This window comes from Amia ocellicauda (assembly GCF_036373705.1).
Source record: "Amia ocellicauda isolate fAmiCal2 chromosome 11 unlocalized genomic scaffold, fAmiCal2.hap1 SUPER_11_unloc_2, whole genome shotgun sequence".
NCBI classification, from domain to species: domain Eukaryota; kingdom Metazoa; phylum Chordata; class Actinopteri; order Amiiformes; family Amiidae; genus Amia; species Amia ocellicauda.
The window spans coordinates 748,959-821,047 of NW_027102660.1; the positions used below are offsets into that span (position 1 = coordinate 748,959).

At 43.8% G+C, this 72,089-nt stretch overlaps 8 non-coding genes across 8 annotated transcripts; all 8 read right to left on the reverse strand.

The window, feature by feature from the left end:
- Nucleotides 1-2,698: 2,698 nt before the first annotated feature.
- On the reverse strand, nt 2,699-2,771 carry trnav-cac (transfer RNA valine (anticodon CAC)). The gene has a single exon. It is a non-coding gene; the product is annotated as a tRNA-Val (tRNA).
- Nucleotides 2,772-3,713: 942 nt separating this feature from the next.
- Nucleotides 3,714-3,786, reverse strand: trnav-aac (transfer RNA valine (anticodon AAC)). Its single transcript has one exon. It is a non-coding gene; the product is annotated as a tRNA-Val (tRNA).
- A 16,692-nt stretch (nt 3,787-20,478) lies between these two features.
- Nucleotides 20,479-20,551, reverse strand: trnav-cac (transfer RNA valine (anticodon CAC)). Its single transcript has one exon. It is a non-coding gene; the product is annotated as a tRNA-Val (tRNA).
- A 1,572-nt stretch (nt 20,552-22,123) lies between these two features.
- On the reverse strand, nt 22,124-22,197 carry trnav-cac (transfer RNA valine (anticodon CAC)). Its single transcript has one exon. It is a non-coding gene; the product is annotated as a tRNA-Val (tRNA).
- Nucleotides 22,198-36,061: 13,864 nt separating this feature from the next.
- On the reverse strand, nt 36,062-36,134 carry trnav-aac (transfer RNA valine (anticodon AAC)). Its single transcript has one exon. It is a non-coding gene; the product is annotated as a tRNA-Val (tRNA).
- Nucleotides 36,135-37,005: 871 nt separating this feature from the next.
- trnav-cac (transfer RNA valine (anticodon CAC)) lies at nt 37,006-37,078 on the reverse strand. The gene has a single exon. It is a non-coding gene; the product is annotated as a tRNA-Val (tRNA).
- Nucleotides 37,079-55,417: 18,339 nt separating this feature from the next.
- Nucleotides 55,418-55,490, reverse strand: trnav-cac (transfer RNA valine (anticodon CAC)). Its single transcript has one exon. It is a non-coding gene; the product is annotated as a tRNA-Val (tRNA).
- Nucleotides 55,491-57,025: 1,535 nt separating this feature from the next.
- trnav-aac (transfer RNA valine (anticodon AAC)) lies at nt 57,026-57,098 on the reverse strand. Its single transcript has one exon. It is a non-coding gene; the product is annotated as a tRNA-Val (tRNA).
- Nucleotides 57,099-72,089: the final 14,991 nt, after the last annotated feature.

A 72,089-nucleotide genomic window follows, 5' to 3' on the forward strand; every position in this document is an offset into this window, starting at 1 on the left:
TCGGTGATCTCACCGGGGAAGATGTTTGATCCCACTTAGACGGGGTAATTGTTCTCAATAGCTCATCCACAGAATGACTATCCCAAGAGTCTTGGGAAGAATAAAAATATACATTACATTTACATCTTTAAACGGCGACAAAAATCAAACTTAAAACAACATGTCCAGGACATTCAAAACCTTTAGCTTTTTTAGACCTTTGAAAATAGCCTTAGACATTCTCTACAACGCAATATTATTTACAGACAATATATTTATTAGGACTTGATAATAAATGTAAAACAGAGAAGCCGCTGTAAATAAACTGTTTCTTAAATGTTTCTTTAAAAACTGTAATATTGTTAATAAAACACACACACACACAACAACATTTCATTTTTAAACGAACCTTCCAAGTGTAAACGATTCCTGATCCCGGGACGTCCTGTTTCACAAACGTTTTCACGATCTGTTTAAATATTAAATACAATGAACACCTTCAAGCCTTTTCCTACAACCACTTTAAAACAGAAGTATAATAGCGGGAGATAAGCCAAACAACTTACTAAACCCTTTCGGACGGCTTTACTTCCTAACCAGACGGTACGGCAATCGGTCATTTCTAAACACGTTCCCCAGAAACAAGCCTAGACCTGTCTGGACTTCTAAAGATCTTTCCCAGAACCCCCCGCCCTACAGGAAACGGTCACCCATCGCTTAAATATTAGCCCTCAACGGGCAAACAAAGCCCTTTTAAAAACATTAAAGTTTGAAAGATCTTACTTACCTCCACAGAATAATCGTTTCTTATGTTTTTCGGCTGGTTTAGCTTTTTGCACCGCTGTGAAGGTAAGAGACATGTTTAACCTTTAACCACACCGCTTTATAAAAAGCTTTAACCTCTTACAGGCTGCAGATATATACTCACAGCTATCAGATACCGGGGCTGACGGCCTTTCAGATTCTTGAAAGGTTACGGTTCTCGAAGGTAAAACGAAACAAGCCCTCGATGTGGAAGGCCTTTCGTTGTCTCGAACCACATTTCTTAATACTGTTAGACAGGATAATTTTTTTAAATTAACAAAACTGGACTCAAACATCTTACAGAATCGTTATACAAACAAACAGGGGTTTAGTTCTTACCCGGTCGGCAGACAGCCTGTCTAGGGATAACCACTTCTCTTGGTCGATCCTCGGAGACATTAATCACAGGCCTTTCGATAGTTTCTGTGTAATTAAAGAGACCGGCATTAATATATATCAAAACGTTTTCATAACTCTAATGAGCCGCTTCAAAACCACACACACCCATGCATAAGAACCCATGAGCGCAAACACAAAAATCTTACCGTCGTTGTTCCAGATGATCTCCTCAGCGTTGGGAATGAACTCCTGTTGACTGGCTGAAAAATAATTTTACAGAACTTAAAACAGATGTTATAGCCTTATTTACAATACATGCACACAACACGCTCTGAGTCAATGAAAATAATCTGAAGACTTGCCTAAAAACTCGTTTAAATCGAATCGCTGATGTTGTTTCCGGACATTGTTGATCTTTAGTCTTAAATCGAAAGGTAAGTATGAGTCTGTCGAGCTGAAGACCAGACCTTCATACTTATACTGATGGCCACATGCCGGATCTGCTTGTAAGGCATTGTTCTGGTCTGGCCTTTGTGCCGCCCTGTTACCAATTAACATATCAAAACCAACCAATAAAATGACACTGCATCAAATTTCAAATAGAAACCAAGATGGAGACGATCTCTCTCCTCTCTACTCTAAACTTTTATTAGAACCTTTTGGTCTCTCAAAAAAACATTTTTAAGCATCAAGACCTATAGTCAACAACCACTAAGAATATTTCAGGCCTTTATAAGCACTAAAAAACAACCTGAGCCTAGAAAATAACTATAAAGATCTAAAATAACTAGCGCTTTTACAGTGATTTTTTTTTATTTTTATACCGATGCTTTGTTTGGTATTAAACAAGTCACAAACTACTCAGAACAGCGTTTATCCCCGCAAAAGAGATATTTGGGTTTATTTTACAAAGCTTATAAATTATATAGGTTAAAAGTATTCTGAATGTTTTGATATCACACGCCATACCAACTGTTGTCTTCTACACCTTACGGTAGCAACAAATCTAACTACTGCTTTACTTTAACAATAATAATGACGGCGACCACGATGACAACAAGAACAACAACAACAAGAACAACAACAACAACATCATCATCATCATCATCATCAGATTTTAATTAAAAGTGGCTACACCAGCGTTTACAATTTCAACCTGTCGACGGACGGACGCTCTGAGTGCATCGATTTCGGGACACTTCGGAAACTCTTTCAAAGGCAGGACGACCTGCGCTCTGACAGTGCCTGCGTTTAGCCCTACAAGGTGATGCTGAATGGCTTGTTCAAACGGCTGGTGGTCTTCCGTCACCACCAGACTATCAGAGCTATACTGCGCCTTCAACTACATAAGAGTAACAGCAATGTCGCCGATCCTGCTACGGTCGTATTGTAACAGCAACAACATGTATCGATTTTAAAAGTGTCAGTTCCAGTGCCTCGCAAAGCTACCCTTCTGCGATTGTTTGTTCTCAAGGTCAGGATTTCTTGCCACTCCGAGGAAGAGAAAACGACGGCCGGCCTTGGGGCAGAGAGATGGCGACGGGTAACACGGCACTGGCACGCGTGCACCGCGGGTTGTTTCCGCCCGGTTTCGAACCAGGGACCTTTCGCGTGTGAGGCGAACGTGATAGCCACTACACTACGGAAACCGACCCGTCCTGGTGTTTCAAATGGCTCCCATCGAAGCCGGCTGGTAAAACGCGCACAGGGGTTTCCCGTGGGCCAGCCTGTGAGATAAAGGTTTCTATTTTCACTGACCTATTTTGCATTGCTAAAGGGCACATCAGGACACTTTGGAAACTCTTTCAAAGGAAGAACGCCCTGAGCTATGACAAGACTTACACTTACCCTAACAAGGTGATGCTCAATGGCTTGTTCAAACAGCTGCTGCTCGTCTTGTGCCACCATCAGACAATCACAAAGCTATTGTGCCTTCTACACCTTACGGTAGCAACAAATCTAACTACTGCTTTACTTTAACAATAATAATGACGGCGACCACGACGACAACAAGAAAAACAAGAACAACAACAACAACAAGAACAAGAACAACAACATCATCATCATCATCATCATATTTTAATTAAAAGTGGCTACACCAGCGTTTACAATTTCAACCTGTCGACGGACGGACGCTCTGAGTGCACCGATTTCGGGACACTTAGGATACTCTTTCAAAGGCAGGACGCCCTGCGCTCTGACAGTGCCTGCACTTAGCCCAACAAGGTGATGCTGAATGGCTTGTTCAAACGTCTGGTGGTCTTCCTTCACCACCAGACTATCAGAGCTATTGTGCCTTCTACACCTTACGGTAGCAACAAATCTAACTACTGCTTTACTTTAACAATAATAATGACGGCGACTACGACGACAACAAGAACAACAAGAACAACAACAACAACAACATCATCATCATCATCATCATCAGATTTTAATTAAAAGTGGCTACACCAGCGTTTACAATTTCAACCTGTCGACGGACGGACGCTCTGAGAGCACCGATTTCGGGCACTCCAATGAAGAAAAGCCACCCACCGCCTGCGGGGAACCACGAGGGCAAGCAGGACGAAAAGGGCCGGCCCAAAGCAGGCTGTTTCCGCCCGGTCTCGAACCGGGGACCTTTCGCGCGTTAGGCGAATGTGATAACCGCTACACTACGGAAACTGACAACGCCGCCTCTTGCTTCAAACGGTTACCGTTGGAGCCTGCTGGTAAAACGGGCTCAGGCGTTTCAGGTCGGCTAGACTGTGAGATGGCGTCTGAAGTGCCGCGAAAGGATGCCATTTTCACAGACCTGTTTGGCATTGCTAAAGGGCACATCAGGACACTTCGGAAACTCTTTCAAAGGCAGGACGCCCTGCGCTCTGACAGTGCCTGCACTTAACCCAACAAGGTGATGCTGAATGGCTTGTTCAAACGGCTGGTGGTCTTCCGTCACCACCAGACTATGAGAGCTATACTGCGCCTTCAACTACATAAGAGTAGATAGTAGGGTTTTTTGGGCGCGGCCTATTTTGTTATGACGTATGCCCTAAGCTTATTAATATTCCTACGTCATAATTGGGGGGCGTGATTTTAGGTAGAGTTATTTCCTTAATTATTCCTACGTCATATCCGTCAGAAAGTGTGCACCCATAAAACCCTGAACAACAAGGCCACCCATAAATACCCCCACCCCTCTGAAGGCAACGCCCCGAAACTCTCCTCTCTATTTAAGAACCCGCGCTTCTATTAGGCAATACCTCTTTAATTCTCAGCTTCTGAAACATCCCGCTTCTTCAACATGTCCAGCGACATCAACATGAAACCCCGCAAGAAACAATCCCGGGCAAGGGTTCCTGTACTCACCAATTTGAAGATTGAACGCTCCTGGGTGTTGTTCTGGGGGGCTCGACGGGGTTACCGCTTTAAAAGGGATCCCAGCTATGTTGGAGTGGAGCTTCTTGCTTTGGGAGAGAAGGAGGGTACGTTGGAACCTTTTGAGACGGTAATTGAATACTCTTATGAGGACTGGTTGAAGGTGATGGCCTGGAGAGATCTGGGGCTTGTGGATAAGACTCTAGAAGGCTTGCAAGAGGGTCCAAGAGAATGCGAAATGGAGTCTCCGACTCAGGGTTTTGAAAGGTGTGAATGGGAAAGCTTGCAGAACTACGACAGACGACGTGTGGGGTTTTGGAGGGGGGTCTGACGGCTCAGGGGCTACTCTCTTCTAAGAGGGCGGTGTGTCGTGACGTAGTGAAGAGATAGGATAAAAGGTGCAACAATTCATTCATGGTTTAAAATTAAAGAGAATGTCTTACCCGAAAGCTGCGGACGTCGACAGGCTCTACAGGCCTCTTCAAACCCGGGATCACCCCTGGTTCTATTCCCCATATTTTGTATACACTCTGGAACCCTTTGACTGTGGTTACTCTCCAAGACCTCAGACCCCGGTCCCTCAGGACGAAACAACATGCGGTGCGATGGATGTCCAAATGAGTCTCGGGGATCCCCAGCCTCTGGAGCTCATGGAGGGCCTCGATTTTGCCGAACTGTCTACCGTCTGTGTGTCTCAGGAGGGGGTCAGTCCAATGGATGGAGAAACACCCCACAAACCACCAGGCGACCCAATGAGCATCGGACTGTCCCGGGGGCGTGATGAAGACGCAGGATTTTTGCCCGGGGTATGTGACCAAGTAAGCAGAGTGGTTAAAAGCACCCTGGTGTATATTCTGAGTGCTCTCATCGACCGAGCTCTGAAAGAAGTCTGTCGGGGGTGTGAAGTGAATCACCCCAGTCAGTTGAGACACAGTTGTTTGTTTGAACCAGACCGTTACTATTTCCTGTTCTATTTCAACGTGTTTTACAGAAGACTGAACAAACCGTGGCTGAAACCGGCACTAATCAAGGCGCTCTCTTACTCCCACATACATGTCACTGTGGGACAAGTCCAGAAAATCATAGATGAGATTTTGCTGGAGCTGAAAAAGGAGCCGTTTATAATAGAGAAACTTGGGCAGCTGCTCAATGACCTGGATGAGCCGAGTAGAAAAACCGCTGGCAAGCTAAAAGCTTATTTCTTCCGTAAAGAAGTTAAAGCTGGGGGCAGCGACGAAGAATTCGACATCTACGCCACTGATTCAGACTCTGACCTGAACTAAGGGACTTTGAACATGGGGAATGTTCTGGACTGCTTCTGCAACTGGTTCTGTCATCAACACTCTGCAGCTAACCTGAGAGCGCTATTACACCATGTGCTTGACAGAAAAGTAGGCAACGCGAGCCTTATCTCTACAGATTTAACCATCGATGAGGATCAACTTTCAAACCTGGAAAAGTTAATGGCTGCTGTAACAAAGACCGGGGGGTACGAACACTTGGATGAAGGGCTCAAGGGGGCCAAGAATGATATTAGGCCATTTCATCAACATCTGTATGACCTTTTACTGAGCATGTTTAATACACCTCTGTTTACTTTTAAAATAGGTCATATTGTTGTTTTATTTACATATGTAACTGAGGTGTGTGCCTACAAGATAAAGAAACAGGTATATTTGTTGATATAGATCAAGTAACCAATCATCTGATTTCTTTTTGTCTGGACCGTAGAAAAAATTGTTGTGTATGTTATACTTTTCTCAAATGTCTAAAAAGGGGTATCTGCTCTCCTGAAGTTGAATAAAAAACCTTGTATAAAAACTTTGCGCATAGTGTGGGTCTGTGTGGTTATTTGACAGAATGACTCGGCAAGCTCCCCAAATGCAGGAACTATACTACAACCCAGCCAAGATTGGGGGTTTGGCGGGTAAGAAGGGTTTTCAAAGAGGACTCGCTGAGGCCGGAGTGAAGGTTAATGATGTGGTTGTTTCAGAATGGTTACGGGAACAAGACGCCTATACCTTACATAAACCTCTCAGGATTAACTTTAAAAGAAACCGCGTATATGCAACTGACATAGATTCACAATGGCAAATGGATCTAGTCGATATGTCAAATTTATCAAAACATAACAATGGTCACAAATTGATGTTGATGTGTATCGATGTGTTATCAAAATATGCCTGGGCTCGCATTCTACATAATAAAACAGGTCGGGCGGTGACAAGGGCCTTTGAGGATATATTGTCCCAGGGTCGATGTCCTAAAAAACTGCAGACTGATAAAGGAAAAGAGTTTCTCAACAGAGAATTTCAGAATCTACTGAAGAGACACAAAATACATCATTTCACCACCGGTAATGAGCTTAGGGCATCGGTAGTGGAGAGGTTTAACCGCACCATAAAGACCAAAATGTGGAGATATTTTACAGCGGTCAACACGTTCAAGTATTTTGATAAAGTTCAGGATTTTATCGATGCTTACAACCAAGGGTATCACACCAGTATTAAAATGAAGCCTTTAGATGTTGATCAAAGTAATTCTTTTAAGGTCTATAAAAAATTATACGGACCATTTATTAAGAAGGGAAAAACTACTTATTAGTTCAACATCGGTGATGTGGTTCGCGTTTCAAAGCTAAGGAGTACTTTTGCCAAAGGTTATGAACAAACATTTTCTGACGAATATTTTACAGTTACCGAACAGTTGGCTAGAGACCCCCCCGTGTACCGGTTAAAAGACTATGACAGGGAGGATATAGAAGGAACGTTTTACGAAGCCGAGTTACAAAAAATTATTGTGGGTAAAGACAGTGTATACAGAGTTGAAAAGATATTAGCTGAAAAAACCCAGAACCGGAAAAAATATGTGTTGATGAAATGGCTTGGATGGCCTGAAAAGTTCAATAGTTGGGTCCCGGAACAACAGGTTTGCGATATTCAATCCTTATAACAACATGCCCGCGGGTGTGTTGGGGGCATTACTTTCGATTCTCAAGATGGAATCAGGAGGCTTCTACGTGACTCTACCCAGTAATGCCTCTCTCGATATATATCCTAAAAATGAAATATCCAGTTACACGGTACAATTTGGAAAATCTATAGATCTAAGGGGGTCGTGGGAAGTGGGGTTAGCGGAAATACAGTATCCTTACACTTGGGCTGTTTTACAAGATACGAATGCCACCTTCGCCATTTTTGATGATGTTAAAAAGAGTCAATGGACATTCACGATACAAGGAGGTTATTATGACAATGTGGATAAAATATTAGATGAGATGCATAAACAGTTCACAAAAGGCACCCCCAACATCAAGCTATATTACAACCCTATTAAAAACAGAGTGTACAAGGTGTCAAAACCAGGTATTAGCATTCAAACCAGCGGCCAACTGGGGCGTATATTTGGGTTCTATTCTGACACAGAGAGCAGGTTCTCAGAAGTGGTGGGGCGGCTTTTACACTCTTTATGTGTATACGGATATCATAACCCACCAGAGGGTTGGGGATAGTTATGTCCCCCTTTTGAGAAATGTACTTATTAAAGGTAAAAGCAATGACATGGTCACAATTACTTATGACAAACCACACTACGTACCAGTCTCAAAGACCCACTTTGACAACATCACGATCGAAGTAAAATCGGATCAGAATATCAACGTACCCTTCCGCTTCGGTAAAGTTAATGTCAAACTACATTTTCGACCCCTGAAACAGTGTGTACATTATTAAAATGGCTACCTCGAGGGGTTATGTAGATCCTAGCGCCTATGTGGATTATTACAAGATGCAAGATGGAACGGCTTGCCCGGTATTGTAGGAGCCCCCACAATGTATGGCGCCGGTCGAGGAGGACTCTTTCGTGGTCTCTTTAGAATGGCCATACCCCTGCTTAAGAGAGGCTTTGCTATAGCCAGACCCCACTTGAAATCAGCGGCTAAAAATATTGTTAGTGACGTGTTCACCAATGTTATGAACTGGGCAGCTAGCCATGAGCATCAGGAGGGTTCGGGTCTCATGGTAATGGCGAGGAGGGGGGGTAAAAGAAGAAACAGCATGTGTCCACCAGGGCGCGACAAAGATCCGTGGCTAACAAAAAACGAAGAATCTCTCATTCTCCAACATATCGTGGAAACACTCGGAGAAGGAAGCAGCACAAGAAAAAACCTGCAAAAAGAAAGTCTCAAAGAAAGAAAAATAGAGCCTCAGGATACATCTTTTAAACATGTCTTTTGTCCACAGTCTATCGGAAGAATGCGTCAAATCAGAACTGGATCTGTTTACAGTTCCATAGACTCAAACGAGTATAGATAAGAGCATATATGTAGAGATTCCCCCTCTTTCTGCAATTTCAGACACGGCCCCTCTGGAGTTTTTTATAGCTGGCTATGGCGAGGATTATATTGATTTGAATAACACATTTATTTTAATGAACTGTAAAGTGACTGATGAGGATGGCGATGCAATCGAGAAGACGACCAACGCTGGGGTCATCAATTACCCGGTGGCCACCATGTTTTCACAGGTGGATGTGACCCTGGGAGATCGGCTCATTAGTCAAAGCAGCAATACTTACCCCTATAGAGCCATGATGGAGTGTATACTTAATTATAGTGAGGAGACCCTAAGCAAACAGTTCAGCCCCGGCCTTTTCTTCAAAGACATCCCGGAAGCTATGGACGACAAGGATCCAGAGGGACTCAATAAGGGTTTGCAAAAAAGAATGGCCTTTTCAACAGAAGGGAGGACCTTTGAGCTAATGGGGCATATCCATGCAGACATATTTTTCCAAGAAAAACTCATGCTCAACGGGGTAGACATTAAAATTAAAATGATCCGTAGTAAAAGTGCTTTTTGTCTGATGACCCCTGATACTGAAAAATATAAACTGACCATATTATCGGCCTCGCTGTTTGTGAAAAAAGTGTCCGTCTCCCCGGCGGTTAAACTAGGACACGCGCAGGCGTTAATGACGGCAAACGCCAAGTACCCGATTGAAAGAGTCTATATGAAAGTCCACAGTATCCCCGCAGGGACACGGGTGATGAACCAGGAAAATCTGTTTCTAGGACAGCTCCCAAAACAGGTTATTATAGGTCTCGAAGATAATGATGCATTTACCGGGGTTTACAACAAGAACCCCTTTAACTTTAAACATTATAACGCGGAATTTATAGCGTTGTACGTCGATGGTGTGCAGGTTCCATCCAGACCTTTTCAACCTGACTTTGAAATCGGCAATGCGGTTCGTGAATATGACAGTCTAGTACTGGCTACGGGTCGCCATCTCAAGGATCAAACTCTGCTGATCGATCGCCGGGAATACTGCAGCGGTTACACCCTGTACGGTTTCAACCTGACCCCTGACGAAGAGTGTGGGCAACATTTTTCACTGATGAAGACGGGCAATATGCGTTTGGAGATGCGTTTCAAGCAGCCTCTACCACGCACTGTTAATATGGTCGTGTATGCAGTGTTTGACAACATTATTGAGGTGAATCAGAGGAGAAACGTTATGTATGATTATTATTAAAATGAACACCAGAGAGCTCAACCACATCATGAATGCCCTGGCCAGCACACGGAAACTGTTTCAAGGAGTCTACACCTGCGATCAGCTGACTAAATTTAAGGTCAAGAATTTACCTGCAATGTACATAATCAACACACACCCTAAAAATATGCCCGGAGAACATTGGCTGGCTATTTATCTAAGGGAGGACCACCGTGGTGAATTTTTTGATTCCTATGCAAACCCCCCGGATTTCAGACCTTTCCCTCGGAAGATCAATAACTTTCTGCTCAACAACTGTCAAGAAACCATTTACAGCGGTCGTCAAGTACAAAGTCTTCAGACCTTCACTTGTGGTCAACACTGTGTGTTTTTCTTATATCATAGATCTAAAGGAAGGTCATACCCCGATATTATGGCCTTGTACAGTGAGGATTTAGGCCAAAATGATAAAAAAGTGGCAGAGTTTGTCAGGACACTGTGGATCCCCCCTTATAACACAATGACTTACGACCCTAGCCAGCCGTGTATACAGATGGGGTGTTCTTGTGAGGATTTTAAAAGATGTCATGCGTGTTAAGGTGAAAAAATAATGAAAACAGCCTTTGAATCATTAGTTTTGTTTTTATTCAACACAATTCTTATACAAAGCAGGGGTTATGGTATAAATAAATGTACAACATTTGAAAAATAAAAAATAAAAATAAAAAAATGTTTGTCGGGTCATTATTTACAGGGGAGACAAATAAAAACATGAGATTAATAAGCTTCCCAACGATGGATAGATCCTGAGGATGGTCGCTCAGCACGGTCAGAGTAATGAGATATCGGAGTCAGATCAGGCTCCACCTCTTTACACAGACGGATTTTTTGTCGCGTTTCCTGGTTAGGAACTGTTGATTGGGGCATGTTCAGACAGGCCATCGCCTGTAGGAAAGCATTCCAGCCTACAGGTCGGCGACTATCGGGTACCTTATTAGTGCTAGTGACACTCTTCAACAAATCAAACATGTGTGAACCTTTGATCAGTTGTCCTTTAAAAACAAATTCACCCTGTTCATTCCAAGCCGTTACCCGCGGTTTCTGAACCATTTTGTGCAGGATATATTCTGCATGTCTTTTGCTTCTGGCCGGCATGTTTCTCAAAACATCCGTTACAACATCTCCCTCTGAACTCTCAACAGGTTCGGTCACCGCAACATCTTTATCAACCGTACCCCCCGCATCAGCCCCAGAACCATTTTCTTGAGAGGCCATGGTTAAAGTTAAAATGTTTTGATCTTTTTCACCCTGTCTAACCAGACGGAGGTAGCGCTGTAACGTGTTGGTATACAACTGGGCTTTGGAATACTGATTTAAATCGGCCCTGGCCTGTATAGCTTTCATTTCAGAGTCCAGGTTGTTTTCGGCCGTTTGTCTAATGGGCTCTGGCCCGACAACATTTTTTCTCAGTTTCTCAAGCTGCTCCTGAGGGATCAAAAACATTTTCTGAGCATATTCCATTATTAACCCACTCTGGAAGCTAGAAGACTGGTTAGGAAAGGCACGGCTATGCTCAACAGCGGTCCTATAAAACCCCCGGTTTGATTAATCTTCTTTCTTTTTCTTTTAATAGAATACTTCTTATTAGCGATGATCTTGATAACCGCTTTTTGTTTTTTGAGTTTAGAATGTTGAGAAGGGGTTAGGGGTATATTACCGCGTAAGATGTTAAAAGCTATTTCACACAGGGTCTCGATCAAATCCGAGGGGGCCCCTGCCAGCACAGCTTTCCTATGGCGCGGGCTCCTCTCAAATAACATTTGCAAAAGCGGCAGATTTCTTTCAATCCGAACAGACATTCTTATTTATTTCCTTTTCTTTAGCACATACACTGCCGGCCAATCGGGCGGGCACAAACCTGTTCTGAGGCGAAAGTCTTCTGGGGTTTGTGCTTTTAAGTCCGCAATCAAGTACCCGTAGGGTTTTTTGGTGGCATCCTCAAATGCCTCCAAAGAGAACTTGGTCTGGTTAGGGTACATTTGACGAGCCAAGACGGTGACCTGTAGTTTATCTCTGGGGTTTTTAAAAAGAATTATATAATTGGCATATAAATTAATAGTGCGGCTTTTTTTACCTTGAAAAAATAGATTTTGAACTAAATAAATAATACTTTAATTCCTATGATGAGTGTACTTTGTGAAAGCTTTTTCCACTTCACTGTTGTCACCGGCCTGCTCCATCAGGTCATCAAGGATCACTAGGTTAGTTTGACCGGGCGGGAACAAGTCATCACCACACAACGAGGCGGGGAGACCTTGCACAAATTTCAGATTATTTTTTTTCGAAGCCAAATCATCGTAGAGAGGTTGCCAGCAAGAGTAACACCACACTATGTTGTCAAGAGCTTGGGACACGGTTGCGTCCACATCTTCTATGATGTTCTTTATAAGATAGCTCTGCCCCGAATTGGAGGGACCGGCTATAATACAGGAGAAAGGGTGTTGAAGTCTGTTATCAAAACCACCGCTAATATCCATAAGGCAGAGTGGTATAATCAGTCTTCAACACTCTTTTATTGTACACCACTCTGAACCGTTTGTTTAGTGATCTATTTTCCAACGTGTACCCCTTTTTATTGCGATAGATCTGATTTCCGGCTGTAATAATCTCACGAGGAGGCGCGTCTTTCTCGTTACATAACTTTCTACCAGGGTCGTCAGAGACTTGATGTTAATGAGCTTGTTGTTACAATGGTTCAGAGTGAAACCCTTAACTTTCATACAGGTCTTACCCGCAGCCGTTCTGTATGCGTAAGTCTTAGGACCCCCTGAAACAAACTCCACTATGTGGTCCTGAGGATCTAGTTCGCTCGTTAACTCCCCAAGGTAGTCCCCGAGGGGAGGGACCCAATCCCCTGGCCTGGTGACAAAGATTACAGAGTCAGTATCATGATAGAGCGTGCGTTACTGCAACTGATCCATTAAGTTGTTCAGTTCAAGCCGGGCGTAAGCCGTGGTAAAAACCGCTATGAAAACATTAACGTTCCCCTGTTTGGTGGGGAAATCTTTAGGGGCCCTCCACTGGACCTGTGCCACGTGGTCATTTAAGAATTGAAAGTGTGATACTGCATGTTGTTTGGAAAACATAAATTCTATGAACAGTTCAGGGGTTTTAATCAAGGTTGTGTTTAGACGGTAATTTCTTTCCCCAAACTTACCCCACAGACTGTTTAAAATCAGTTTGGACATTTGTCTCTTGGCGGGGTTTACAGTTATGTTCCCCGGCTCTAGACGGATCCCTTCCTTTTCAAAATATTGCTGAACGTATCGCTCTTTGGCCGCGGAGTCAACACACCATGAGGGATAGCCCGATGCCTCCTGTTTCCCTATCAGATGGGTCATAATGTAATCAGCAAAAAGAGTATCAGATTTTTCAGAAAAATGCCAAACCTCATTCACCTTACCAACTGTAACCTTTCTCCACCGCCTTGTCAAGCTCAATGCTACACCAGACACCCGTCAGCGCTCTCTCTTCATCACTGTGCAGACAAGAGGTAGTTTGATTTTCAGTTTCCACACACGTTCTACACAGAGGGAACATCAATTTTCCCGAACACCTGTAAGGCAACACGGGTAAGAACAGCTCGCGAGGAGGGTACATGGTGACTTTGATCAAACCAAAGTAATGTCCGATTTCGAGAAAGTCACGATAAACAATGGTTGGACACCCCACCGGGTACATTTTGGTCTTGTTGACATAAGGGTACAGACTGGTGAAATCATAGTAATCTACTCTCTCACCCTCCTTTACCTCATAATGTAAACAGAGGGCGTTGGTACGACCCCCAAATAACGCATCCCGGGGCTCTAGACGTTCAGGAAAGTCCAAGGTTTCCATAAACCGTTGTACCCCCGCTTCCTGTTGCTTCAGGGTCGTCCACTCGTGTTTCCAAATCACCAGCACGTTCAAACCATAGGTGTTTTTTAAAGTTTCAATTCGTTCCTGGAAATCATAGTACATATCACCGCAGAGTTTTTGTGTTACGGGGTTAAAGGTGTTTGGGTCGAAGCACTGAGGACAGCCATGGTAAATACAACCTGCAAACTCATAAGCGGTACGCCGCCCGGACACGTCGCTAAAACCGTCTAAGTCATAAGGCCCCATTTTGACTTCCCCTTGATTTAAAGCATGTCTGATGAAGATGTTATCCCGGGCACTCAGGTATTCCAGCCACTGTATGGAGACAGTCGAAAAGTTCTTTTGTCTAGCACGATAGTTGTCAGAAGTGGTGACCGCTATAGTGTTTTTCTGCAAGAAATTGGACCGATACATTTTCATGCAGAGAGACGCTATGGTCACACTTTGCAAAGGGTCGAGACCCGATGTGTTGATAACCTCGGCGCGGAAACGCACACAGGATTCTTTAAGGATCACCACATCATTTTTACAATAAGCGGCCATCTCTTCTCGGAAATCAAAAACACCTCCCTTAACCGTATTGTACCATTTAAAGAATTCCTCCCTCTCATGAGACATCATAGTATCAACCCCATAATAAGAGGCGGGCGGGTAGGACCCTCGATAATTTTGAGTGTCCTTAGTATTAAAAAAATGGCAGAACCAACCTTTCTTCTGAGCCTCAAAACCCAGAGCCTTAGGCAAAGCGCTCAATTTCATGGGGAGGAAATTTAACGAGTCTATGTAACGTTAGTTGAAAGCTTCGTCGGTGAAACACATGATCTTGCTACCCTGAGCTATTATTTTTGGGGTCACCCCATTTTCCACCAGATACTTCATCAAAATGTAAGAATCATAACCCTTAGCATTGTGGGCAATAAATGTGTAATTGAGGTATTTTGGACCGCGATACCGCGTAAAGAAATCCCTGACACAACTCTCACCGCTAGCTGACCACTCACGATCCAACATGTCAATACAGTGTATATAATTAGCAACGTGGACCCCGTTTTCTTGCCGGCATTCAAAAGCAAAAAAGACATACCGGTTGTGCGGCGGCTCCTTTTTAACCGGCTGAATAAAGCACTGGTGTTCGGACCCCGGGGTTAAATCAGCATTACAGATCCTGCATCTCGGCTCCAGACATTTGTGTGGTTTAACCTCATGAAAACGGTACTGGAGGCAACACTGCGGGCAATATTTAGTTTGATCACAATAACTCCGTTTTTTAACCCCCTCAGCAGCGGCCCTCTGTACCTTATGCTCGGAAAAACAGAACGCTGAGAGACAAATCCTTAAGCAATCTTTACATCGGATGGTAGGGGCCAAACCCTTACGACATTGCGGATTGAAACAGACGTTACAGTAACCGTCACAGCGGTGCTTAAGCTTATCATTGAAGGCCTTATAACACCAATGACAAACATACGAACAACCCAAAAAAGCCGTCAAACTCTTTATTCCAAAGTAATGACTATCACTTAGGAAGAGAAACAGTGTCTGTGTATGGGTTTCAGGATGTATCTGAAATTTCACAAATACTTCCTTTACCTCACAACGGTACCACAAAACAATTTTTAAAGACAACAACTCCTCAAACTTGGTGATGTCTGAAAAGGCAACCATCTGTTGAGAGTTTAAGCCGGCCCTCTGATGAAGCATTAAAGCCTCTTGCAGAGCTTGGGGTTCAGGCATGTCGGGGGTGAGTAGTTTTATTAAACTGTAAGCAAAACAGAGCTTATTGTCCCCACTGGAACTCACCACTAATTGCCTGAGCTTGGTCCTAATTATGTCGTTCTTCAAGCATTTCGACAGTCTTCTAAGCGCCCCACCCTCAGGGTTACGAACCACATTCATTACCAGAGACAGACTTTCATCAGCTAAGATGGCTGCGTTACTTTGCAATAACGCTTCGATTTTAGCCAGACATCTAAATTATCTCCACTCAGCATTACAGATAGGTTGCTAAACAAATCATCCCCTCTGAGTTCTAACTGTACAACATCTCGAGGTCTGACCCTTTCAGCAACCTGTTCAAGCATTTTCTGCAAGGCCTCGTGTATGTTGACAAATATTTCTGCATAATTGTCACAATTTAAAAGTTCTGCAAAATTAAAACGCTGAATCATTTCAAAATTGTTATAGGCCGGTCTATCTATAATCACGGGATCACTGGTACTCTTGGACACATCATCATTTTGAACAAAGCCTTCACCCCCTACATTCTCACAGAGCATGTCCTCCACAGCCTTATCAGTCTCAGAACCCTCCACATTCCGAACACCCCCACTGCTGACATCTACAAAACCCCCTTTTTGAGGAGGCTCATTTAAAGCCTGTAAAAGTCCTTCAAAGATATCCAACCGGTTAATGTCAAGACCCTCCTCTATAGTGATGGCTGCTTCTGCCGCCATCCTGTGTTCTAATTGTCTCAAATCATTTATAATAGGGGCAGAATTTGGTCGGGGTAGCTCCTCCAAAGCCTCCACCATTTCAAACAAATCGGGGTGAACTAGGGGGTGAACCTCTATAAGCGCTACCGGTGGGAGGTGGTTATTTAGATCATTGACCATCTGTAACAGGTCGGGGTTCACCGGTAAGTCTGTTAATTCACATTCTATCAGTGGTAATTGGGGGTTATTTAAATCATTTATCATTTGTAATAGTTCCAGGTTCATTGGGACATCAGAGGAGTTCACAACAGGGCCGGGGATGTTCTCTCGGGAAGGTCTTTTTGGGGCCCTAGCTTGTTCATAATCCTTTAGTTTGTGAGTTCTTTTACCAAGTCAGGACATTTTTTAATTTATTTTTTATTTTTCCAACAACCCACAATAGTAAGGCGTTTTGTGTCAATTAAAACATTAAATACGGTACAATTCGTTAGTAAGGGTATTAATAAGGGTGTTTTGGCTCTCTATCACCAGGTTTTGCCCCACTAACACAAGTCTTTGATTTTGTAACAAAGTATGTAGCAACTCATGCCGACCTTCAGGAAGTAGCTCCGGGGGCTGGTGGCCTGGCTCAGCTTCAAAGGATGGTCGCTCCGGTAAATCTCGGTCGAAGGAGGCAGGGAGCGAGCGTATACTCATGGACGGAGACCAAGAAGGCCTTTGCGGTAACACCCTGGCCAAGCGCGGGGTACTGTTCCGCGTTTCTGTAGCCAAGAAACGGGTCTGGGGGGACGATGTTGAAACCAGGCCGTCGTTGGGTGGTGTGTCAGCCCTGACTGACGGCGACCCCTGAGGTTGTTGGATGCCTGTATTTGTTCCGCCCGACAATGCGGCGGGCTAAATCTGGGGTGTTGAATTACCCCCAGAAGGCTGTGGCCTGAGTAGATGTTGGGGGGTCTCCAAGACCACCGTGGGGGATCCTCTCGGTGATCTCACCGGGGAAGATGTTTGATCCCACTTAGACGGGGTAATTGTCCTCAATAGCTCATCCACAGAATGACTATCCCAAGAGTCTTGGGAAGAATAAAAATATACATTACATTTACATCTTTAAACGGCGACAGAAATCAAACTTAAAACAACATGTCCAGGACATTCAAAACCTTTAGCTTTTTTAGACCTTTGAAAATAGCCTTAGACATTCACTACAACGCCTTATTATTTACAGACAATATATTTATTAGGACTTGATAATAAATGTAAAACAGAGAAGCCGCTGTAAATAAACTGTTTCTTAAATGTTTCTTTAAAAACTGTAATATTGTTAATAAAACACACACACACACAACAACATTTCATTTTTAAACGAACCTTCCAAGTGTAAACGCTTCCTGATCCCGGGACTTCCTGTTTCACAAACGTTTTCACAATCTGTTTAAATATTAAATACAATGAACACCTTCAAGCCTTTTCCTACAACCACTTTAAAACAGAAGTATAATAGCGGGAGATAAGCCAAACAACTTACTAAACCCTTTCGGACGGCTTTACTTCCTAACCAGACGGTACGGCAATCGGTCATTTCTAAACACGTTCCCCAGAAACAAGCATAGACCTGTCCGGACTTCTAAAGATCTTTCCCAGAACCCCCCGCCCTACAGGAAACAGTCACCCATCGCTTAAATATTAGCCCTCAACGGGCAAACAAAGCCCTTTTAAAAACATTAAAGTTTGAAAGATCTTACTTACCTCCACAGAATAATCGTTTCTTATGTTTTTCGGCTGGTTTAGCTTTTTGCACCGCTGTGAAGGTAAGAGACATGTTTAACCTTTAACCACACCGCTTTATAAAAAGCTTTTACCTCTTACAGGCTGCAGACATATACTCACAGCTATCAGATACCGGGGCTGACGGCCTTTCAGATTCTTGAAAGGTTACGGTTCTCGAAGGTAAAACGAAACAAGCCCTCGATGTGGAAGGCCTTTCGTTGTCTCGAACCACGTTTCTTAATACTGTTAGACAGGATAATTTTTTTAAAATTAACAAAACTGGACTCAAACATCTTACAGAAACGTTATACAAACAAACAGGGGTTTAGTTCTTACCCGGTCGGCAGACAGCCTGTCTAGGGACAACTACTTCTCTTGGTCGAGACATTAATCACAGGCCTTTCGATAGTTTCTGTGTAATTAAAGAGACCGGCATTAATATATATTAAAACGTTTTCATAACTCTAATGAGCCGCTTCAAAACCACACACACCCATACATAAGAACCCATGAGCTTAAACACAAAAATCTTACCGTCGTTGTTCCAGATGATCTCCTCAGCGTTGGGAATTAACTCCTGTTGACTGGCTGAAAAATAATTTTACAGAACTTAAAACAGATGTTATAGCCTTATTTACAATACATGCACACAACACGCTCTGAGTCAATGAAAATAATCTGAAGACTTGCCTAAAAACTCGTTTAAATCGAAGTCGACATTGTTGATCTTTAGTCTTAAATCGAAAGGTCAGTATGAGTCTGTCGAGCTGAAGACCAGACCTTCATACTTATACTGATGGCCACATGCCGGATCTGCTTGTAAGGCATTGTTCTGGTCTGGCCTTTGTGCCGCCCTGTTACCAATTAACATATCAAAACCAACCAATAAAATGACACTGCATCAAATTTCAAATAGAAACCAAGATGGAGACGATCTCTTCCTCTCTACTCTAAACTTTTATTAGAACCTTTAGGTCTCTCAAAAAAATATTTTTAAGCATCATGACCTATAGTCAACAAACCACTAAGAATATTTCAGGCCTTTATAAGCGCTAAAAAACAACCTGAGCGAAGAAAATAACTATAAAGATCTAAAATAACTAGCGCTTTTACAGTGATTTTTTTTTTTTTTTAATAGCGATGCTTTGTTTTGTATTATACAAGTCACAAACTACTCAGAACAGCGTTTATCCCCGCAAAAGAGATATTTGGGTTTATTTTACAAAGCTTATAAATTATATAGGTTAAAAGTATTCTGAATGTTTTGATACCACATGCCATACGTACTGTTGTCTGAGCCCACCCCCGCCACCCATGGTGTGAGTGATTTAGCCTTGAGTGTTGTGATCTATTTAGCATTGAGTGATCAGTTGTTTTTATTTTTTAAACGATTCCTTATCATCAGGGATTGAGACTGCTAAAATACCTTAAAAGCATATCCTTATCTTAAGTCTAACTCTTATGAGCTTTAAGACCCTAGAATGTATTTAAGTAAAACGACTGAACACATTATGTGAGAGATAAAATATAACCACAGCTTTTTTTTTTTTTTTTTTAAAACAATTAACCTATACACACAAACACCCACACACACACCCTCTTTTTTAATTTTATTTTTTATTAAATTTGAGGGGAGAGACAGAGCCAGATACAGTGTGGATAACATAAGTACCCTATGCAAAACAGGCATTGTTAGGACCTGGGATCATAACAGACAACAGAACTTGTTGATCTTATAAAATGATTGGGCGAGAGAGAGAGAGAGACACACAGAGACAGTGTGAATATGATAAACGCACTATTCAAAACTGGCATTGTTAAGACCTGGGACCATTACAGACAACAGAACTTGTTGATCTTATAACGGTTTAGATTTACTAAACCATTACATGTATATTTTAAAAAGACCCCCAAACACTACAGGAAGAGCCGACCCATTCACACTCTACAGTTGACCAACAAGAACAACAAGAACAACAGGTTATGGGCGGCCTTGTTGTTCAGGGTTTTATGGGTGTACACTTTCTGACGGATATGACGTAGGAATAATTAAGGAAATAACTCTACCTAAAATCACGCCCCCCAATTATGACGTAGGAATATTAATAAGCTTAGGGCATACGTCATAACAAAATAGGCCGCGCCCATAAAACCCTACTATCTACTCATAAGAGTAACAGCAATGTCGCCGATCCTGCTACGGTCGTATTGTAACAGCAACAACATGTATCGATTTTAAAACTGTCAGTTCCAGCGCCTCGCAAAGCTACCCTTCTGTGATCGTTTGTTCTCAAGGTCAGGATTTCTTGACACTCCGAGGAAGAGAAAACGATGGCCGGCCGCGTTACAGGGACAGATAACAAAGCACTAGCACGCGTGCACTGCGGGTTGTTTCCGCCCGGTTTCGAACCAGGGACCTGTCGCGTGTGAGGCGAACGTGATAGCCACTACACTACGGAAACCGACCTGTCCTGGTGTTTCGAATGGCTCCCATCGAAGCCGGCTGGTAAAACGCGCACAGGCGTTTCCCGTGGGCCAGCCTGTGAGATAAAGGTTTCTATTTTCACTGACCTATTTTGCATTGCTCAAGGACACATCAGGACACTTTGGAAACTCTTTCAAAGGAAGAACGCCCTGAGCTATGACAAGACTTAGACTTACCCCAACAAGGTGATGCTCACGGGCTTGTTCAAACAGCTGCTGCTCATCTTGTGCCACCATCAGACAATCACAGAGCTATTGTGCCTTCTACACCTTACGGTAGCTTTACTTTAACAATAATAATGACGGCGACCTCGACGACAAAAAGAAAAACAAGAACAACAACAACAACAACAAGAACAATAACATCATCATCAGATTTTAATTAAAAGTGGCTACACCAGCATTTACAATTTCAACCTGTCGACGGACGGACGCTCTGAGTCCACCAATTTCGGAAACTCCAATGAAGAAAAGCCACCTACCGCCTCCGGGGAACCACGAGGGCAAGCAGGACGAAAAGGGCCGGCCCACAGCAGGCTCTTTCCGCCCGGTTTCAAACCGGGGACCTTTCGTGCGTTAGGAGAACGTGATAACCGCTACACTTCGGAAACTGACACCGTCACCTCTTGCTTAGAACGGTTACCGTTGGAGACTGCTGGTAAAACCGACCCGTCCTGGCGTTTCGAATGGCTCCCATCGAAGCAGGCTGGTAAAACGCGCACAAGCGTTTCCCGTGGGCCAGCCTGTGAGATAAAGGTTTCTATTTTCACTGACCTATTTTGCATTGCTCAAGGGCACATCAGGACACTTTGGAAACTCTTTCAAAGGCAGGACGCCCTGCGCTCTGACAGTGCCTGCACTTAGCCCAACAAGGTGATGCTGAATGGCATGTTCAAACGGCTGGTGGTCTTCCTTCACCACCAGACTATCAGAGCTATTGTGCCTTCTACACCTTACGGTAGCAACAAATCTAACTACTGCTTTACTTTAACAATAATAATGACGGCGACCACGACGACAACAAGAACAACAACAAGAACAACAACATCAACAAGAACAACAACATCATCATCATCATCATCATCAGATTTTAATTAAAAGTGGCTACACCAGCGTTTACAATTTCATCCTGTCGACGGACGGACGCTCTGAGTGCACCGATTTCGGGATACTTCGGAAACTCTTTCAAAGGCAGGACGCCCTGCGATCAGACAGTGCCTGCACTTAGCCCAACAAGGTGATGCTGAATGGCTTGTTCAAACGGCTGGTGGTCTTCCGTCACCACCAGACTATCAGAGCTATTTTGCGCCTTCAACTACATAAGAGTAACAGCAATGTCGCCGATCCTGCTACGGTCGTATTGTAACAGCAACAACATGTATCGATTTTAAAAGTGTCAGTTGCAGCGCCTCGCAAAGCTACCCTTCTTACATCGTTTGTTCTCAAGGTCAGGATTTCTTGCCACTCCGAGGAAGAGAAAACTACAGCCACCCTTGGGGCAGAGAGATGGGGGACGGGTAACACGGCACTGGCACGCGTGCACCACGGGTTGTTTCCGCCCGGTTTCGAACCGGGGACCTTTCGCGTGTGAGGCGAACGTGATAGCCACTACACTACGGAAAACGACCCGTCCTGGTGTTTCGAATAACTCCTATCGAAGCCGGCTGGTAAAACGCACACAGGCGTTTCCCGTGGGCCAGCCTGTGAGATAAAGGTTTCTATTTTCACTGACCTATTTTGCATTGCTCAAGGGCACATCAGGACACTTTGGAAACTCTTTCAAAGGAAGAACGCCCTGAGCTGTGACAAGACTTACAATTACCCCAACAAGGTGATGCTCAATGGCTTGTTCAAACAGCTGCTGCTTGTCTTGTGCCACCATCAGACAATCACAGAGCTATTGTGCCTTCTACACCTTACGGTAGCAACAAATCTATCTACTGCTTTACTTTAACAATAATAATGACAGCGACCACGACGACAACAAGAACAACAAGAACAACAGCAAGAACAGCATCATCATCATCATCATCATCAGATTTTAATTAAAAGTGGCTACACCCGCGTTTACAATTTCAACCTGTCGACGGACGGACGCTCTGAGTGCACCGATTTCGGGACACTTAGGAAACTCTTTCAAAGGCAGGTCGCCCTGCGCTCTGACAGTGCCTGCACTTAGCCCAACAAGGTGATGCTGAATGGCTTGTTCAAACGGCTGGTGGTCTTCCGTCACCACCAGACTATCAGAGCTATACTGCGCCTTCAACTACATAAGAGTAGATAGTAGGGTTTTTTGGGCGCGGCCTATTTTGTTATGATGTATGCCCTAAGCTTATTAATATTCCTACGTCGTAATTGGGGGGCGTGATTTTAGGTAGAGTTATTTCCTTAATTATTCCTACGTCATATCCGTCAGAAAGTGTACACCCATAAAACCCTGAACAACAAGGCCACCCATAAATACCCCCACCCCTCTGAAGGTAATGCCCCGAAACTCTCCTCTCTATTTAAGAACCCGCGCTGCTTTTAGGCAATACCTCTTTAATTCTCAGCATCAGAAACATCCCGCTTCTTCAACATGTCCAGCGACATCAACATGAAACCCCGCAAGAAACAATCCCGGGCAAGGGTTCCTGTACTCACCAATTTAAAGATTGAACGCTCCTGGGTGTTGTTCTGGGGGGCTCGACGGGGTTACCGCTTTAAAAGGGATCCCAGCTATGTTGGAGTGGAGCTTTTTGCTTTGGGAGAGAAGGAGGGTACGTTGGAATCTTTTGAGACGGTAATTGAATACTCTTATGAGGACTGGTTGAAGGTGATGGCCTGGAGAGATCTGGGGCTTGTGGATAAGACTCTAGAAGGCTTGCAAGAGGGTCCAAGAGAATGCAAAATGGAGTCTCCGACTCAGGGTTTTGAAAGGTGGTGAATGGGAAAGCTTGCAGAACTATGGTAGAGTGGTGAAGAGTCTATCTCTAACTACAGATCGTAAGGTTTTGTTTAGCAGTACCCTGATTACAAACCCTATTGAAGGGGGTGTGGAGGATCCAGAAAAACAGGTTACTGAAATTATGTTTGACGCCGTCTGACGGCTCAGGGGCTACTCTCTTCTAAGAGGGCGGTGTGTCGTGACGTAGTGAAGAGATAGGATAAAAGGCGCAACAATTCATTCATGGTTTAAAATTAAAGAGAATGTCTTACCCGAAAGCTGCGGACGTCGACAGGCTCTACAGGCCTCATCAAACCCGGGATCACCCCTGGTTCTATTCCCCAGATTTTGTATATACTCCGGAACCCTCTGACTGCGGTTACCCTCCAAGACCTCAGACCCCGGTCCCTCAGGACGAAACAACATGCGGTGCGATAGATGTCCAAATGAGTCTCGGGGATCCCCAGCCTCTGGAGCTCATGGAGGGCCTCGATTTTGCCGAACTGTCTACCGTCTGTGCGTCTCAGGAGGGGGTCAGTCCAATGGATGTAGAAACACCCCACAAACCACCAGGCGACCCAATGAGCATCGGACTGTCCCGGGGGCGTGATGAATACGCAGGATTTATGCCCGGGGTATGTGACCAAGTAAGCAGAGTAGTTAAAAGCACCCTGGTGTATATTCTGAGTGCTCTCATCGACCGAGCTCTGAAAGAAGTCTGTCGGGGGTGTGAAGTGAATCACCCCAGTCAGTTGAGACACAATTGTTTGTTTGAACCAGACCGTTACTATTTCCTGTTCTATTTCAACGTGTTTTACAGAAGACTGAACAAACCGTGGCTGAAACCGGCACTAATCAAGGCGCTGTCTTACTCCCACATACATGTCACTGCGGGACAAGTCCAGAAAATCATAGATGAGATTTTGCTGGAGCTGAAAAAGGAGCCGTTTATAACAGAGAAACTTGGGCAGCTGCTCAATGACCTGGATGAGCCGAGTAGAAAAACCGCTGGCAAGCTAAAAGCTTATTTCTTCCGTAAAGAAGTTAAAGCTGGGGGCAGCGACGAAGAATTCGACATCTACGCCACTGATTCAGACTCTGACCTGAACTAAGGGACTTTGAACATGGGGAATGTTCTGGACTGCTTCTGCAACTGGTTCTGTCATCAACAGCTAACCATGCAGCTAACCTGAGAGCGCTATTACACCATGTGCTTGACAGAAAAGTAGCCATAGCGAGCCTTTTCTCTACAGATTTAACCATCGATGAGGATCAACTTTCAAACCTGGAAAAGTTAATGGCTGCTGTAACAAAGACCGGAGGGTACGAACACTGGGATGAAGCGCTCAAGGGGGCCAAGAATGATATTAGGCCATTTCATCAACATCTGAATGACCTTTTACTGAGCATGTTTAATACACCTCTGTTTACTTTTAAAATAGGTCATATTGTTGTTTTATTTACATATGTAACTGAGGTGTGTGCCTACAAGATAAAGAAACAGGTATATTTGTTGATATAGATCAAGTAACCAATCATCTGATTTCTTTTTGTCTGGACCGTAGAAAAAATTGTTGTGTATGTTATACTTTTCTCAAATGTGTAAAAAGGGGTATCTGCTCTCCTGAAGTTGAATAAAAAACCTTGTATAAAAACTTTGCGCATAGTGTGGGTCTGTGTGGTTATTTGACAGAATGACTCGGCAAGCTCCCCAAATGCAGGAACTATACTACAACCCAGCCAAGATTGGGGGTTTGGCGGGTAAGAAGGGTTTTCAAAGAGGATTCGCTGAGGCCGGAGTGAAGGTTAATGATGTGGTTGTTTCAGAATGGTTACGGGAACAAGACGCCTATACCTTACATAAACCTCTCAGGATTAACTTTAAAAGAAACCGCGTATATGCAACTGACATAGACTCACAATGGCAAATGGATCTAGTCGATATGTCAAATTTATCAAAACATAATAATGGTCACAAATTGATGTTGATGTGTATCGATGTGTTATCAAAATATGCCTGGGCTCGCATTCTACATAATAAAACAGGTCGGGCGGTGACAAGGGCCTTTGAGGATATATTGTCCCAGGGTCGATGTCCTAAAAAACTGCAGACTGATAAAGGAAAAGAGTTTCTCAACAGAGAATTTCAGAATCTACTGAAGAGACACAAAATATATCATTTCACCACCGGTAATGAGCTTAAGGCATCGGTATTGGAGAGGTTTAACCGCACCATAAAGACCAAAATCTGGAGATATTTTACAGCGGTCAACACGTTCAAGTATTTTGATAAAGTTCAGGATTTTATCGATGCTTACAACCAAGGGTATCACACCAGTATTAAAATGAAGCCTATAGATGTTGATCAAAGTAATTCTTTTAAGGTCTATATAGAATTATACGGACCGTTTATTAAGAAGGGAAAAACTACTTATAAGTTCAACATCGGTGATGTGGTTCGCGTTTCAAAGCTAAGGAGTACTTTTGCCAAAGGTTATGAACAAACATTTTCTGACGAATATTTTACAGTTACCGAACAGTTGGCTAGAGACCCCCCCGTGTACCGGTTAAAAGACTATGACGGGGAGGATATAGAAGGAACGTTTTACGAAGCCGAGTTACAAAAAATGATTGTGGGTAAAGACAGTGTATACAGAGTTGAAAAGATATTAGCTGAAAAAACCCAGAACCGGAAAAAATATGTGTTGGTGAAATGGCTTGGACGGCCTGAAAAGTTCAATAGTTGGGTCCCGGAACAACAGGTTTGCGATATTCAATCCTTATAACAACATGCCCGCGGGTGTGATGGGGGCATTACTTTCGGTACTCAAGATGGAATCAGGAGGCTTCTACGTGACTCTACCCAGTAACGCCTCTCTCGATATATACCCTAAAAATGAAATATCCAGTTACACGGTACAATTTGGAAAATCTATAGATCTAAGGGGGTCATGGGAAGTGGGGTTGGCGGAAATACAGTATCCTTACACTTGGGCTGTTTTACAAGATAAGGATGCCACCTTCGCCATTTTTGATGATGTTAAAATCAATGGACATTCACGATACAAGGAGGTTATTATGACAATGTGGATAAAATATTAGATGAGATTCATAAACAGTTCTCAGAAGGCACCCCCAACATCAAGCTATATTACAACCCTATTAAAAACAGAGTGTACAAGGTGTCAAAACCAGGTATTAGCATTCAAACCAGCGGCCAACTGGGGCGTATATTAGGGTTCTATTCTGACACAGAGAGCAGGTTCTCAGAAGTGGTGGGGCGGCTTTTACACTCTTTATGTGTATACGGATATCATAACCCACCAGAGGGTTGGGGATAGTTATGTCCCCCTTTTGAGAAATGTACTTATTAAAGGTAAAAGCAATGACATGGTCACAATTACTTATGACAAACCACACTACGTAGCAGTCTCAAAGATCCACTTTGACAACATCACGATCGAAGTAAAATCGGATCAGAATATCAACGTACCCTTCCGCTTCGGTAAAGTTAATGTCAAACTACATTTTAGACCCCTGAAACAGTGTGTACATTATTAAAATGGCTACCTCGAGGGGTTATGTAGATCCTAGCGCCTATGTGGATTATTACAAGATGCAAGCCGGGAACGGCTTGCCCGGTATTGTAGGAGCCCCCACAATGTATGGCGCCGGTCTAGGAGGACTCTTTCGTGGTCTCTTTAGAATGGCCGTACCCCTGCTTAAGAGAGGCTTTGCTATAGCCAGACCCCACTTGAAATCAGCGGCTAAAAATATTGTTAGTGACGTGTTCACCAATGTTATGAACCGGGCAGCTAGCCATGAGCATCAGGAGGGTTCGGGTCTCATGGTAATGGCGAGGAGGGGGGTAAAAGAAGAATCAGCATGTGTCCACCAGTGGGCGACGAAGATCCGTGGCTAACAAAAAACGAAGAATCTCTCATTCTCCAACATATCGTGGAAATTTCAGACACGGCCCCTCTGGAGTTTTTTATAGCTGGCAATGGCGAGGATTATATTGATTTGAATAACACATTTATTTTAATGAACTGTAAAGTGACTGATGAGGATGGCGATGCAATCGAGAAGACGGCCAACGCTGGGGTCATCAATTACCCGGTGGCCACCATGTTTTCACAGGTGGATGTGACCCTGGGAGATCGGCTCATTAGTCAAAGCAGCAATACTTACCCCTATAGAGCCATGATGGAGTGTATCCTTAATTATAGTGAGGAGACCCTGAGCAAACAGTTCAGCCCCGGCCTTTTCTTCAAAGACATCCCGGAAGCTATGGACGACAAGGATCCAGAGGGACTCAATAAGGGTTTGCAAAAAAGAACGGCCTCTTCAACAGAAGGGAGGACCTTTGAGCTAATGGGGCATATCCATGCAGACATATTTTTCCAAGAAAAACTCATGCTCAACGGGGTAGACATTAAAATTAAAATGATCCGTAGTAAAAGTGCTTTTTGTCTGATGACACCTGATACTGAAAAATATATACTGACCATATTATCGGCCTCGCAGTTTGTGAAAAAAGTGTCCGTCTCCCCGGCGGTTAAACTAGGACACACGCAGGCGTTAATGACGGCAAACGCCAAGTACCCGATCGAAAGAGTCTACATGAAAGTCCACAGTATCCCCGCAGGGACACGGGTGATGAACCAGGAAAATCTGTTTCTAGGACAGCTCCCAAAACAGGTTATTATAGGTCTCGTGGATAATGATGCATTTACCGGGGTTTACAACAAGAACCCCTTTAACTTTAAACATTATAACGCGGAATTTATAGCGTTGTACGTCGATGGTGTGCAGGTTCCATCCAGACCTTTTCAACCTGACTTTGAAAACGGCAATGCGGTTCGTGAATATTACAGTCTAGTACTGGCTACGGGTCGCCATCTCAAGGATCAAACTCTGCTGATCGATCGCCGGGAATACTGCAGCGGTTACACCCTGTACGGTTTCAACCTGACCCCTGATGAAGAGTGTGGACAACATTTTTCACTGATGAAGACGGGCAATATGCGTTTGGAGATGCGTTTCAAGCAGCCTCTACCACGCACTGTAAATATGGTCGTGTATGCTGTGTTTGACAACATTATTGAGGTGAATCAGAGGAGAAACGTTATGTATGATTATTATTAAAATGAACACCAGAGAGCTCAACCACATCATGAATGCCCTGGCCGGCTCACGGAAACTGTTTCAAGGAGTCTACGCCTGCGATCAGCTGCCTAAATTTAAGATCAAGAATTTACCTGCAATGTACATAATCAACACACACCCTAAAAATATGCCCGGAGAACATTGGCTGGCTATTTATCTAAGGGAGGACCACCGTGGTGAATTTTTTGATTCCTATGCAAACCCCCCGGATTTCAGACCTTTCCCTCGGAAGATCAATAACTTTCTGCTCAACAACTGTCAAGAAACCATTTACAGCGGTCGTCAAGTACAAAGTCTTCAGACCTTCACTTGTGGTCAACACTGTGTGTTTTTCTTATATCATAGATCTAAAGGAAGGTCATACCCCGATATTATGGCCTTGTACAGTGAGGATTTAGGCCAAAATGATAAAAAAGTGGCAGAGTTTGTCAGTACACTGTGGACCCCCCCTTATAACACAATGACTTACGACCCTAGACAGCCATGTATACAGATGGGGTGTTCTTGTGAGGATTTTAAAAGATGTCATGCGTGTTAAGGTGAAAAAATAATGAAAACAGCCTTTGAATCATTAGTTTTGTTTTTATTCAAAACAATTCTAATACAAAGCACGGGTTATGTTATAAATAAATGTACAACATTTGAAAATAAAAAAAATAAAATAAAAAATTGTTTGTCGGGTCATTATTTACAGGGGAGACAAATAAAAACATGAGATTAATAAGCTTCCCAACGATGGATAGATCCTGAGGATGGTCGCTCAGCACGGTCAGAGTAATGAGATATCGGAGTCAGATCAGGCTCCACCTCTTTACACAGATGGATTTTTTGTCGCGTTTCCTGGTTAGGAACTGTGGATTGGGGCATGTTCAGACAGGCCATCGCCTGTAGGAAAGCATTCCAGCCTACAGGTCGGCGACTATCGGGTACCTTATTAGTGCTAGTGACACTCTTCAACAAATCAAACGTGTGAACCTTTGATCAGTTGTCCTTTAAAAACAAATTCACCCTGTTCATTCCAAGCCGTTACCCGCGGTTTCTGAACCATTTTGTGCAGGATATATTGTGCATGTCTTTTGCTTCTGGCCGGCATGTTTCTCAAAACATCCGTTACAACATCTCCCTCTGAACTCTCAACAGGTTCGGTCACCGCAACATCTTTATCAACCGTACCCCCCGCATCAGCCCCAGAACCATTTTCTTGAGAGGCCATGGTTAAAGTTAAAATGTTTTGATCTTTTTCACCCTGTCTAACCAGACGGAGGTAGCGCTGTAACGTGTTGGTATACAACTGGGCTTTGGAATACTGATTTAAATCGGCCCTGGCCTGTATAGCATTCATTTCAGAGTCCAGGTTGTTTTCGGCCGTTTGTCTAATGGGCTCTGGCCCGACAACATTTTTTCTCAGTTTCTCAAGCTGCTCCTGAGGGATCAAAAACATTTTCTGAGCATATTCCATTATTAACCCACTCTGGAAGCTAGAAGACTGGTTAGGAAAGGCATGGCTATGCTCAACAGCGGTCCTATAAAACCCCCGGTTTGATTAATCTTCTTTCTTTTTCTTTTAATAGAATACTTCTTATTAGTGATGATCTTGATAACCGCTTTTTGTTTTTTGAGTTTAGAATGTTGAGAAGGGGTTAGGGGTATATTACCGCGTAAGATGTTAAAAGCTATTTCACACAGGGTCTCGATCAAATCCGAGGGGGCCCCTGCCAGCACAGCTTTCCTATGGCGCGGGCTCCCCTCAAATAACATTTGCAAAAGTGGCAGATTTCTTTTAATCCGAACAGACATTCTTATTTATTTCCTTTTCTTTAGCACATACACTGCCGGCCAATCGGGCGGGCACAAACCTGTTCTGAGGCGAAAGTCTTCTGGGGTTTGTGCTTTTAAGTCTGCAATCAAGTACCCGTAGGGTTTTTTGGTGGCATCCTCAAATGCCTCCAAAAAGAACTTGGTCTGGTTAGGGTACATTTGACGAGCCAAGACGGTGACTTGTAGTTTATCTCTGGGGTTTTTAAAAAGAATTATATAATTGGCATTTAAATTAATAGTGCGGCTTTTTTTTACCTTGAAAAAATAGATTTTGAACTAAATAAAGAATACTTAAATTCCTATGATGAGTGTACTTTGTGAAAGCTTTTTCCACTTCACTGTTGTCACCGGCCTGCTCCATCAGGTCATCAAGGATCACTAGATTAGTTTGACCGGGCGGGAACAAGTCATCGTCACACAACGAGGCGGGGAGACCTTGCACAAATTTCAGATTATTTTTTTTCGAAGCCAAATCATCGTAGAGAGGTTGCCAGCAAGAGTAACACCACACTATGTTGTCAAGAGCTTGGGACACGGTTGCGTCCACATCTTCTATGATGTTCTTTATAAGATAGCTCTTCCCCGAATTGGAGGGACCGGCTATAATACAGGAGAAAGGGTGTTGAAGTCTGTTATCAAAACCACCGCTAATATCCATAAGGCAGAGTGGTATAATCAGTCTTCAACACTCTTTTATTGTACACCACCCTGAACCGTTTGTTTAGTGATCTATTTTCCAACGTGTACCCCTTTTTATTGCGATAGATCTGATTTCCGGCTGTAATAATCTCACGAGGAGGCGCGTCTTTCTCGGTTACAAAACTTTCTACCAGGGTCTTCAGAGACTTGATGTTAATGAGCTTGTTGTTACAATGGTTCAGAGTGAAACCCTTAACTTTCATACAGGTCTTACCCGCAGCCGTTCTGTATGCGTCTTAGGACCCCCTGAAACAAACTCCACTATGTGGTCCTGAGGATCTAGTTCGCTCGTTAACTCCCCAAGGTAGTCCCCGAGGGGAGGGACCCAATCCCCTGGCCTGGTGACAAAGATTACAGAGTCAGTATCATGATAGAGCGTGCGTTCCTGCAACTGATCCATTAAGTTGTACAGTTCAAGCCGGGCGTAAGCCGTGGTAAAAACCGCTATGAAAACATTAACGTTCCCCTGTTTGGTGGGGAAATCTTTAGGGGCCCTCCACTGGACCTGTGCCACGTGGTCATTTAAGAATTGAAAGTGTGATACTGCATGTTGTTTGGAAAACATAAATTCTATAAACTGTTCAGGGGTTTTAATCAAGGTTGTGTTTAGACGGTAATTTCTTTCCCCAAACTTACCCCACAGACTGTTTAAAATCAGTTTGGACATTTGTCTCTTGGCGGGGTTTACAGTTATGTTCCTGCAACTTGGTGATGTCTGAAAAGGCAACCATCTGTTGAGAGTTTAAGCCGGCCCTCTGATGAAGCATTAAAGCCTCTTGCAGAGCTTGGGGTTCAGGCATGTCGGGGGTGAGTAGTTTTATTAAACTGTAAGCAAAACAGAGCTTATTGTCCCCACTGGAACTCACCACTAATTGCCTGAGCTTGGTCCTAATTATGTCGTTCTTCAAGCATTTCGACAGTCTTCTAAGCGCCCCACCCTCAGGGTTACGAACCACATTCATTACCAGAGACAGACTTTCATCAGCTAAGATGGCTGCGTTTCTTTGCAATAACGCTTCGATTTTAGCCAGACATCTAAATTATCTCCACTCAGCATTACAGATAGGTTGCTAAACAAATCATCCCCTCTGAGTTCTAACTGTACAACATCTCGAGGTCTGACCCTTTCAGCAACCTGTTCAAGCATTTTCTGCAAGGCCTCGTGTATGTTGACAAATATTTCTGCATAATTGTCACAATTTAAAAGTTCTGCAAAATTAAAACGCTGAATCATTTCAAAATTGTTATAGGCCGGTCTATCTATAATCACGGGATCACTGGTACTCTTGGACACATCATCATTTTGAACAAAGCCTTCACCCCCTACATTCTCACAGAGCATGTCCTCCACAGCCTTATCAGTCTCAGAACCCTCCACATTCCGAACACCCCCACTGCTGACATCTACAAAACCCCCTTTTTGAGGAGGCTCATTGAAAGCCTGTAAAAGTCCTTCAAAGATATCCAACCGGTTAATGTCAAGACCCTCCTCTATAGTGATGGCTGCTTCTGCCGCCATCCTGTGTTCTAATTGTTTCAAATCATTTATAATAGGGGCAGAATTTGGTCGGGGTAGCTCCTCCAAAGACTCCACCATTTCAAACAAATCGGGGTGAACTAGGGGGTGAACCTCTATAAGCGCTACCGGTGGGAGGTGGTTATTTAGATCATTGACCATCTGTAACAGGTCGGGGTTCACCGGTAAGTCTGTTAATTCACATTCTATCGGTGGTAATTGGGGGTTATTTAAATCATTTATCATTTGTAATAGTTCCAGGTTCATTGGGACATCAGAGGAGTTCACAACAGGGCCGGGGATGTTCTCTCGGGAAGGTCTTTTTGGGGCCCTAGCTTGTTCATAATCCTTTAGTTTGTGAGTTCTTTTACCAAGTCAGGACATTTTTTAATTTATTTTTTATTTTTCCAACAACCCACAATAGTAAGGCGTTTTGTGTCTATTAAAACATTAAATACGGTACAATTCGTTAGTAAGGGTATTAATAAGGGTGTTTTGGCTCTCTATCAGCAGGTTTTGCCCCACTAACACAAGTCTTTGATTTTGTAACAAAGTATGTAGCAACTCATGCCGACCTTCAGGAAGTAGCTCCGGGGGCTGGTGGCCTGGCTCAGCTTCAAAGGATGGTCGCTCCGGTAAATCTCGGTCGAAGGAGGCAAGGAGCGAGTGTATACTCATGGACGGAGACCAAGAAGGCCTTTGCGGTGACACCCTGGCCAAGCGCGGGGTTACTGTTCCGCGTTTCGGTAGCCAAGAAATGGGTCTGGGGGGACGATGTTGAAACTAGGCCGTCGTTGGGTGGTGTGTCAGCCCTGACTGACGGCGACCCCTGAGGTTGTTGGATGCCTGTATTTGTTCCGCCCGACAATGCGGCGGGCTGAATCTGGGGTGTTGAATTACCCCCAGAAGGCTGTGGCCTGAGTAGATGTTGGGGGGTCTCCAAGACCACCGTGGGGGATCCTCTCGGTGATCTCACCGGGAAAGATGTTTGATCCCACTTAGACGGGGTAATTGTCCTCAATAGCTCATTCACAGAATGACTATCCCAAGAGTCTTGGGAAGAATAAAAATATACATTACATTTACATCTTTAAACGGCGACAGAAATCAAACTTAAAACAACATGTCCAGGACATTCAAAACCTTTAGCTTTTTTAGACCTTTGAAAATAGCCTTAGACATTCACTACAACGCCTTATTATTTACAGACAATATATTTATTAGGACTTGATAATAAATTTAAAACAGAGAAGCCGCTGTAAATAAACTGTTTCTTAAATGTTTCTTTAAAAACTGTAATATTGTTAATAAAACACACACACACACAACAACATTTCATTTTTAAACGAACCTTCCAAGTGTAAACGCTTCCTGATCCCGGGACTTCCTGTTTCACAAACGTTTTCACGATCTGTTTAAATATTAAATACAATGAACACCTTCAAGCCTTTTCCTACAACCACTTTAAAACAGAAGTATAATAGCGGGAGATAAGCCAAACAACTTACTAAACCCTTTCGGACGGCTTTACTTCCTAACCAGACGGTACGGCAATCGGTCATTTCTAAACACGTTCCCCAGAAACAAGCATAGACCTGTCCGGACTTCTAAAGATCTTTCCCAGAACCCCCCGCCCTACAGGAAACGGTCACCCATCGCTTAAATATTAGCCCTCAACGGGCAAACAAAGCCCTTTTAAAAACATTAAAGTTTGAAAGATCTTACTTACCTCCACAGAATAATCGTTTCTTATGTTTTTCGGCTGGTTTAGCTTTTTGCACCGCTGTGAAGGTAAGAGACATGTTTAACCTTTAACCACACCGCTTTATAAAAAGCTTTAACCTCTTACAGGCTGCAGATATATACTCACAGCTATCAGATACCGGGGCTGACGGCCTTTCAGATTCTTGAAAGGTTACGGTTCTCGAAGGTAAAACGAAACAAGCCCTCGATGTGGAAGGCCTTTCGTTGTCTCGAACCACGTTTCTTAATACTGTTAGACAGGATAATTTTTTAAAATTAACAAAACTGGACTCAAACATCTTACAGAAACGTTATACAAACAAACAGGGGTTTAGTTCTTACCCGGTCGGCAGACAGCCTGTCTAGGGACAACCACTTCTCTTGGTCGATCCTCGGAGACATTAATCACAGGCCTTTCGATAGTTTCTGTGTAATTAAAGAGACCGGCATTAATATATATTAAAACGTTTTCATAACTCTAATGAGCCGCTTCAAAACCACACACACCCATGCATAAGAACCCATGAGCGCAAACACAAAAATCTTACCGTCGTTGTTCCAGATGATCTCCTCAGCGTTGGGAATTAACTCCTGTTGACTGGCTGAAAAATAATTTTACAGAACTTAAAACAGATGTTATAGCCTTATTTACAATACATGCACACAACACGCTCTGAGTCAATGAAAAGAATCTGAAGACTTGCCTAAAAACTCGTTTAAATCGAATCGCTGATGTTGTTTCCGGACATTGTTGATCTTTAGTCTTAAATCGAAAGGTCAGCATGAGTCTGTCGAGCTGAAGACCAGACCTTCATACTTATACTGATGGCCACATGCCGGATCTGCTTGTAAGGCATTGTTCTGGTCTGGCCTTTGTGCCGCCCTGTTACCAATTAACATATCAAAACCAACCAATAAAATGACACTGCATCAAATTTCAAATAGAAACCAAGATGGAGACGATCTCTCTCCTCTCTACTCTAAACTTTTATTAGAACCTTTTGGTCTCTCAAAAAAACATTTTTAAACATCAAGACCTATAGTCAACAACCACTAAGAATATTTCAGGCCTTTATAAGCACTAAAAAACAACCTGAGCCTAGAAAATAACTATAAAGATCAAAAAAACTAGCGCTTTTACAGTGATTTTTTTTTTTTTTATAGCGATGCTTTGTTTGGTATTAAACAAGTCACAAACTACTCAGAACAGCGTTTATCCCCGCAAAAGATATATTTGGGTTTATTTTACAAAGCTTATAAATTATATAGGTTAAAAGTATTCTGAATGTTTTGATATCACACGCCATACCAACTGTTGTCTTCTACACCTTACGGTAGCAACAAATCTAACTACTGCTTTACTTTAACAATAATAATGACGGCGACCACGATGACAACAAGAACAACAACAACAAGAACAACAACAACAACATCATCATCATCATCATCATCAGATTTTAATTAAAAGTGGCTACACCAGCGTTTACAATTTCAACCTGTCGACGGACGGACGCTCTGAGTGCATCGATTGCGGGCACTCCAATGAAGAAAAGACACCCACCGCCTCCGGGGAACCACGAGGGCAAGAATGACGAAAAGGGCCAGCCCACAGTAGGCTGTTTCCGCCCGGTTTCAAACCGGGGACCTTTCGCGCGTTAGGCGAACGTGATAACCGCTACACTACGGAAACTGACACCGCTGCCTCTTGCTTCAAATGGTTACCGTTAAAGCCTGCTGGTAAAACGGGCTCAGGTGTTTCAGGTCGGCTAGGCTGTGAGATGGCGTCTGAAGTGCGGCGAAAGGATGCCATTTTCACTGACCTGTTTGGCATTGCTAAAGGGCACATCAGGACACTTCGGAAACTCTTTTAAAGGCAGGACGCCCTGCGCTCTGACAGTGCCTGCACTTAACCCAACAAGGTGATGCTGAATGGCTTGTTCAAACGTCTGGTGGTCTTCCTTCACCACCAGACTATCAGAGCTATTGTGCCTTCTACACCTTACGGTAGCAACAAATCTAACTACTGCTTTACTTTAACATTAATAATGACGGCGACTACGACGACAACAAGAATAACAACAACAACATCATCATCATCAGATTTTAATTAAAAGTGGCTACACCAGCGTTTACAATTTCAACCTGTCGATGGACGAACGCTCTGAGTGCACCGATTTCGGGACACTTCGGAAACTCTTTCAAAGGCAGGACGACCTGCGCTCTGACAGTGCCTGCGTTTAGCCCTACAAGGTGATGCTGAATGGCTTGTTCAAACGGCTGGTGGTCTTCCGTCACCACCAGACTATCAGAGCTATACTGCGCCTTCAACTACATAAGAGTAACAGCAATGTCGCCGATCCTGCTACGGTCGTATTGTAACGCAACAACATGTATCGATTTTAAAAGTGTCAGTTCCAGTGCCTCGCAAAGCTACCCTTCTGCGATCGTTTGTTCTCAAGGTCAGGATTTCTTGCCACTCCGAGGAAGAGAAAACGACGGCCGGCCTTGGGGCAGAGAGATGGCGACGGGTAACACGGCACTGGCACGCGTGCACCGCGGGTTGTTTCCGCCCGGTTTCGAACCAGGGACCTTTCGCGTGTGAGGCGAACGTGATAGCCACTACACTACGGAAACCGACCCGTCCTGGTGTTTCAAATGGCTCCCATCGAAGCCGGCTGGTAAAACGCGCACGGGGGTTTCCCGTGGGCCAGCCTGTGAGATAAAGGTTTCTATTTTCACTGACCTATTTTGCATTGCTCAAGGGCACATCAGGACACTTTGGAAACTCTTTCAAAGGAAGAACGCCCTGAGCTATGACAAGACTTACACTTACCCCAACAAGGTGATGCTCAATGGCTTGTTCAAACAGCTGCTGCTCGTCTTGTGCCACCATCAGACAATCACAAAGCTATTGTGCCTTCTACACCTTACGGTAGCAACAAATCTAACTACTGCTTTACTTTAACAATAATAATGACGGCGACCACGACGACAACAAGAAAAACAAGAACAACAACAACAACAAGAACAAGAACAACAACATCATCATCATCATCATCATATTTCAATTAAAAGTGGCTACACCAGCGTTTACAATTTCAACCTGTCGACGGACGGACGCTCTGAGTGCACCGATTTCGGGCACTCCAATGAAGAAAAGCCACCCACTGCCTCCAGGGAACCACGAGGGCAAGCAGGATGAAAAGGACCGGCCCACAACAGGCTGTTTCCGCCCGGTTTCGAACGGGGGACCTTTCGCGCGTTAGGCAAACGTGATGACTGCTACACTACGGAAACTGACACTGTGGCCTCTTGCTTCGAACGGTTACCGTTGGAGCCTGCTGGTAAAACGGGCTCAGGCGTTTCAGGTCGGCTAGGCTGTGAGATGGCGTCTGTAGTGCCGCGAAAGGATGCCATTTTCACTGACCTGTTTGGCATTGCTAAAGGGCACATCAGGATACTTCGGAAACTCTTTCAAAGGCAGGACGCCCTGCGCTCTGACAGTGCCTGCACTTAGCCCAACAAGGTGATGCTGAATGGCTTGTTCAAACGGCTGGTGGTCTTCCGTCACCACCAGACTATCAGAGCTATACTGCGCCTTCAACTACATAAGAGTAACAGCAATGTCGCCGATCCTGCTACGGTCGTATTGTAACAGCAACAACATGTATCGATTTTAAAAGTGTCAGTTCCAGCGCCTCGCAAAGCTTCCCTTCTGCGATCGTTTGTTCTCAAGGTCAGGAATTTTTGCCACTCCGAGGAAGAGAAAACGACGGCCAGCCTTGGGGCAGAGAGATGGGGACGGGTAACACGGCACTGGCACGCGTGCACCTCGGGTTGTTTCCGGCCGTTTTCGAACCAGGGAATTTTTGCGTGTGAGGCGAACGTAATAGCCACTACACTACGGAAACCGACCAGTCCTGGCGTTTCGAATGGCTCCCATCGAAGCCGGCTGGTAAAACGCACACAGGCGTTTCCCATGGGCCAGCCTGTGAGATAAAGGTTTCTATTTTCACTGACCTATTTTGCATTGCTCAAGGGCACATCAGGACACTTTGGAAACTCTTTCAAAGGAAGAACGCCCTGAGCTATGACAAGACTTACACTTACACCAACAAGGTGATGCTCAATGGCTTGTTCAAACAGCTGCTGCTCGTCTTGTGCCACCATCAGACAATCACAGAGCTATTGTGCGTTCTACACCTTACGATAGCAACAAATCTAACTACTGCTTTACTTTAACATTAATAATGACGGTGACTACGACGACAACAAGAACAACAAGAACAACATCAACAACAACAACAACAACAACAACATCATCAACATCATCAGATTTTAATTAAAAGTGGCTACACCAGCGTTTACAATTTCAACCTGTCGACGGACGGACGCTCTGAGTGCACCGATTTCGGGCACTCCAATGAAGAAAAACCACCCACCGCCTCCGGGGAACCACGAGGGCAAGCAGGACGAAAAGGACCGGCCCACAGCAGGCTGTTTCCGCCTGATTTCTATCGGGGGACCTTTCGCACGTTAGGCAAACGTGATAACCGCTACACTACGGAAACTGACACCGCCACGTCTTGCTTCAAACGATTACCGTTGAAGCCTGCTCGTAAAACGGGCTCACGCATTTCAGGTCGGCTAGACTGTGAGATGGCGTCTGAAGTGCTGCGAAAGGATGCCATTTTCACAGACCTGTTTGGCATTGCTAAAGGGCACATCAGGACACTTTGGAAACTCTTTCAAAGGCAGGTCGCCCTGCGCTTTAAAAGGGATCCCAGCTATGTTGGAGTGGAGCTTTTTGCTTTGGGAGAGAAGGAGGGTACGTTGGAACCTTTTGAGACGGTAATTGAATACTCTTATGAGGACTGGTTGAAGGTGATGGCCTGGAGAGATCTGGGGCTTGTGGATAAGACTCTAGAAGGCTTGCAAGAGGGTCCAAGAGAATGCGAAATGGAGTCTCCGACTCAGGGTTTTGAAAGGTGTGAATGGGAAAGCTTGCAGAACTACGGTAGAGTGGTGAAGAGTCTATCTCTAACTACAGATCGTAAGGTTTTGTTTAGCAGTACCCTGATTACAAACCCTATTGAAGGGGGTGTGGAGGATCCAGAAAAACAGGTTACTGAAATTATGTTTGACGCCGTGGACTGGCCGTTCTTGAAAGAGGTCATAAACTGTATAAATGATGGTTTTGACATCTTGACCAAATGTTCGCAACTGGATTTGGTTAGAAGGAGAATATGCTGGATTATGGATTATATATCCCCCTTGAATGACGACGACGATGAAAAAACCGACGACGTGTGGGGTTTTGGAGGGGGGTCTGACGGCTCAGGGGCTACTCTCTTCTAAGAGGGCGGTGTGTCGTGACGTAGTGAAGAGATAGGATAAAAGGCGCAACAATTCATTCATGGTTTAAAATTAAAGAGAATGTCTTACCCTAAAGCTGCGGACGTCGACAGGCTCTACAGGCCTCTTCAAACCCGGGATCACCCCTGGTTCTATTCCCCAGATTTTGTATACACTCTGGAACCCTCTGACTGCGGTTACCCTCCAAGACCTCAGACCCCGGTCCCTCAGGACGAAACAACATGCGGTGCGATGGATGTCCAAATGAGTCTCGGGGATCCCCAGCCTCTGGAGCTCATGGAGGGCCTCGATTTTGCCGAACTGTCTACCGTCTGTGCGTCTCAGGAGGGGGTCAGTCCAATGGATGTAGAAACACCCCACAAACCACCAGGCGACCCAATGAGCATCGGACTGTCCCAGGGGCGTGATGAAGACGCAGGATTTATGCCCGGGGTATGTGACCAAGTAAGCAGAGTGGTTAAAAGCACCCTGGTGTATATTCTGAGTGCTCTCATCGACCGAGCTCTGAAAGAAGTCTGTCGGGGGTGTGAAGTGAATCACCCCAGTCAGTTGAGACACAGTTGTTTGTTTGAACCAGACCGTTACTATTTCCTGTTCTATTTCAACGTGTTTTACAGAAGACTGAACAAACCGTGGCTGAAACCGGCACTAATCAAGGCGCTGTCTTACTCCCACATACATGTCACTGCGGGACAAGTCCAGAAAATCATAGATGAGATTTTGCTGGAGCTGAAAAAGGAGCCGTTTATAATAGAGAAACTTGGGCAGCTGGTCAATGACCTGGATGAGCCGAGTAGAAAAACCGCTGGCAAGCTAAAAGCTTATTTCTTCCGTAAAGAAGTTAAAGCTGGGGGCAGCGACGAGGAATTCGACATCTACGCCACTGATTCAGACTCTGACCTGAACTAAGGGACTTTGAACATGGGGAATGTTCTGGACTGCTTCTGCAACTGGTTCTGTCATCAACACTCTGCAGCTAACCTGAGAGCGCTATTACACCATGTGCTTGACAGAAAAGTAGCCAACGCGAGCCTTTTCTCTACAGATTTAACCATCGATGAGGATCAACTTTCAAACCTGGAAAAGTGAATGGCTGCTGTAACAAAGACCGGGGGGTACGAACACTGGGATGAAGCGCTCAAGGGGGCCAAGAATGATATTAGGCCATTTCATCAACATCTGTATGACCTTTTGCTGAGCATGTTTAATACACCTCTGTTTACTTTTAAAATAGGTCATATTGTTGTTTTATTTACATATGTAACTGAGGTGTGTGCCTACAAGATAAAGAAACAGGTATATTTGTTGATGTAGATCAAGTAACCAATCATCTGATTTCTTTTTGTCTGGACCGTAGAAAAAATTGTTGTGTATGTTATACTTTTCTCAAATGTCTAAAAAGGGGTATCTGCTCTCCTGAAGTTGAATAAAAAACCTTGTATAAAAACTTTGCGCATAGTGTGGGTCTGTTTGGTTATTTGACAGAATGACTCGGCAAGCTCCCCAAATGCAGGAACTATACTACAACCCAGCCAAGATTGGGGGTTTGGCGGGTAAGAAGGGTTTTCAAAGAGGACTCGCTGAGGCCGGAGTGAAGGTTAATGATGTGGTTGTTTCAGAATGGTTACGGGAACAAGACGCCTATACCTTACATAAACCTCTCAGGATTAACTTTAAAAGAAACCGCGTATATGCAACTGACATAGACTCACAATGGCAAATGGATCTAGTCGATATGTCAAATTTATCAAAACATAACAATGGTCACAAATTGATGTTGATGTGTATCGATGTGTTATCAAAATATGCCTGGGCTCGCATTCTACATAAAAAAACAGGTCGGGCGGTGACAAGGGCCTTTGAGGATATATTGTCCCAGGGTCGATGTCCTAAAAAACTGCAGACTGATAAAGGAAAAGAGTTTCTCAACAGAGAATTTCAGAATCTACTGAAGAGACACAAAATACATCATTTCACCACCGGTAATGAGCTTAAGGCATCGGTAGTGGAGAGGTTTAACCGCACCATGAAGACCAAAATGTGGAGATATTTTACAGCGGTCAACACGTTCAAGTATTTTGATAAAGTTCAGGATTTTATCGATGCTTACAACCAAGGGTATCACACCAGTATTAAAATGAAGCCGATAGATGTTGATCAAAGTAATTCTTTTAAGGTCTATAAAGAATTATACGGACCATTTATTAAGAAGGGAAAAACTACTTATAAGTTCAACATCGGTGATGTGGTTCGCGTTTCAAAGCTAAGGAGTACTTTTGCCAAAGGTTATGAACAAACATTTTCTGACGAATATTTTACAGTTACCGAACAGTTGGCTAGAGACCCCCCCGTGTACCGGTTAAAAGACTATGACGGGGAGGATATAGAAGGAACGTTTTACGAAGCCGAGTTACAAAAAATGATTGTGGGTAAAGACAGTGTATACAGAGTTGAAAAGATATTAGCTGAAAAAACCCAGAACCGGAAAAAATATGTGTTGGTGAAATGGCTTGGATGGCCTGAAAAGTTCAATAGTTGGGTCCCGGAACAACAGGTTTGCGATATTCAATCCTTATAACAACATGCCCGCGGGTGTGATGGGGGCATTACTTTCGGTACTCAAGATGGAATCAGGAGGCTTCTACGTGACTCTACCCAGTAACGCCTCTCTCGATATATACCCTAAAAATGAAATATCCAGTTACACGGTACAATTTGGAAAATCTATAGATCTAAGGGGGTCGTGGGAAGTGGGGTTGGCGGAAATACAGTATCCTTACACTTGGGCTGTTTTACAAGATAAGGATGCCACCTTCGCCATTTTTGATGATGTTAAAATCAATGGATATTCACGATACAAGGAGGTTATTATGACAATGTGGATAAAATATTAGATGAGATTCATAAACAGTTCTCAGAAGGCACCCCCAACATCAAGCTATATTACAACCCTATTAAAAACAGAGTGTACAAGGTGTCAAAACCAGGTATTAGCATTCAAACCAGCGGCCAACTGGGGCGTATATTAGGGTTCTATTCTGACACAGAGAGCAGGTTCTCAGAAGTGGTGGGGCGGCTTTTACACTCTTTATGTGTATACGGATATCATAACCCACCAGAGGGTCGGGGATAGTTATGTCCCCCTTTTGAGAAATGTACTTATTAAAGGTAAAAGCAATGACATGGTCACAATTACTTATGACAAGCCACACTACGTACCAGTCTCAAAGACCCACTTTGACAACATCACGATCGAAGTCAAATCGGATCAGAATATCAACGTACCCTTCCGCTTCGGTAAAGTTATTGTCAAACTACATTTTCGACCCCTGAAACAGTGTGTACATTATTAAAATGGCTACCTCGAGGGGTTATGTAGATCCTAGCGCCTATGTGGATTATTACAAGATGCAAGCCGGGAACGGCTTGCCCGGTATTGTAGGAGCCCCCACAATGTATGGCGCCGGTCTAGGAGGACTCTTTCGTGGTCTCTTTAGAATGGCCGTACCCCTGCTTAAGAGAGGCTTTGCTATAGCCAGACCCCACTTGAAATCAGCGGCTAAAAATATTGTTAGTGACGTGTTCACCAATGTTATGAACCGGGCAGCTAGCCATGAGCATCAGGAGGGTTCGGGTCTCATGGTAATATCGAGGAGGGGGGGTAAAAGAAGAAACAGCATGTGTCCACCAGGGGGCGACGAAGATCCGTGGCTAACAAAAAACGAAGAATCTCTCATTCTCCAACATATCGTGGAAACACTCGGAGAAGGAAGCAGCACAAGAAAAAACCTGCAAAAAGAAAGTCTCAAAGAAAGAAAAATAGAGCCTCAGGATACATCTTTTAAACATGTCTTTTGTCCACAGTCTATCGGAAGAATGCGTCAAATCAGAACTGGATCTGTTTACAGTTCCATACACTCAAACGAGTATAGATAAGAGCATATATGTAGAGATTCCCCCTCTTTCTGCAATTTCAGACACGGCCCCTCAAGAGTTTTTTTATAGCTGGCAATGGCGAGGATTATATTGATTTGAATAACACATTTATTTTAATGAACTGTAAAGTGACTGATGAGGATGGCGATGCAATCGAGAAGACGGCCAACGCTGGGGTCTTCAATTACCCGGTGGCCACCATGTTTTCACAGGTGGATGTGACCCTGGGAGATCGGCTCATTAGTCAAAGCAGCAATACTTACCCCTATAGAGCCATGATGGAGTGTATCCTTAATTATAGTGAGGAGACCCTAAGCAAACAGTTCAGCCCCGGCCTTTTCTTCAAAGACATCCCGGAAGCTATGGACGACAAGGATCCAGAGGGACTCAATAAGGGTTTGCAAAAAAGAACGGCCTCTTCAACAGAAGGGAGGACCTTTGAGCTAATGGGGCATATCCATGCAGACATATTTTTCCAAGAAAAACTCATGCTCAACGGGGTAGACATTAAAATTAAAATGATCCGTAGTAAAAGTGCTTTTTGTCTGATGACCCCTGATACTGAAAAATATAAACTGACCATATTATCGGCCTCGCTGTTTGTGAAAAAAGTGTCCGTCTCCCCGGCGGTTAAACTAGGACACGCGCAGGCGTTAATGACGGCAAACGCCGAGTACCCGATCGAAAGAGTCTATATGAAAGTCCACAGAATCCCCGCAGGGACACGGGTGATGAACCAGGAGAATCTGTTTCTAGGACAGCTCCCAAAACAGGTTATTATAGGCCTCATGGATAATGATGCATTTACCGGGGTTTACAACAAGAACCCCTTTAACTTTAAAGATTATAATGCGGAATTTATAGCGTTGTACGTCGATGGTGTGCAGGTTCCATCCAGACCTTTTCAAGCTGACTTTGAAAACGGCAATGCGGTTCGTGAATATTACAGTCTAGTACTGGCCACGGGTCGCCATCTCAAGGATCAAACTCTACTGATCGATCGCCGGGAATACTGCAGCGGTTACACCTTGTACGGTTTCAACCTGACCCCTGACGAAGAGTGTGGACAACATTTTTCACTGATGAAGACGGGCAATATGCGTTTGGAGATGCGTTTCAAGCAGCCTCTACCACGCACTGTAAATATGGTCGTGTATGCTGTGTTTGACAACATTATTGAGGTGAATCAGAGGAGAAACGTTCCGTATGATTATTATTAAAATGAACACCAGAGAGCTCAACCACATCATGAATGCCCTGGCCGGCTCACGGAAACTGTTTCAAGGAGTCTACGCCTGCGATCAGCTGCCTAAATTTAAGATCAAGAATTTACCTGCAATGTACATAATCAACACATACCCTAAAAACATGCCCGGAGAACATTGGCTGGCTATTTATCTAAGGGAGGACCACCGTGGTGAATTTTTTGATTCCTATGCAAACCCCCCGGATTTCCGACCTTTCCCTCGGAAGATCAATAACTTTCTGCTCAACAACTGTCAAGAAACCATTTACAGCGGTCGTCAAGTACAAAGTCTTCAGACCTTCACTTGTGGTCAACACTGTGTGTTTTTCTTATATCATAGATCTAATGGAAGGTCATACCCCGATATTATGGCCTTGTACAGTGAGGATTTAGGCCAAAATGATAAAAAAGTGGCAGAGTTTGTCAGGACACTGTGGACCCCCCCTTATAACACAATGACTTACGACCCTGGCCAGCCATGTATACAGATGGGGTGTTCTTGTGAGGATTTTAAAAGATGTCATGCGTGTTAAGGTGAAAAAATAATGAAAACAGCCTTTGAATCATTAGTTTTTGTTTTTATTCAATACAATTCTTATACAAAGCAGGGGTTATGTTATAAATAAATGTACAACATTTGAAAAATAAATAAATAAAAAAAAAAATTGTTTGTCGGGTCATTATTTACAGGGGAGACAAATAAAAACATGAGATTAAAAAGCTTCCCAACGATGGATAGATCCTGAGGATGGTCGCTCAGCACGGTCAGAGTAATGAGATATCGGAGTCAGATCAGGCTCCACCTCTTTACACAGACGGATTTTTTGTCGCGTTTCCTGGTTAGGAACTGTGGATTGGGGCATGTTCAGACAGGCCATCGCCTGTAGGAAAGCATTCCAGCCTACAGGTCGGCGACTATCGGGTACCTTATTAGTGCTAGTGACACTCTTCAACAAATCAAACATGTGTGAACCTTTGATCAGTTGTCCTTTAAAAACAAATTCACCCTGTTCATTCCAAGCCGTTACCCGCGGTTTCTGAACCATTTTGTGCAGGATATATTCTGCATGTCTTTTGCTTCTGGCCGGCATGTTTCTCAAAACATCCGTTACAACACCTCCCTCTGAACTCTCAACAGGTTCGGTCACCGCAACATCTTTATCAACCGTACCTCCCGCATCAGCCCCAGAACCATTTTCTTGAGAGGCCATGGTTAAAGTTAAAATGTTTTGATCTTTTTCACCCTGTCTAACCAGACGGAGGTAGCGCTGTAAAGTGTTGGTATACAACTGGGCTTTGGAATACTGATTTAAATCGGCCCTGGCCTGTATAGCTTTCATTTCAGAGTTCAGGTTGTTTTCGGCCGTTTGTCTAATGGGCTCTGGCCCGAAAACATTTTTTCTCAGTTTCTCAAGCTGCTCCTGAGGGATCAAAAACATTTTCTGAGGATATTCCATTATTAACCCACTCTGGAAGCTAGAAGACTGGTTAGGAAAGGCACGGCTATGCTCAACAGCGGTACTATAAAACCCCCGGTTTGATTAATCTTCTTTCTTTTTCTTTTAATAGAATACTTCTTATTAGCGATGATCTTGATAACCGCTTTTTGTTTTTTGAGTTTAGAATGTTGAGAAGGGGTTAGGGGTATATTACCGCGTAAGATGTTAAAAGCTATTTCACACAGGGTCTCGATCAAATCCGAGGGGGCCCCTGCCAGCACAGCTTTCCTATGGCGCGGGCTCCCCTCAAATAACATTTGCAAAAGCGGCAGATTTCTTTTAATCCGAACAGACATTCTTATTTATTTCCTTTTCTTTAGCACATACACTGCCGGCCAATCGGGCGGGCACAAACCTGTTCTGAGGCGAAAGTCTTCTGGGGTTTGTGCTTTTAAGTCCGCAATCAAGTACCCGTAGGGTTTTTTGGTGGCATCCTCAAATGCCTCCAAAAAGAACTTGGTCTGGTTAGGGTACATTTGATGAGCCACGACGGTGACCTGTAGTTTATCTCTGGGGTTTTTAAAAAGAATTATATCATTGGCATTTAAATTAATAGTGCGGCTTTTTTTACCTTGAAAAAATAGATTTTGAACTAAATAAATAATACTTAAATTCCTATGATGAGTGTACTTTGTGAAAGCTTTTTCCACTTCACTGTTGTCACCGGCCTGCTCCATCAGGTCATCAAGGATCACTAGATTAGTTTGACCGGGCGGGAACAAGTCATCGTCACACAACGAGGCGGGGAGACCTTGCACAAATTTCAGATTATTTTTTTTCGAAGCCAAATCATCGTAGAGAGGTTGCCAGCAAGAGTAACACCACACTATGTTGTCAAGAGCTTGGGACACGGTTGCGTCCACATCTTCTATGATGTTCTTTATAAGATAGCTCTTCCCCGAATTGGAGGGACCGGCTATAATACAGGAGAAAGGGTGTTGAAGTCTGTTATCAAAACCACCGCTAATATCCATAAGGCAGAGTGGTATAATCAGTCTTCAACACTCTTTTATTGTACACCACCCTGAACCATTTGTTTAGTGATCTATTTTACAACGTGTACCCCTTTTTATTGCGATAGATCTGATTTCCGGCTGTAATAATCTCACGAGGAGGCGCGTCTTTCTCGGTTAAAAAACTTTCTACCAGGGTCGTCAGAGACTTGATGTTAATGAGCTTGATGTTACAGTGGTTCAGAGTGAAACCCTTAACTTTCATACAGGTCTTACCCGCAGCCGTTCTGTATGCGTAAGTCTTAGGACCCCCTGAAACAAACTCCACTATGTGGTCCTGAGGATCTAGTTCACTCGTTAACTCCCCAAGGTAGTCCCCGAGGGGAGGGACCCAATCCCCTGGCCTGGTGACAAAGATTACAGAGTCAGTATCTTGATAGAGCGTGCGTTCCTGCAACTGATCCATTAAGTTGTACAGTTCAAGCTGGGCGTAAGCCGTGGTAAAAACCGCTATGAAAACATTAACGTTCCCCTGTTTGGTGGGGAAATCTTTAGGGGCCCTCCACTGGACCTGTGCCACGTGGTCATTTAAGAATTGAAAGTGTGATACTGCATGTTGTTTGGTAAACATAAATTCTATAAACTGTTTAGGGGTTTTAATCAAGGTTGTGTTTAGACGGTAATTTCTTTCCCCAAACTTACCCCACAGACTGTTTAAAATCAGTTTGGACATTTGTCTCTTGGCGGGGTTTACAGTTATGTTCCCCAGCTCTAGACGGATCCCTTCCTTTTCAAAATATTGCTGAACATATCGCTCTTTGGCCGCGGAGTCAACACACCATGAGGGATAGCCCGATGCCTCCTGTTTCCCTTTCAGATGGGTCATAATGTAATCAGCAAAAAGAGTATCAGGTTTTTCAGAAAAATGCCAAACCTCATACACCTTACCGACTCTGTAACCTTTCTCCACCGCCTTGTCAAGCTCAATGCTACACCAGACACCCGTCAGCGCTCTCTCTTCATCACTGTGCAGACAAGAGGTAGTTTGATTTTCAGTTTCCACACACGTTCTACACAGAGGGAACATCAATTTTCCCGAACAACTGTAAGGCAACACGTGTAAGAACAGCTCGCGAGGAGGGTACATGGTGACTTTGATCAAACCAAAGTAATGTCCGATTTCGAGAAAGTCACGATAAACAATGGTTGGACGCCCCACCGGGTACATTTTGGTCTTGTTGACATAAGGGTACAGACTGGTGAAATCATAGTAATCTACTCTCTCACCCTCCTTTACCTCATAATGTAAACAGAGGGCGTTGGTACGACCCCCAAATAACGCATCCCGGGGCTCTAGACGTTCAGGAAAGTCCAAGGTTTCCATAAACCGTTGTACCCCCGCATCCTGTTGCTTCAGGGTCGTCCACTCGTGTTCCCAAATCACCAGCACGTTCAAACCATAGGTGTTTTTTAAAGTTTCAATTCGTTCCTGGAAATCATAGTACATATCACCGCAGAGTTTTTGTGTTACGGGGTTAAAGGTGTTTGGGTCGAAGCACTGAGGACAGCCATGGTAAATACAACCAGCAAACTCATAAGCGGTACGCCGCCCGAACACGTCGCTAAAACCGTCTAAGTAGTAAGGCTTTTGACTTCCCCTTGATTTAAAGCATGTCTGATGAAGATGTTATCCCGGGCACTCAGGTATTCCAGCCACTGTATGGAGACAGTCGAAAAGTTCTTTTGTCTAGCACGATAGTTGTCAGAAGTGGTGACCGCTATAGTGTTTTTCTGCAAGAAATTGGACCGATACATTTTCATGCAGAGAGACGCTATGGTCACACTTTGCAAAGGGTCGAGACCCGATGTGTTGATAACCTCGGCGCAGAAACGCACACAGGCTTCTTTAAGGATCACCACATCATTTTTACAATAAGCGGCCATCTCTTCTCGGAAATCAAAAACACCTCCCTTAACCGTATTGTACCATTTAAAGAATTCCTCCCTCTCATGAGACATCATAGTAACAACCCCATAATAAGAGGCGGGCGGGTAGGACCCTCGATAATTTTGAGTGTCCTTAGTATTAAAAAAATGGCAGAACCAACCTTTCTTCTGAGCCTCAAAACCCAGAGCCTTAGGCAAAGCGCTCAATTTCATGGGGAGGAAATTTAACGAGTCTATGTAACGTTAGTTGAAAGCTTCGTCGGTGAAACACATGATCTTGCTACCCTGAGCTATTATTTTTGGGGTCACCCCATTTTCCACCAGATACTTCATCAAAATGTAAGAATCATAACCCTTAGCATTGTGGGCAATAAATGTGTAATTGAGGTATTTTGGACCGCGATACCGCGTAAAGAAATCCCTGACACAACTCTCACCGCTAGCTGACCACTCACGATCCAACATGTCAATACAGTGTATATAATTAATTATAATTGTGCGGCGGCTCCTTTTTAACCGGCTGAATAAAGCACTGGTGTTCGGACCCCGGGGTTAAATCAGCATTACAGATCCTGCATCTCGGCTCCAGACATTTGTGTGGTTTAACCTCATGAAAACGGTACTGGAGGCAACACTGCGGGCAATATTTAGTTTGATCACAATAACTCAGTTTTTTAACCCCCTCAGAAGCGGCCCTCTGTACCTTATGCTCGGAAAAACAGAACGCAGAGAGACAAATCCTTAAGCAATCTTTTCATCGGATGGTAGGGGCCAAACCCTTACAACATTGCGGATTGAATCAGACGTTACAGTAACCGTCACAGCGGTGCTTAAGCTTATCATTGAAGGCCTTATAACAACAATGACAAACATACGAACAACCCAAAAAAGCCGTCAAACTCTTTATTCCAAAGTAATGACTATCACTTAGGAAGAGAAACAGTGTCTGTGTATGGGTTTCAGGATGTGTCTGAAATTTCACAAATACTTCCTTTACCTCACAACGGTACCACACAACAATTTTTAAAGACAACAACTCCTCAAACTTGGTGATGTCTGAAAAGGCAACCATCTGTTGAGAGTTTAAGCCGGCCTTCTGATGAAGCATTAAAGCCTCTTGCAGAGCTTGGGGTTCAGGCATGTCGGGGGTGAGTAGTTTTATTAAACTGTAAGCAAAACAGAGCTTATTGTCCCCACTGGAACTCACCACTAATTGCCTGAGCTTGGTCCTAATTATGTCGTTCTTCAAGCATTTCGACAGTCTTCTAAGCGCCCCACCCTCAGGGTTACGAACCACATTCATTACCAGAGACAGACAGACTTTCATCAGCTATGATGGCTGCGTTACTTTGCAATAACGCTTCGATTTTAGCCAGACGTCTAAATTATCTCCACTCAGCATTACAGATAGGTTGCTAAACAAATCATCCCCTCTGAGTTCTAACTGTACAACATCTCGAGGTCTGACCCTTTCAGCAACCTGTTCAAGCATTTTCTGCAAGGCCTCGTGTATGTTGACAAATATTTCTGCATAATTGTCACAATTTAAAAGTTCTGCAAAATTAAAACGCTGAATCATTTCAAAATTGTTATAGGCCGGTCTATCTATAATCACGGGATCACAGGTACTCTTGGACACATCATCATTTTGAACAAAGCCTTCACCCCCTACATTCTCACAGAGCATGTCCTCCACAGCCTTATCAGTCTCAGAACCCTCCACATTCCGAACACCCCCACTGCTGACATCTACAAAACCCCCTTTTTGAGTAGGCTCATTTAAAGCCTGTAAAAGTCCTTCAAAGATATCCAACCGGTTAATGTCAAGACCCTCCTCTATAGTGATGGCTGCTTCTGCCGCCATCCTGTGTTCTAATTGTCTCAAATCATTTATAATAGGGGCAGAATTTGGTAGGGGTAGCTCCTCCAAAGCCTCCACCATTTCAAACAAATCGGGGTGAACTAGGGGGTGAACCTCTATAAGCGCTACCGGTGGGAGGTGGTTATTTAGATCATTGACCATCTGTAACAGGTCGGGGTTCACCGGTAAGTCTGTTAATTCACATTCTATCGGTGGTAATTGGGGGTTATTTAAATCATTTATCATTTGTAATAGTTCCAGGTTCATTGGGACATCAGAGGAGTTCACAACAGGGCCGGGGATGTTCTCTCGGGAAGGTCTTTTTGGGGCCCTAGCTTGTTCATAATCCTTTAGTTTGTGAGTTCTTTTACCAAGTCAGGACATTTTTTAATTTATTTTTTATTTTTCCAACAACCCACAATAGTAAGGCGTTTTGTGTCTATTAAAACATTAAATACGGTACAATTCGTTAGTAAGGGTATTAATAAGGGTGTTTTGGCTCTCTATCAGCAGGTTTTGCCCCACTAACACAAGTCTTTGATTTTGTAACAAAGTATGTAGCAACTCATGCCGACCTTCAGTAAGTAGCTCCGGGGGCTGGTGGCCTGGCTCAGCTTCAAAGGATGGTTGCTCCGGTAAATCTCGGTCGAAGGAGGCAGGGAGCGAGCGTATACTCATGGACGGAGACCAAGAAGGCCTTTGCGGTGACACCCTGGCCAAGCGCGGGGTACTGTTCAGCGTTTCTGTAGCCAAGAAACGGGTCTGGGGGGACGATGTTGAAACCAGGCCGTCGTTGGGTGGTGTGTCAGCCCTGACTGACGGCGACCCCTGAGGTTGTTGGATGCCTGTATTTGTTCCGCCCGACAATGCGGCGGGCTGAATCTGGGGTGTTGAATTACCCCCAGAAGGCTGTGGCCTGAGTAGATGTTGGGGGGTCTCCAAGACCACCGTGGGGGATCCTCTCGGTGATGTCACCGGGGAAGATGTTTGATCCCACTTAGACGGGGTAATTGTCCTCAATAGCTCATCCACAGAAGAGTCTTGGGAAGAATAAAAATATACATTACATTTACATCTTTAAACGGCGACAGAAATCAAACTTAAAACAACATGTCCAGGACATTCAAAACCTTTAGCTTTTTTAGACCTTTGAAAATAGCCTTAGACATTCACTACAACGCCTTATTATTTACAGACAATATATTTATTAGGACTTGATAATAAATGTAAAACAGAGAAGCCGCTGTAAATAAACTGTTTCTTAAATGTTTCTTTAAAAACTGTAATATTGTTAATAAAACACACACACACACAACAACATTTCATTTTTAAACGAACCTTCCAAGTGTTAACGCTTCCTGATCCCGGGACTTCCTGTTTCACAAACGTTTTCACGATCTGTTTAAATATTAAATACAATGAACACCTTCAAGCCTTTTCCTACAACCACTTTAAAACAGAAGTATAATAGCGGGAGATAAGCCAAACAACTTACTAAACCCTTTCGGACGGCTTTACTTCCTAACCAGACGGTACGACAATCGGTCATTTCTAAACACGTTCCCCAGAAACAAGCCTAGATCTGTCCGGACTTCTAAAGATCTTTCCCAGAACCCCCCGCCCTACAGGAAACGGTCACCCATCGCTTAAATATTAGCCCTCAACGTGCAAACAAAGCCCTTTTAAAAACATTAAAGTTTGAAAGATCTTACTTACCTCCACAGAATAATCGTTTCTTATGTTTTTCGGCTGGTTTAGCTTTTTGCACCGCTGTGAAGGTAAGAGACATGTTTAACCTTTAACCACACCGCTTTATAAAAAGATTTAACCTCTTACAGGCTGCAGACATATACTCACAGCTATCAGATACCGGGGCTGACAGCCTTTCAGATTCTTGAAAGGTTACGGTTCTCGAAGGTAAAACGAAACAAGCCCTCGATGTGGAAGGCCTTTCGTTGTCTCGAACCACGTTTCTTAATACTGTTAGACAGGATAATTTTTTTAAAATTAACAAAACTGGACTCAAACATCTTACAGAAACGTTATACAAACAAACAGGGGTTTAGTTCTTACCCGGTCGGCAGACAGCCTGTCTAGGGACAACCACTTCTCTTGGTCGAGACATTAATCACAGGCCTTTCGATAGTTTCTGTGTAATTAAAGAGACCGGCATTAATATATATTAAAACGTTTTCATAACTCTAATGAGCCGCTTCAAAACCACACACACCCATACATAAGAACCCATGAGCGCAAACACAAAAATCTTACCGTCGTTGTTCCAGATGATCTCCTCAGCGTTGGGAATTAACTCCTGTTGACTGGCTGAAAAATAATTTTACAGAACTTAAAACAAATGTTATAGCCTTATTTACAATACATGCACACAACACGCTCTGAGTCAATGAAAATAATCTGAAGACTTGCCTAAAAACTCGTTTAAATCGAAGTCGCTGATGTTGTTTCCGGACATTGTTGATCTTTAGACTTAAATCGAAAGGTCAGTATGAGTCTGTCGAGCTGAAGACCAGACCTTCATACTTATACTGATGGCCACATGCCGGATCTGCTTGTAAGGCATTGTTCTGGTCTGGCCTTTGTGCCGCCCTGTTACCAATTAACATATCAAAACCAACCAATAAAATGACACTGCATCAAATTTCAAATAGAAACCAAGATGGAGACGATCTCTTCCTCTCTACTCTAAACTTTTATTAGAACCTTTAGGTCTCTCAAAAAAACATTTCTAAGCATCAAGACCTATAGTCAACAAACCACTAAGAATATTTCAGGCCTTTATAAGCGCTAAAAAACAACCTGAGCCAAGAAAATAACTATAAAGATCTAAAATAACTAGCGCTTTTACAGTGATTTTTTTTTTTTTTTTTAATAGCGATGCTTTGTTTGGTATTAAACAAGTCACAAACTACTCAGAACAGCGTTTATCCCCGCAAAAGAGATATTTGGGTTTATTTTACAAAGCTTATAAATTATATAGGTTAAAAGTATTCTGAATGTTTTGATACCACACGCCATACCTACTGTTGTCTGAGCCCACCCCCGCCCCCCATGGTGTGAGTGATTTAGCCTTGAGTGTTGTGATCTATTTAGCATTGAGTGATCAGTTGTTTTTATTTTTTAAACGATTCCTTATCATCAGGGATTGAGACTGCTAAAATACCTTAAAAGCATATCCTTATCTTAAGTCTAACTCCTATGAGCTTTAAGACCCTAGAATGTATTTAAGTAAAACGACTGAACACATTATGTGAGAGATAAAATATAACCACAGCTTTTTTTTTTTTTTTTTTACAAAAACAATTAACCTATACACACAAACACCCACACACACACCCTCTTTTTTAATTTTATTTTTAATTAAATTTGAGGGGAGAGACAGAGCCAGATACAGTGTGGATAACATAAGTACCCTATGCAAAACAGGCATTGTTAGGACCTGGGATCATAACAGACAACAGAACTTGTTGATCTTATAAAATGATTGGGCGAGAGAGAGAGAGAGACAGACAGAGACAGTGTGAATATGATAAACGCACTATTCAAAACTGGCATTGTTAAGACCTGGGACCATTACAGACAACAGAACTTGTTGATCTTATAACGGTTTAGATTTACTAAACCATTACATGTATATTTAAAAAAGACCCCCAAACACTACAGGAAGAGCCGACCCATTCACACTCTACAGTTGACCAACAAGAACAACAAGAACAACAGGTTATGGGCGGCCTTGTTGTTCAGGGTTTTATGGGTGTACACTTTCTGACGGATATGACGTAGGAATAATTAAGGAAATAACTCTACCTAAAATCACGCCCCCCAATTATGACGTAGGAATATTAATAAGCTTAGGGCATACGTCATAACAAAATAGGCCGCGCCCATAAAACTCTACCATCTACTCATAAGAGTAACAGCAATGTCGCCGATCCTGCTACGGTCGTATTGTAACAGCAACAACATGTATCGATTTTAAAAGTGTCAGTTCCAGCGCCTCGCAAAGCTACCCTTCTGCGATCGTTTGTTCTCAAGGTCAGGATTTCTTGCCACTCCGAGGAAGAGAAAACTACAGCCAGCCTTGGGGCAGAGAGATGGGGACGGGTAACACAGCACTGGCACATGTGCACCGCGGGTTGTTTCCACCCGGTTTCGAACCGGGGACCTTTCACGTGTGAGGCGAACGTGATAGCCACTACACTACGGAAACCGCCCCGTCCTGGTGTTTCGAATGGCTCCCATCGAAGCCGGCTGGTAAAACACACACAGGCGTTTCCCGTGGGCCAGCCTGTGAGATAAAGGTTTCTATTTTCACTGACCTATTTTGCATTGCTCAAGGGCACATCAGGACACTTTGGAAACTCTTTCAAAGGAAGAACGCCCTGAGCTATGACAAGACTAACACTTACCCCAACAAGGTGATGCTCAATGGCTTGTTCAAACAGCTGCTGCTCGTCTTGTGCCACCATCAGACAATCACAGAGCTATTGTGCCTTCTACACCTTACGGTAGCTACAAATCTAACTACTGCTTTACTTTAACAATAATAATGACGGCGACCACGACGACAACAAGAACAACAAGAAAAACAAGAACAACAACAACAACAAGAACAAGAACAACAACATCATCATCAGATTTTAATTAAAAGTGGCTACACCAGTGTTAACAATTTCAACCTGTCGACGGACGGACGCTCTGAGTGCACCGATTTCGGGACACTTCGGAAACTCTTTCAAAGGCAGGACGCCCTGCGCTCAGACAGTGCCTGCACTTAACCCAACAAGGTGATGCTGAATGGCTTGTTCAAACGGCTGGTGGTCTTCCGTCACCACCAGACTATCAGAGCTATACTGCGCCTTCAACTACATAAGAGTAACTGCAATGTCGCCGATCCTGCTACGGTCGAATTGTAACAGCAACAACATGTATCGATTTTAAAAGTGTCAGTTCCAGCGCCTCGCAAAGCTACCCTTCTGCGATCGTTTGTTCTCAAGGTCAGGATTTCTTGACACTCAGAGGAAGAGAAAACGACAGCCACCCTTGGGGCAGAGAGATGGGGGACGGGTAACACGGCACTGGCACGCGTGCACCGCGGGTTGTTTCCACCCGGTTTCGAACCGGGGACCTTACGCGTGTGAAGCGAACGTGATAGCCACTACACTACGCAAACCAACCCGGCCTGGTGTTTCGAATAACTCCTATCGAAGCCGGCTGGTAAAACGTACACAGGCGTTTCCCGTGGGCCAGCCTGTGAGATAAAGGTTTCTATTTTCACTGACCTATTTTGCATTGCTCAAGGGCACATCAGGACACTTTGGAAACTCTTTCAAAGGAAGAACGCCCTGAGCAATGACAAGACTTACACTTACCCCAACAAGGTGATGCTCAATGGCATGTTCAAACAGCTGCTGCTCGTCTTGTGCCACCATCAGACAATCACAGAGCTATTGTGCCTTCTGCACCTTACGGTAGCAACAAATCTAACTACTGCTTTACTTTAACATTAGTAATGACGGCGACTACGACGACAACAAGAACAACAACAAGAACAACAACATCATCATCATCATTATCATCAGATTTTAATTAAAAGTGGCTACACCAGCGTTTACAATTTCAACCTGTCGACGGACGGACGCTGTGAGTGCACCGATTTCGGGCACTCCAATGAAGAAAAGCTACCCACCGCCTCCGGGGAACCACGAGGGCAAGCAGGATGAAAAGGACCGGCCCACAGCAGGCTGTTTCCGCCCAGTTTCGAACCAGGGACCTTTCGCGCGTTAGGCAAACGTGATAACCGTTACACTACGGAAACTGACACCGCTGCCTCTTGCTTCGAACGGTTACCGTTGAAGCCTGCTGGTAAAACGTGCTCAGGCGTTTCAGGTCGGCTTGGCTATGAGATGGCGTCTGAAGTGCCGCGAAAGGATGCCATTTTCACTGACCTGTTTGGCATTGCAAAAGGCCACATCAGGACACTTCGGAAACTCTTTCAAAGGCAGGACGCCCTGCGCTCTGACAGTGCCTGCACTTAACCCAACAAGGTGATGCTGAATGGCTTGTTCAAACGGCTGGTGGTCTTCTGTCACCACCAGACTATCAGAGCTATACTGCGCCTTCAACTACATAAGAGTAGATAGTAGGGTTTTTTGGGCGCGGCCTATTTTGTTATGACGTATGCCCTAAGCTTATTAATATTCCTAAGTCATAATTGGGGGGCGTGATTTTAGGTAGAGTTATTTCCTTAATTATTCCTACGTCATATCCGTCAGAAAGTGTACACCCATAAAACCCTGAACAACAAGGCCACCCATAAATACCCCCACCCCTCTGAAGGCAACGCCCCGAAACTCTCCTCTCTATTTAAGAACCCGCGCTTCTTTTAGGCAATACCTCTTTAATTCTCAGCTTCTGAAACATCCCGCTTCTTCAACATGTCCAGCGACATCAACATGAAACCCCGCAAGAAACAATCCCGGGCAAGGGTTCCTGTACTCACCAATTTGAAGATTGAACGCTCCTGGGTGTTGTTCTGCGGGGCTCGACAGGGTTACCGCTTTAAAAGGGATCCCGGCTATGTTGGAGTGGAGCTTTTTGCTTTGGGAGAGAAGGAGGGTACGTTGGAACCTTTTGAGACGGTAATTGAATACTCTTATGAGGACTGGTTGAAGGTGATGGCCTGGAAATATCTGGGGCTTGTGGATAAGACTCTAGAAGGCTTGCAAGAGGGTCCAAGAGAATGCGAAATGGAGTCTCCGACTCAGGGTTTTGAAAGGTGTGAATGGGAAAGCTTGCAGAACTACGGTAGAGTGGTGAAGAGTCTATCTCTAACTACAGATCGTAAGATTTTGTTTAGCAGTACCCTGATTACAAACCCTATTGAAAGGGGTGTGGAGGATCCAGAAAAACAGGTTACTGAAATTATGTTTGACGCCGTGGACTGGCCGTTCTTGAAAGAGGTCATAAACTGAATAAATGATGGTTTTGACATCTTGACCAAATGTTCGCAACTGGATTTGGTTAGAAGGAGAATATGCTGGATTATGGATTATATATCCCCCTTGAATGACGACGACGATGATAAAACAGACGACGTGTGGGGTTTTGAAGGGGGGTCTGACGGCTCAGGGGCTACTCTCTTCTAAGAGGGCGGTGTGTCGTGACGTAGTGAAGAGATAGGATAAAAGGCACAACAATTCATTCATGGTTTAAAATTAAAGAGAATGTCTTACCCGAAAGCTGCGGACGTCGACAGGCTCTACAGGCCTCTTCAAACCCGGGATCACCCCTGGTTCTATTCCCCAGATTTTGTATACACTCCGGAACCCTCTGACTGCGGTTACTCTCCAAGACCTCAGACCCCGGTCCCTCAGGATGAAACAACATGCGGTGCGATGGATGTCCAAATGAGTCTCGGGGATCCCCAGCCTCTGGAGCTCATGGAGGGCCTTGATTTTGCCGAACTGTCTACCGTCTGTGCGTCTCAGGAGGGGGTCAGTCCAATGGATGTAGAAACACCCCACAAACCACCAGGCGACCCAATGAGCATCGGACTGTCCCGGAGGCATGATGAAGACGCAGGATTTATGCCCGGGGTATGTGACCAAGTAAGCAGAGTGGTTAAAAGCACCCTGGTGTATATTCTGAGTGCTCTCATCGACCGAGCTCTGAAAGAAGTCTGTCGGGGGTGTGAAGTGAATCACCCCAGTCAGTTGAGACACAGTTGTTTGTTTGAACCAGACCGTTACTATTTCCTGTTCTATTTCAACGTGTTTTACAGAAGACTCAACAAACCGTGGCTGAAACTGGCACTAATCAAGGCGCTGTCTTACTCCCACATACATGTCACTGCGGGACAAGTCCAGAAAATCATAGATGAGATTTTGCTGGAGCTGAAAAAGGAGCCGTTTATAATAGAGAAACTTGGGCAGCTGCTCAATGACCTGGATGAGCCGAGTAGAAAAACCGCTGGCAAGCTAAAAGCTTATTTCTTCCGTAAAGAAGTTAAAGCTGGGGGCAGCGACGAAGAATTCGACATCTACGCCACTGATTCAGACTCTGACCTGAACTAAGGGACTTTGAACATGGGGAATGTTCTGGACTGCTTCTGCAACTGGTTCTGTCATCAACACTCTGCAGCTAACCTGAGAGCGCTATTACACCATGTGCTTGACAGAAAAGTAGCCAACGCGAGCCTTTTCTCTACAGATTTAACCATCGATGAGGATCAACTTTCAAACCTGGAAAAGTGAATGGCTGCTGTAACAAAGACCGGGGGGTACGAACACTGGGATGAAGCGCTCAAGGGGGCCAAGAATGATATTAGGCCATTTCATCAACATCTGTATGACCTTTTACTGAGCATGTTTAATACACCTCTGTTTACTTTTAAAATAGGTCATATTGTTGTTTTATTTACATATGTAACTGAGGTGTGTGCCTACAAGATAAAGAAACAGGTATATTTGTTGATATAGATCAAGTAACCAATCATCTGATTTCTTTTTGTCTGGACCGTAGAAAAAATTGTTGTGTATGTTATACTTTTCTCAAATGTCTAAAAAGGGGTATCTGCTCTCCTGAAGTTGAATAAAAAACCTTGTATAAAAACTTTGCGCATAGTGTGGGTCTGTGTGGTTATTTGACAGAATGACTCGGCAAGCTCCCCAAATGCAGGAACTATACTACAACCCAGCCAAGATTGGGGGTTTGGCGGGTAAGAAGGGTTTTCAAAGAGGACTCGCTGAGGCCGGAGTGAAGGTTAATGTTGTGGTTGTTTCAGAATGGTTACGGGAACAAGACGCCTATACCTTTCATAAACCTCTCAGGATTAAGTTTAAAAGAAACCGCGTATATGCAACTGACATAGACTCACAATGGCAAATGGATCTAGTCGATATGTCAAATTTATCAAAACATAACAATGGTCACAAATTGATGTTGATGTGTATCGATGTGTAATCAAAATATGCCTGGGCTCGAATTCTACATAATAAAACAGGTTGGGCGGTGACAAGGGCCTTTGAGGATATATTGTCCCAGGGTCGATGTCCTAAAAAACTGCAGACTGATTAAGGAAAAGAGTTTCTCAACAGAGAATTTCAGAATCTACTGAAGAGACACAAAATACATCATTTCACCACCGGAAATGAGCTTAAAGCATCGGTAGTGGAGAGGTTTAACCGCACCATAAAGACCAAAATGTGGAGATATTTTACAGCGGTCAACACGTTCAAGTATTTTGATAAAGTTCAGGATTTTATTGATGCTTACAACCAAGGGTATCACACCAGTATTAAAATGAAGTCTATAGATGTTGATCAAAGTAATTCTTTTCAGGTCTATACAAAATTATACGGACCATTTATTAAGAAGGGAAAAACTACTTATAAGTTCAACATCGGTGATGTGGTTCGCGTTTCAAAGCTAAGGAGTACTTTTGCCAAAGGTTATGAACAAACATTTTCTGACGAATATTTTACAGTTACCGAACAGTTGGCTAGAGACCCCCCCGTGTACCGGTTAAAAGACTATGACGGGGAGGATATAGAAGGAACGTTTTACGAAGCCGAGTTACAAAAAATTATTGTGGGTAAAGACAGTGTATACAGAGTTGAAAAGATATTAGCTGAAAAAACCCAGAACCGGAAAAAATATGTGTTGGTGAAATGGCTTGGATGGCCTGAAAAGTTCAATAGTTGGGTCCCGGAACAACAGGTTTGCGATATTCAATCCTTATAACAACAAGCCCGCGGGTGTGTTGGGGGCATTACTTTCGATACTCAAGATGGAATCAGGAGGCTTCTACGTGACTCTACCCAGTAACGCCTCTCTCGATATATACCCTAAAAATGAAATATCCAGTTACACGGTACAATTTGGAAAATCTATAGATCTAAGGGGGTTGTGGGAAGTGGGGTTGGCGGAAATACAGTATCCTTACACTTGGGCTGTTTTACAAGATAAGGATGCCACCTTCGCCATTTTTGATGATGTTAAAAAGAGTCAATGGACATTCACGATACAAGGAGGTTATTATGACAATGTGGATAAAATATTAGATGAGATGCATAAACAGTTCTCAGAAGGCACCCCCAACATCAAGCTATACTACAACCCTATTAAAAACAGAGTGTACAAGGTGTTACCAGGTATTAGCATTCAAACCAGCGGCCAACTGGGGCGTATATTAGGGTTCTATTCTGACACAGAGAGCAGGTTCTCAGAAGTGGTGTGGCGGCTTTAACACTCTTTATGTGTATACGGATATCATAACCCACCAGAGGGTTGGGGATAGTTATGTCCCCCTTTTGAGAAATGTACTTATTAAAGGTAAAAGCAATGACATGGTCACAATTACTTATGACAAGCCACACTACGTACCAGTCTCAAAGACCCACTTTGACAACATCACGATCGAAGTAAAATCGGATCAGAATATCAACGTACCCTTCCGCTTCGGTAAAGTTAATGTCAAACTACATTTTCGACCCCTGAAACAGTGTGTACATTATTAAAATGGCTACCTCGAGGGGTTATGTAGATCCTAGCGCCTATGTGGATTATTACAAGATGCAAGATGGAACGGCTTGCCCGGTTTTGTAGGAGCCCCCACAATGTATGGCGCCGGTCTAGGAGGACTCTTTCGTGGTCTCTTTAGAATGGCCGTACCCCTGCTTAAGAGAGGCTTTGCTATAGCCAGACCCCACTTGAAATCAGCGGCTAAAAATATTGTTAGTGACGTGTTCACCAATGTTATGTACCGAGCAGCTAGCCATGAGCATCAGGAGGGTTCGGGTCTCATGGTAATGGCGAGGAGGGGGGGTAAAAGAAGAAACAGCATGTGTCCACCAGGGCGACGATGATCTGTGGCTAACAAAAAACGAAGAATCTCTCATTCTCCAACATATTGTGGAAACACTCGGAGAAGGAAGCAGCACAAGAAAAAACCTGCAAAAAGAAAGTCTCAAAGAAAGAAAAATAGAGCCTCAGGATACATCTTTTAAACATGTCTTTTGTCCACAGTCTATCGGAAGAATGCGTCAAATCAGAACTGGATCTGTTTACAGTTCCATACACTCAAACGAGTTTAGATAAGATCATATATGTAGAGATTCCCCCTCTTTCTGCAATTTCAGACACGGCCCCTCTGGAGTTTTTTATAGCTGGCAATGGCGAGGATTATATTGATTTGAATAACACATTTATTTTAATGAACTGAAAAGTGACTGATTAGGATGGCGATGCAATCGAGAAGACGACCAACGCTGGGGTCATCAATTACCCGGTGGCCACCATGTTTTCACAGGTGGATGTGACCCTGGGAGATCGGCTCATTAGTCAAAGCAGCAATACTTACCCCTATAGAGCCATGATGGAGTGTAAACTTAATTATAGTAAGGAGACCCTAAGCAAACAGTACAGCCCCGGCCTTTTCTTCAAAGACATCCCGGAAGCTATGGACGACAAGGATCCAGAGGGACTCAATAAGGGTTTGCAAAAAAGAACGGCCTCTTCAACAGAAGGGAGGACCTTTGAGCTAATGGGGCATATCCATGCAGACATATTTTTCCAAGAAAAACTCATGCTCAACGGGGTAGACATTAAAATTAAAATGATCCGTAGTAAAAGTGCTTTTTGTCTGATGACCCCTGATACTGAAAAATATAAACTGACCATATTATCGGCCTCGCTGTTTGTGAAAAAAGTGTCCGTCTCCCCGGCGGTTAAACTAGGACACGCGCAGGCGTTAATGACGGCAAACGCCGAGTACCCGATCGAAAGAGTCTATATGAAAGTCCACAGTATCCCCGCAGGGACACGGGTGATGAACCAGGAAAATCTGTTTCTAGGACAGCTCCCAAAACAGGTTATTATAGGCCTCGTGGTTAATGATGCATTTACCGGGGTTTACAACAAGAACCCCTTTAACTTTAAAGATTATAATGCGGAATTTATAGCGTTGTACGTCGATGGTGTGCAGGTTCCATCCAGACCTTTTCAACCTGACTTTGAAAACGGCAATGCGGTTCGTGAATATTACAGTCTAGTACTGGCTACGGGTCGCCATCTCAAGGATCAAACTCTGCTGATCGATCGCCGGGAATACTGCAGCGGTTACACCCTGTACGGTTTCAACCTGACCCCTGACGAAGAGTGTGGACAACATTTTTCACTGATGAAGACGGGCAATATGCGTTTGGAGATGCGTTTCAAGCAGCCTCTACCACGCACTGTAAATATGGTCGTGTATGCTGTGTTTGACAACATTATTGAGGTGAATCAGAGAAGAAACGTTCTGTATGATTATTATTAAAATGAACACCAGAGAGCTCAACCACATCATGAATGCCCTGGCCGGCTCACGGAAACTGTTTAAAGGGTCAACGCCTGCGATCAGCTGCCTAAATTTAAGATCAAGAATTTACCTGCAATGTACATAATCAACACACACCCTAAAAACATGCCCGGAGAACATTGGCTGGCTATTTATCTAAGGGAGGACCACCGTGGTGAATTTTTTGATTCCTATGCAAACCCCCCGGATTTCAGACATTTCCCTCGGAAGATCAATAACTTTCTGCTCAACAACTGTCAAGAAACCATTTACAGCGGTCGTCAAGTACAAAGTCTTCAGACCTTCACTTGTGGTCAACACTGTGTGTTTTTCTTATATCATAGATCTAAAGGAAGGTCATACCCCGATATTATGGCCTTGTACAGTGAGGATTTAGGCCAAAATGATAAAAAAGTGGCAGAGTTTGTCAGGACACTGTGGACCCCCCCTTATAACACAATGACTTACGACCCTAGCCAGCCATGTATACAGATGGGGTGTTCTTGTGAGGATTTTAAAAGATGTCATGCGTGTTAAGGTGAAAAAATAATGAAAACAGCCTTTGAATCATTAGTTATTGTTTTTTTTCAATACAATTCTTATACAAAGCAGGGGTTATGTTATAAATAAATGTACAACATTTGAAAATAAAAAAAATAAAATAAAAAATTGTTTGTCGGGTCATTATTTACAGGGGAGACAAATAAAAACATGAGATTAATTAGCTTCCCAACGATGGATAGATCCTGAGGATGGTCGCTCAGCACGGTCAGAGTAATGAGATATCGGAGTCAGATCAGGCTCCACCTCTTTACACAGACGGATTTTTTGTAGCGTTTCCTGGTTAGGAACTGTGGATTGGGGCATGTTCAGACAGGCCATCGCCTGTAGGAAAGCATTCCAGCCTACAGGTCGGCGACTATCGGGTACCTTATTAGTGCTAGTGACACTCTTCAACAAATCAAACGTGTGAACCTTTGATCAGTTGTCCTTTAAAAACAAATTCACCCTGTTCATTCCAAGCCGTTACCCGCGGTTTCTGAACCATTTTGTGCAGGATATATTCTGCATGTCTTTTGCTTCTGGCCGGCATGTTTCTCAAAACATCCGTTACAACATCTCCCTCTGAACTCTCAACAGGTTCGGTCACCGCAACATCTTTATCAACCGTACCTCCCGCATCAGCCCCAGAACCATTTTCTTGAGAGGCCATGGTTAAAGTTAAAATGTTTTGATCTTTTTCACCCTGTCTAACCAGACGGAGGTAGCGCTGTAAAGTGTTGGTATACAACTGGGCTTTGGAATACTGATTTAAATCAGCCCTGGCCTGTATAGCTTTCATTTCAGAGTTCAGGTTGTTTTCGGCCGTTTGTCTAATGGGCTCTGGCCCGACAACATTTTTTCTCAGTTTCTCAAGCTGCTCCTGAGGGATCAAAAACATTTTCTGAGCATATTCCATTATTAACCCACTCTGGAAGCTAGAAGACTGGTTAGGAAAGGCACGGCTATGCTCAACAGCGGTCCTATAAAACCCCCGGTTTGATTAATCTTCTTTCTTTTTCTTTTAATAGAATACTTCTTATTAGCGATGATCTTGATAACCGCTTTTTGTTTTTTGAGTTTAGAATGTTGAGAAGGGGTTAGGGGTATATTACCGCGTAAGATGTTAAAAGCTATTTCACACAGGGTCTCGATCAAATCCGAGGGGGCCCCTGCCAGCACAGCTTTCCTATGGCGCGGGCTCCCCTCAAATAACATTTGCAAAAGCGGCAGATTTCTTTTAATCCGAACAGACATTCTTATTTATTTCCTTTTCTTTAGCACATACACTGCCGGCCAATCGGGCGGGCACAAACCTGTTCTGAGGCGAAAGTCTTCTGGGGTTTGTGCTTTTAAGTCCGCAATCAAGTACCCGTAGGGTTTTTTGGTGGCATCCTCAAATGCCTCCAAAAAGAACTTGGTCTGGTTAGGTTACATTTGACGAGCCACGACGGTGACCTGTAGTTTATCTCTGGGGTTTTTAAAAAGAATTATATAATTGGCATTTAAATTAATAGTGCGGCTTTTTTTACCTTGAAAAAATAGATTTTGAACTAAATAAATAATACTTAAATTCCTATGATGAGTGTACTTTGTGTAAGCTTTTTCCACTTCACTGTTGTCACCGGCCTGCTCCATCAGGTCATCAAGGATCACTAGATTAGTTTGACCGGGCGGGAACAAGTCATCGTCACACAACGAGGCGGGGAGACCTTGCACAAATTTCAGATTATTTTTTTTCGAAGCCAAATCATCGTAGAGAGGTTGCCAGCAAGAGTACCACACTATGTTGTCAAGAGCTTGGGACACGGTTGCGTCCACATCTTCTATGATGTTCTTTATAAGATAGCTCTTCCCCGAATTGGAGGGACCGGCTATAATACAGGAGAAAGGGTGTTGAAGTCTGTTATCAAAACCACCGCTTATATCCATAAGGCAGAGTGGTATAATCAGTCTTCAACACTCTTTTATTGTACACCACCCTGAACCGTTTGTTTAGTGATCTATTTTACAACGTGTACCCCTTTTTATTGCGATAGATCTGATTTCCGGCTGTAATAATCTCACGAGGAGGCGCGTCTTTCTCGGTTAAAAAACTTTCTACCAGGGTCGTCAGAGACTTGATGTTAATGAGCTTGATGTTACAGTGGTTCAGAGTGAAACCCTTAACTTTCATACAGGTCTTACCCGCAGCCGTTCTGTATGCGTAAGTCTTAGGACCCCCTGAAACAAACTCCACTATGTGGTCCTGAGGATCTAGTTCACTCGTTAACTCCCCAAGGTAGTCCCCGAGGGGAGGGACCCAATCCCCTGGCCTGGTGACAAAGATTACAGAGTCAGTATCTTGATAGAGCGTGCGTTCCTGCAACTGATCCATTAAGTTGTACAGTTCAAGCCGGGCGAAAGCCGTGGTAAAAACCGCTATGAAAACATTAACGTTCCCCTGTTTGGTGGGGAAATCTTTAGGGGCCCTCCACTGGACCTGTGCCACGTGGTCATTTAAGAATTGAAAGTGTGATACTGCATGTTGTTTGGAAAACATAAATTCTATAAACTGTTTAGGGGTTTTAATCAAGGTTGTGTTTAGACGGTAATTTCTTTCCCCAAACTTACCCCACAGACTGTTTAAAATCAGTTTGGACATTTGTCTCTTGGCGGGGTTTACAGTTATGTTCCCCGGCTCTAGACGGATCCCTTCCTTTTCAAAATATTGCTGAACGTATTGCTCTTTGGCCGCGGAGTCAACACACCATGAGGGATAGCCCGATGCCTCCTGTTTCCCTTTCAGATGGGTCATAATGTAATCAGCAAAAAGAGTATCAGGTTTTTCAGAAAAATGCCAAACCTCATACACCTTACCGACTCTGTAACCTTTCTCCACCGCCTTGTCAAGCTCAATGCTACACCAGACACCCGTCAGCGCTCTCTCTTCATCACTGTGCAGACAAGAGGTAGTTTGATTTTCAGTTTCCACACACGTTCTACACAGAGGGAACATCAATTTTCCCGAACACCTGTAAGGCAACACGGGTAAGAACAGCTCGCGAGGAGGGTACATGGTGACTTTGATCAAACCAAAGTAATGTCCGATTTCGAGAAAGTCACGATAAACAATGGTTGGACGCCCCATCGGGTACATTTTGGTCTTGTTGACATAAGGGTACAGACTGGTGAAATCATAGTAATCTACTCTCTCACCCTCCTTTACCTCATAATGTAAACAGAGGGCATTGGTACGACCCCCAAATAACGCATCCCGGGGCTCTAGACGTTCAGGAAAGTCCAAGGTTTCCATAAACCGTTGTACCCCCGCATCCTGTTGCTTCAGGGTCGTCCACTCGTGTTCCCAAATCACCAGCACGTTCAAACCATAGGTGTTTTTTAAAGTTTCAATTCGTTCCTGGAAATCATAGTACATATCACCGCAGAGTTTTTGTGTTACAGGGTTAAAGGTGTTTGGGTCGAAGCACTGAGGACAGCCATGGTAAATACAACCTGCAAACTCATAAGCGGTACGCCGCCCGGACACGTCGCTAAAACCGTCTAAGTAGTAAGGCCCCATTTTGACTTCCCCTTGATTTAAAGCATGTCTGATGAAGATGTTATCCCGGGCACTCAGGTATTCCAGCCACTGTATGGAGACAGTCGAAAAGTTCTTTTGTCTAGCACGATAGTTGTCAGAAGTGGTGACCGCTATAGTGATTTTCTGCAAGAAATTGGACCGATACATTTTCATGCAGAGAGACGCTATGGTCACACTTTGCAAAGGGTCGAGACCCGATGTGTTGATAACCTCGGCGCGGAAACGCACACAGGCTTCTTTAAGGATCACCACATCATTTTTACAATAAGCGGCCATCTCTTCTCGGTAATCAAAAACACCTCCCTTAACCGTATTGTACCATTTAAAGAATTCCTCCCTCTCATGAGACATCATAGTATCAACCCCATAATAAGAGGCGGGCAGGTAGGACCCTCGATAATTTTGAGTGTCCAGAGTATTAAAAAAATGGCAGAACCAACCTTTCTTCTGAGCCTCAAAACCCAGAGCCTTAGGCAAAGCGCTCAATTTCATGGGGAGGAAATTTAACGAGTCTATGTAACGTTAGTTGAAAGCTTCGTCGGTGAAACACATGATCTTGTTACCCTGAGCTATTATTTTTGGGGTCACCCCATTTTCCACCAGATACTTCATCAAAATGTAAGAATCATAACCCTTAGCATTGTGGGCAATAAATGTGTAATTGAGGTATTTTGGACCGCGATACCGCGTAAAGAAATCCCTGACACAACTCTCACCGCTAGCTGACCACTCACGATCCAACATGTCAATACAGTGTATATAATTAGCAACGTGGACCCCGTTTTCTTGCCGGCATTCAAAAGCAAAAAAGACATACCGGTTGTGCGGCGGCTCCTTTTTAACCGGCTGAATAAAGCACTGGTGTTCGGACCCCGGGGTTAAATCAGCATTACAGATCCTGCATCTCGGCTCCAGACATTTGTGTGGTTTTATCTCATGAAAACGGTACTGGAGGCAACACTGCGGGCAATATTTAGTTTGATCACAATAACTCAATTTTTTAACCCCCTCAGCAGCGGCCCTCTGTACCTTATGCTCGGAAAAACAGAACGCTGAGAGACAAATCCTTAAGCAATCTTTACATCGGATGGTAGGGGCCAAACCCTTACGACATTGCGGATTGAAACAGACGTTACAGTAACCGTCACAGCGGTGCTTAAGCTTATCATTGAAGGCCTTATAACACCAATGACAAACATACGAACAACCCAAAAAAGCCGTCAAACTCTTTATTCCATAGTAATGACTATCACTTAGGAAGAGAAACAGTGTCTGTGTATGGGTTTCAGGATGTGTCTGAAATTTCACAAATACTTCCTTTACCTCACAACGGTACCACACAACAATTTTTAAAGACAACAACTCCTCAAACTTGGTGATGTCTGAAAAGGCAACCATCTGTTGAGAGTTTAAGCCGGCCCTCTGATGAAGCATTAAAGCCTCTTGCAGAGCTTGGGGTTCAGGCATGTCGGGGGTGAGTAGTTTTATTAAACTGTAAGCAAAACAGAGCTTATTGTCCCCACTGGAACTCACCACTAATTGCCTGAGCTTGGTCCTAATTATGTTGTTCTTCAAGCATTTCGACAGTCTTCTAAGCGCCCCACCCTCAGGGTTATGAACCACATTCATTACCAGAGACAGACTTTCATCAGCTAAGATGGCTGCGTTACTTTGCAATAACGCTTCGATTTTAGCCAGACATCTAAATTATCTCCACTCAGCATTACAGATAGGTTGCTAAACAAATCATCCCCTCTGAGTTCTAACTGTACAACATCTCGAGGTCTGACCCTTTCAGCAACCTGTTCAAGCATTTTCTGCAAGGCCTCGTGTATGTTGACAAATATTTCTGCATAATTGTCACAATTTAAAAGTTCTGCAAAATTAAAACGCTGAATAATTTCAAAATTGTTATAGGCCGGTCTATCTATAATCACGGGATCACTGGTACTCTTGGACACATCATCATTTTGAACAAAGCCTTCACCCCCTACATTCTCACAGAGCATGTCCTCCACAGCCTTATCAGTCTCAGAACCCTCCACATTCCGAACACCCCCACTGCTGACATCTACAAAACCCCCTTTTTGAGGAGGCTCATTTAAAGCCTGTAAAAGTCCTTCAAAGATATCCAACCGGTTAATGTCAATACCCTCCTCTATAGTGATGGCTGCTTCTGCCGCCATCCTGTGTTCTAATTGTCTCAAATCATTTATAATAGGGGCAGAATTTGGTAGGGGTAGCTCCTCCAAAGCCTCCACCATTTCAAACAAATCGGGGTGAACTAGGGGGTGAACCTCTATAAGCGCTACCGGTGGGAGGTGGTTATTTAGATCATTGACCATCTGTAACAGGTCGGGGTTCACCGGTAAGTCTGTTAATTCACATTCTATCGGTGGTAATTGGGGGTTATTTGAATCATTTATCATTTGTAATAGTTCCAGGTTCATTGGGACATCAGAGGAGTTCACAACAGGGCCGGGGATGTTCTCTCGGGAAGGTCTTTTTGGGGCCCTAGCTTGTTCATAATCCTTTAGTTTGTGAGTTCTTTTACCAAGTCAGGACATTTTTTAAAAAAAAAAATATTTTTCCAACAACCCACAATAGTAAGGCATTTTGTGTCTATTAAAACATTAAATACGGTACAATTCGTTAGTAAGGGGATTAATAAGGGTGTTTTGGCTCTCTATCATCAGGTTTTGCCCCACTAACACAAGTCTTTGATTTTGTAACAAAGTATGTAGCAACTCATGCCGACCTTCAGGAAGTAGCTCCGGGGGCTGGTGGCCTGGCTCAGCTTCAAAGGATGGTCGCTCCGGTAAATCTCGGTCGAAGGAGGCAGGGAGCGAGCGTATACTCATGGACGGAGACCAAGAAGGCCTTTGCGGTTACACCCTGGCCAAGCGCGGGGTACTGTTCCGCGTTTCTGTAGCCAAGAAACGGGTCTGGGGGGACGATGTTGAAACCAGGCCGTCGTTGGGTGGTGTGTCAGCCCTGACTGACGGCGACCCCTGAGGTTGTTGGATGCCTGTATTTGTTCCGCCCGACAATGCGGCGGGCTGAATCTGGGGTGTTGAATTACCCCCAGAAGGCTGTGGCCTGAGTAGATGTTGGGGTGTCTCCAAGACCACCGTGGGGGATCCTCTCGGTGATCTCACCGGGGAAGATGTTTGATCCCACTTAGACGGGGTAATTGTCCTCAATAGCTCATCCACAGAATGACTATCCCAAGAGTCTTGGGAAGAATAAAAATATACATTACATTTACATCTTTAAACGGCGACAGAAATCAAACTTAAAACAACATGTCCAGGACATTCAAAACCTTTAGCTTTTTTAGACCTTTGAAAATAGCCTTAGACATTCACTACAACGCCTTATTATTTACAGACAATATATTTATTAGGACTTGATAATAAATGTAAAACAGAGAAGCCGCTGTAAATATTAAATACAATGAACACCTTCAAGCCTTTTCCTACAACCACTTTAAAACAGAAGTATAATAGCGGGAGATAAGCCAAACAACTTACTAAACCCTTTCGGACGGCTTTACTTCCTAACCAGACGGTACGGCAATCGGTCATTTCTAAACACGTTCCCCAGAAACAAGCCTAGACCTGTCCGGACTTCTAAAGATCTTTCCCAGAACCCCCCGCCCTACAGGAAACGGTCACCCATCGCTTAAATATTAGCCCCCAACGGGCAAAACAAAGCCCTTTTAAAAACATTAAAGTTTGAAAGATCTTACTTACCTCCACAGAATAATCGTTTCTTATGTTTTTCGGCTGGTTTAGCTTTTTGCACCGCTGTGAATGTAAGAGACATGTTTAACCTTTAACCACACCGCTTTATAAAAAGCTTTAACCTCTTACAGGCTGCAGATATATACTCACAGCTATCAGATACCGGGGCTGACGGCCTTTCAGATTCTTGAAAGGTTACGGTTCTCGAAGGTAAAACGAAACAAGCCCTCGATGTGGAAGGCCTTTCGTTGTCTCGAACCACGTTTCTTAATACTGCTAGACAGGATAATTTTTTAAAATTAACAAAACTGGACTCAAACATCTTACAGAAACGTTATACAAACAAACAGGGGTTTAGTTCTTACCCGGTCGGCAGACAGCCTGTCTAGGGACAACCACTTCTCTTGGTCGATCCTCGGAGACATTAATCACAGGCCTTTCGATAGTTTCTGTGTAATTAAAGAGACCGGCATTAATATATATTAAAACGTTTTCATAACTCTAATGAGCCGCTTCAAAACCACACACACCCATACATAAGAACCCATGAGCGCAAACACAAAAATCTTACCGTCGTTGTTCCAGATGATCTCCTCAGCG